Genomic DNA, 66,074 nt, shown 5'->3' on the forward strand with positions numbered 1-66,074 from the left:
CAGAAGTAAAATCACTGAAAGCTTAATGGTGTTTGAAAGAGCTTTGAAATATTCCTTGTTTCAAAAATGGCCACAGTAAAAAAGCACAGAATGGCTGCATCGAAGCATTGTGGACGCATTTCCCATACAAGTGAGAGCAGGGGTGGTTCTGACTTCCCGTTGTTGTGCTCCAACTTGCTCCTTTGCTCTTCTTCTTGCCCCGTGCATCTACTACCAGCTTTGTACGTGATATTTATCACTGCTGGTGAAATACACACTCAAAAGTGTCTCCAAAAACAAACAAACAAACAAAAACCAAAAGTGTCTCCAGAATGCTCACCGTAAATTTATTCAATAATCCCTATCCAGTAGAGGGAAACCTCTCTAAGGCAGTGAGTTAAGTGCATGTGAAAATTAAGTATACAGAGTTGAGACTCTTGGGAGAAGACACAGACGTTGGAGGGGCAGGGCAGGGGTCAAGAATAAAGCAAAACTAATGCATTTTGACCATGGAACTCTCAGAACACAAGCCTCAGAGGAAACGTGCCGAAGTGTGACCATGAGAATAAATATGCTCCTAGACGTAAATGCTCCTTGTTCACTCCGTAGAAATAAATTAAGTGTGCTGGAAAGATTCGATTGATAACTCCATATTGTATACTGTATTCTTACAATGAAGTAAGTGAAAGAAAACAGTATTAAGAAAACATAAGAGAAAGTGCATTTACATTTCTAAACTGTATTTATCCAAAAAAAGAAAAAAATCCACATATAAGTGACCCACACAGTTTAAACCTATGTTGTTCAAATTCTTGTGGTTTTCATATGAATTGGATACAAGAATGAATGTAAGATAACTGAAATTCTTTCTCTCTCTCTCTCTCTCTCTATATATATATATATATATGTATATGTGTATCTACTCACACACACAGATATATATGAGATGTTAACCTTCAATTAATTTAGTGATTGGCACCTGAAAAATTATGCTGCTAAATATTGTCAACAAACAGATATTGTACCTCAAAGAAAAGAAAAATTGTTACATTAAAAAACTAAATGTAGGGCAGCCCAGGTGGCTCAGCAGTTTAGCGCCTCTTACAGTCCAGGGCCTGATCCTGGGGACCCGGGATCGAGTCCCACGTCGGGCTCCCTGCATGGAGCCTGCTTCTCCCTCTGCCTGTGTCTCTGCCTCTCTCTCTCTCTCTTTCTCTATCTCTCATGAATAAATAAATAAAATCTTAAAAAAAACCTAAATGTACAGGTACATGAAAAGATGCTCAACATCACTCATCATCAGGGAAATGCAAATCAAAACCATGAGGAGATATCACGTCACATGTGTTATCAAAAAGACAAGAAATAACAAGTGTTGGTGAAGATGTAGAGAAAAAGGAACGCTTATACACTGTGAGAATGCAAACTGGTGCAACCACTATAGGAAACAGTATAGAAGTTCCTCAAAAAATTAAAAACATATGTTTTAGTAATTCCACTTCTGCATATTTATCTGAAGAAAATGAAAACACTAACTTGAAAAGATATCTGCACTGCTGTGTTCATTGCAGCATTATTTACAATAGCCAAGACATGGAAACAACCTAAGTGTCCATTGACAGAGGAATGGATAAATAAAATGCAGTAACTATATGCAGTGGAATACTACTCAGCCATGATAAAGAATGAAATTTTGCCATTTACGACAAGAAGGGTGGAACTTGAGGATATTGCTGAGTGAAACAAGTCAGACACAGAAAGGTAAATGCCATATGATCTCATTTACATGTGGAATTTAAAACAAACAAAACCAAGCTCACAGACGCAGAGAACTAATTAATGGTTGACAGAGGCAAGTGGTAGAGAGTGGACAAAATGGGTGAAGATGGTCAAAAGTACAAACTTCTAGTTTTAAAATAAACAGGTCATGGGGATGTTGTACAATCTGGTAACTATAGTTAATAATACTGTATCACATACTTGACAAAGTATGTGATAAGACAAACTTAGAAGTCCTCATCATAAGAAAAAATTGTTTATAACTACGTATGGTGACCAATGTTAAGTAGACTTAATTCCCAATACATACAAATACTGAATTATTCTTTGTATACCTGAAACTAATATAATGTTGTATGTCAATTATACCTGAATAAAGATTTTTATTTTAATTTTTAAGAGGGGGAAAAAACAAAATGGAACTATGGCAAGTGAGCTTGAGGCCCAAACAGAGCCAACTGAGATGCCTTGATGTTAAGTATGCAATGATATAGCAGAATATTTTCCTTTCTATATGAATCCATTGTAAAATCAATAATATTATGCTAAATGCAAGGATCATCTATGAAATCATGGAACTGGCTATTTGCCTCTTTACAGAGATGTAGGGTATGGCAAGCCCCGTGGTAACAACAGATGTTATTTGTTTGTAGAAAAATGCTCTTTATATGAAATGTACCTTCCAGCCATGCCTAATCTGTCACATACTGCATGCACACATGCCTTATTTGGCATCATTCTTTTCAGGGACTTTCTAACCAGATCCAGTTAGTAACCACATTCAATAACACTTACGGCTGAGCATTGGGCCACGATGCAACAGTGGTTTATTCTCATCAGTTGTGCTCATTTAATTATTAACAAAGTTTTCAACAACAACTATGGCTATGTGAGGTAGTAAGTCCCTTTACTGGAGATGTTCATCAAAGCTGGCTATGCAATAGCCTCTCAGGAAAACGCACCCTGTAAAGGAAAGAGTAGGAGGTTTGGAATAACGAAGTTTGACTCTGGCTTTGCCACCCAACAGCTGAACATCTCTGAGCCTCTGCGCTCTTGTCTGAAAATGGGGTAGTTTGGATTTATCTTGCAAAGAGTATTCTGAGAATTAGAGCTAATGTATGTAAACCGCCTATCCCAGTACCTGAACACAGTATATGTATTCAGACTATCATTAAGGGGAAGATGGTTGGACTGGGTGACTAACTCACAGGATTATGTGACGTCCCTATTCTAAGATTCTAGGATTCTAAGTTCTAGCCTTTTATAGGCTTACAGTACTGAAAAAAAATTCTCCAACCACAAATACACGGTGACTGCTTAGCACGTGCAAAGCACTGTGTTCCAAAGAATGAGGAGCAAGAACTCAATAATCTATCTTACATGCTTGTATAACTCTTTCTCAAGTTAATGAATGCTACCTAAAAGGCCCTCTCAAAAGCAAGCCAACGGCCTATGACAGTCTCTTCCCCAAAGGGTAACTCTGAATTGGGATGAATAGAACATGTAAATGTAATACCTTTATGGAAAGACAATATAGGCTCTAGCTAGGAAACAGGAAGGGCAGAGTTGGGAGAAATAACTCCAGAAAGGAGATGACCATCTTAGCTTAGGGAAGCTGCAGGAGGGACTGAAGGCGTGGGCAGGTATGGTCACCGCTTCCTTCGGGACTGCTGGGTGACAGATGGAGACCTCCAAACATGATTCCCAGTGACTCAGAAGCAGGAAAGGGGAGTCCATCCTAGACCTGGGAGAGGAATGGAAGCAAGCTGGACAAACAAGAGGCATGGACTATACAGGACAACTCAATAGCATAATGGCATATCCTTATCAGGAAAGGGTCTTGACCCTCCCTGTGCCCCAACATGTTATTTATAAATTACTTCTACGTAGTATATACTACATACGTATATCATAAGTATATCACACAGTAAGTATATCATAAAACCTTCACAGAGTATAGACATCAAATAGGATTTTGAAACAGAAGGTGTAATATTTTATTCTTCACCCTAATCAGTGTTCTTGTGCACCCCACGTTGGGGACCAGAAGTACAGAACAGGTGAACTTGTGGGAGACAGGGGAGTAAGGTGTTGTCACTCCCCACCCCGCATAGAACCTCAAAAGGGAAAAACACCCTCTGCCAGTCTCCCTCTGCTTTTCTTCAAAAGAGAACCCTGTCACCATGTCAGGGAATAGGCAGGAATAGTGCCAGATAAGAACTCAGTGTCCCCACCACTCTCTCTCTAGCTTCCAGCCTTCTGCCTGGCCTTCAGACTGTACTTTTCTTCCAAGGTTGCCATAGTTACACCTGATGCCACTGCCAGATGGTTTCTGCACCATTAGGAAGCTCAGACTCTACAATCTGGTAGTGACCATATCTGACCTGGAAGAGTTTGGGTAATAACATTAGGACTGTTTTCAATTTGGAGAAAAGCAAGTACTTTGTTTACTTTGTTATGAGGAGAGGGAATGATCTTTACAGAGTTCTCCTTTTTTTTTAAGATTTTATTTATTTATTCATGAGAGACACAGAGAGAGAGAGACAGAGACAGAGACAGAGACAGAGACACAGGCAGAGGGAGAAGCAGGCTCCATCCAGGGAGCCCGACGTGGGACTCGATCCCGGGTCTCCAGGATCACACTCTGGACTGAAGGCCGTGCTAAACCGCTGAGTTACCCGGGCTGCCCTTACAGAGTTCTCTTTATACGGAGTCCTGAGTACAATGAAGCACTGGGACCACTGTGGGGTTTGTGTGGTAGGTTGATTGGTTTGGGCTAAAAACTAGAGTAGGAAGAAAATCATTTCTTGCAAGAACAGGTATACTGTTAGCAAATATCACAGTATTTTTCCCCCTCGTGGGCTTTACAAACAGCTATCAGAGCACATCAAATTCGCTATGGAGTTTTTATATATGCTTCATCTTCTGACTGTAGAGAGAAACACAAATAAACCTATAAATCAGTCCGTAACAACATCACCAAAGCAAATCACATGGGGAAAAAACATTTTTCCAGTTTGCTACAGTTCCCTTATATGATTGCATTCTGCAGTCGAAAAATACAGAGCACCCAAAATACAGAGCCTCCACAGCACCCAAAAATACAGAACCTCCACAGAACTACAAAAACATTTGTGGTCTTGGTTTGACAAGCTTTCCATTGGGAGAACTAGCTGGTTTCTGCCTCTAAACACTGGTACCGGCATTCCAACGTAATATTTTTTTTATTCTTCTTGTCAAGAACTTGATAGTCCTGGTTACTTTCTTTAGAGATGCCTTATCTCCCAGTGAACCTTCAGGGAATGGTAGCCAGCCTGCCCCTCCTATCAGGTTAGCCAAGCCCATGGGGTGCAAGCGTGGTTCTCACTGACAAGAGGCAGTTAGCTCACCAGAGTTAAACTACAAAACCTAGCCTGGATAGGATTTGGGGAACACATTTTTACAACTCAAAACTTTAAAAATTAACTCTATAGATTGGTAGTAAATATGGAAAAGTCATAATGCTGGACTCGGTTTGTTGTTTTTTTTTCTAATAAGTTAGGTCAGCTTTGCTGTTTCCTTAGATCTTATTTACTTGGCTTTGTTAAGACAGCTGTTGGGTTAGCAGCAAAAGAGGTTTCACGACACCACTCCATGTAATTAGTTGTGCCTCATGTGGAATGGGAGATGGAAGAGAAAAGCAGAAATCACAAAGACTTTCTGCAGGTTAGATTTCAGATTTTTTTTGAAAAAAAATTTTGTAAAACACGGTTTGAAAGAACATTATATTTTATTATAGCCAATCTCACCACTCAGTTATAAACATTATTTTATCTAACTAGAATTTTTACAATTTACAGTCAATTCCATTATTTCAATGTGAGCTATTCTATTTTCTCCAGTTAAGTGAACTGATTATGCAACTAAAAGATTGGTAAATATGGAAGTTATTATTGGATCAACATTTTTTACAGGCTACAGCTTAGATTGTTTGTGGAGTCCAAAGAGAACATGAAAGTCTTTTTCCTACTCTGCCCTAGATTCAAGTTATTCATTCCCAGGATTGATTTATAAATGTCTAAATCTTAATCCCTTTAAATGAGTCTTTAACTCAGATGTTAAAGGAAGGTTGCTTTAACTTGTTTTAAAACATTAAGACTACAGACAGTGGAAAAACAGAAAATATTTAAAACAAAGCAGTAATTGGGTAACTACAGCAAAAATCTCATTCATTAATCAGGAATTGGTGATAATTAAGGAAGGCACAAGACTGAAGTGTACCTCTGGCCTAATTGTGTAAGAGTTTGCTAAGTCAGCTACTAGTGGAAACGTGTTTTTAGACAGAAGGCTGAAACCTCTATAGAGAATGTTTCTGATACCTTTAAGTAATTCTAGACATTTAAAACATTGAATTCTCAGTTATAAATAAGTCTTATCAATAATTTAAGTCCTTCTTAAGCCACTGCTAAGTAAATCTTCCTTGACCTACTTGTAGGATTTGCCCTGGTGAGGAAGGTAGCCTTTCATTTATAAATGAAAATGAAAGCCTTTACCTAAATCAGCCTGCCCTTCCCTACTGTTCCCTTTGTGCAAGGCAGGTCGGATGTTCTGGTTTAAGTACGTGAGATCCAGCAGCAGCTTGCCGGAGTTCAAATCTCCCTTCTACCAACTGGGCACCTTACTTACGGCCGTGACGCCTCCATTTCCCAGTCTGCAAAATGCACAAAATAATAATACTACCTAAAAGATTTTAAAACTGTGAAGCACTTGGAACAGTGCCTGGTCCCTTTAAAATGAGCTCAGGTCAGTGATGTAAGTTAGATTCGGTCTCACTCCCAGGGCATCACTAAGAGAAACTTCTGTGAATTGGTAAACGTTTTAGAGCAGACAGGTTTTTTTTTAAGTCCCTCCTTTGACAAAGCTCAAAGGGCAAGTTTTCTTTCACACCGCAGTGCATCACAACCGTGCCCATATTGAGCCTCCCTTTCTTCTGGCCTCCATCCACCCAACCTAGCCTGCCAGGTACTTCTGGTTAATTATGCATAAGCCCTTTCCAAGCCACCCCCCACCTCCTAGTCTCTACGAACTCGTCTTGGTTCTCTTTCCATTTCGTGCTAGAACGCACCTCCTCCCTGAAGCCCTCCCTCCTCGACGCCCCGCGCTGCCATCGGCCCTGGGCTCAGGCACAGCTCTGCTGGGCAACTCCTCCGCAATCAATTCTCCGGCTGGTTCGAGGCGTTCTTGAATCGCCCGGTCTTCGCCTGAAATTTTTCACTAAAACGTGGAGTTTGAACAGTCCGCCCTGAGTTGTTGGACTTTGGCTCCAAACCAGAGTCCGAGTTAAAGACACAAGAGCACGACGCTGGGTGAGCGCGCCCGGAGTCCCGCGTGGGAACGGTGCGTTGGGCCCGGACCCGCACGGAGCGGAGGAGGTTAGTGACGCACCTGAGGAACCGCTGGACGCAGGGACAACCTGGGGCTGTGATCGCGCGGGCGGAGAGCCCCGCGCACCGGGGCGCAGGCGCGCGCTCGCACCGCCGGCTCGGAGAGACGGGAGCCTCCTCGGGGGTCTGACCATGACACGACTCTGATCCGGACGCCGTGTCAAAGGCCCCCGGCTCCCGGCGCGCCCCGGCGCCCGCCACCTCCTTAGATGACTGTTGGCGCATCCGTCCGCCCGGCGCAGGCTCGCGCCCGCCAGGCGCGCTCCCCCCGGCCTCCCCGCCCCCCGCCCCCCGCGAACGCCGCAGCCCAGTGTCGCTCGGAACGCCCGCGGGGCTGTCGGGCTTCGAACCCGGGCGTCGACCCTGGCCCTCGGCGGGCGCAGCCCAGTCGCTGGCGCAGCCTTTGGCCCCCACATCAGTCACTTACGGGCCCGCTGGGGCCCCTGCGGCCCGAGGAGGGGGGATGGTACGGAACCCGAGCCCGGGGACAACCCTATCCCCCGAGGCGGCCGCGAAACCCTAGCCGGGGAGGCCCCCGCCCGCCCGCCCGCCCGCCCTCCAGCGCTAGGCTCCTCCATCCCCGCCTCCCGCTCCGGGGGCGGCGGCGGCGGCGGCGGCGGCTGCGCCCGCACCGGGCGATGCCCAGTCACCGCAGCAGCGCCGCCGCCGCAGTCCGCCGCTGTCGCTGCCGCAGCGCGAGCGGCCCGAGCCCGAAGCACGGAGCCTGGCGGAGGGGCCGCCGAGCCCGCGCGCCGCTGCCAGCCGCTGCGCCGCTCAGGACCTGATTATTATTATTTTTGTATTTATTATTCTTTTTCTTTTTTTTCCTCCCCAGGAACGGCTGCTCGGGCTCAGGTCTTCTCTGGAATCTGCAGCGACGCCCCCGGCGCGCGCACAAAGGCTCCGACGGCGGCCGGCGGGGGCTGCCGGGCGCGCGGGGGCGGGCGCCAGAGGTCGCCTGTGCGCGCCCTAGCCGGGCCCCGGGCACCATGGCGCGGCGCCTGCAGCCCCGGGGCGCCGGCACGAAGGGGCCGCCGGCCGCGACCGCCGCGGCCTCGGAGGCCGGCCCGCGTCCCCACCCCTCCGCCGCCGCGGAGCCCCTGGCCTCGGCCAAGCCGCTGCTGCGCTGGGACGAGGTGCCCGACGACTTCGTCGAGTGCTTCATCCTGTCGGGCTACCGGCGGCTGCCGTGCACGGCGCAGGAGTGCCTGGCCTCGGTGCTGAAGCCCACCAACGAGACGCTCAACTTCTGGACGCACTTCATCCCGCTGCTGCTGTTCCTGAGCAAGTTCTGCCGCCTGTTCTTCCTGAGCGGCCGGGACGTGCCCTTCCATCACCCGTGGCTGCTGCCGCTGTGGTGCTACGCGTCGGGCGTGCTGCTGACCTTCGCCATGAGCTGCACGGCGCACGTGTTCAGCTGCCTGTCGCTGCGCCTGCGCGCCGCCTTCTTCTACCTGGACTACGCGTCCATCAGCTACTACGGCTTCGGCAGCACCGTGGCCTACTACTACTACCTGCTGCCGGGCCTGAGCCTGCTGGACGCCCGGGTGATGACGCCGTATGTGCAGCAGCGCCTGGGCTGGCACGTGGACTGCACGCGCCTCATCGCCGCCTACCGCGCGCTCGTGCTGCCCGTGGCCTTCGTGCTGGCCGTGGCCTGCACCGTGGCCTGCTGCAAGAGCCGCACCGACTGGTGCTCCTACCCGTTCGCGCTGCGCACCTTCGTGTTCGTCATGCCGCTCAGCATGGCCTGCCCCATCATGCTCGAGAGCTGGCTCTTCGACCTGCGCGGCGAGAACCCCACGCTCTTCGTGCACTTCTACCGTCGCTACTTCTGGCTGGTGGTGGCCGCCTTCTTCAACGTGAGCAAGATCCCCGAGCGCATCCATCCAGGCCTCTTCGACATAATTGGCCACAGCCACCAGCTCTTCCACATATTCACGTTCCTCAGCATCTACGACCAGGTGTACTACGTGGAGGAGGGCCTGCGCCAGTTCCTCGAGGCGCCGCCGGCGGCCCCCACCTTCTCTGGCACGGTGGGCTACATGCTGCTCCTGGTGGTCTGCCTCGGGCTGGTCATCAAGAAGTTCCTAAACAGCGCCGAATCCTGCAGCAAAAAGTGAACCTCCGCCTTGGAGGAGGCTGCTGGTCCGCCCGCCTATTCCTTTGGAGTTTCTGTTGTTGCTGTTGTTGGTTTGTTTTCAAGTTTTGTTGTGTTTCCTTCTTTGCTCCAGGAAGGTGCTGCAAAACCACAGGGAATAAGCCGAATGTGACAAGGGGGAGTGGAAAGGGGGGGTGTCTCAGTGCACTTGGGGCTTTTGAAAAGAGGGATGTCTCAAGCAAGAGGGACAGAGCCACTGGTTCTCGCCCGTGGAAAAAATTCGGGTGTTGTCTCTGACATCCAGGGTTTTTGTTTTTGTTTTTGTTTTTTTGTGTTTTTTTTTTTCAAAAGGAGCGACTAAAATCCCAAATAAAACCCCATACAGTTTGGTTTTCCAGTCGTCTTCTGTGCCGGTGGTAATGACAAGTAGTCCTTGTGAGGTCAGGTATGCAGTAAAGAGGGTAAGTAGACAAAATCCTTGGGTACTTCCATTTCATTCTGAGGAATGCTTGGATTTGTAAAAAAAAAAAAAAAAGAATGGAGCTTTGTAGGAAATGGGCACAAAGACACAAACCCAGGGCTTAACCTGCTAGAAAATGCATGGTATGTGAACACTAATTAATTATTTCAAAATGTTTCTCCGATGTTATTTAAATAGTAATATATACAATGATTTTTCATAATTTATCGAAGCCTGTGATATGCACTGAATTGTCTTTGTTACATAGTTTTGAATCTTGCGGCCCTTCTGCATTGCATACACTTGAACTGGACATCAGGGCAAGCTGCTTGAGAATTCTCAACTACTTTTCTTAAACAGTATTTTCTGAAGGCTTATGTGTGTTATGATACAACTGTGAATTATTCTACCTTAGGGACTCTGGTTAAACTATTGTTGAGGAGCTCAGTGGTTTGTATACATCTCGGATTCCAATTTACTTTAATGTATTCCACAAAACCCATTTTTTTTTTGTTTTTAATTTTATTCTTTCGTTCTCTACTTATTTAAATTGCCACTGGAATAAATGTGCCTTTTGAAGCAATGCCCAAATGACTGGTCCTCAGACATAGTTTGTGCATGGAGAGAGCAGTAAGAATAAGCTTTTCTTATTTTACTGTAAATCAGGGTCTAACATTCCACCCAGGAGGGAAGGAAGATGGTGTTGGTTTTAAAATTTTGGACTGGAAGTAGCTTACCAGGACATGCAGAGCATTTGGCTTCTCTAAGAAAAGGAGCCAACCCACTAATGTGGCTGTGGTTCCTAATGCAGGCATCGGGGAAGGTGAGAGGACACTGTCCTAGACCAATGCCATTTATCCTTGCTTAAAAATACAATATTCAGGAATAACTGAGGCAGTTATATTATGAAAGTCAGGAGCATATTACTTGAATTATAACTGAAAATGTTGAGCTAAACAACATTACCTTAGCATAGTTAAAACATTGAAGTCTCATTTGGATCCACACTATGGAAATGAGTGGCAGTCACCCTAAATCATGGACAAGTTAGAAGATGTCTTCCTGAGATACTTTCTAATGACCACATTGGCCAATGTTATTTAAGACATTTCTCACAAGCGATAACCTGTATTTGAGATAACAACTCTAGATTAACACAAACCACTGAGGTGGCTTATATAATTTAACTTACCACACTTCCTGACAAGTCCTTTTGGTTAGGAGCCAAATAAGTCATTGAATGGGGAGTCTTGACTTCATAGTATAATTTAGATCAAGCACATAAGGTAGATGAACACTTACCTCAGCACTGGTAGGCTGGAACTCCTAAAAAGATTGCTGTTTTTGTGTATGCTTTTAATCTCTACTGTATTTTTAAACAGAGAGGCTTGGCACAATTCTCTGGAGGAACCAGTATCCTTGTGCGTTAATTTGCACACAGAAGTTCATATGTCTATATTTAATTTGGAACCTCGTAATGGGATCGTAAATACGCTTTGCACATTTGCTGATGGGTGTTAGTATCTAATCTTTTGCAAAGTGCAAGGAGATTCCCATTAGGTGATAGAGGCTGAGAATTTGTGCCTAGCACAGGTGTCATTCCTCAGCTGTAACTTAGCTCAGTGCGCGTATTCAAGGACAGCTGTGGAAATCAGGATATGCAAACTTATTTGCATGTCACTGTTGTCTCTTCTAGAGCCCCAAAGAAGGTTGGTTTGGAAGCTAGAGAAAACAGGTTGAGGAGTGTTTGCTAGCTTCCTTGTAAAATGGGACCTCCCCTTTCAGAAGCAAGTGTCCGAGGGACAGAATTCTGTAAAGGGTCCAGGAGTTTGAGAACGAAAAATAAACCCTGTATTTGTCATTTTAAATTTTTTGTTGGAAATCTTCTAGGTCTACAGAATTCCCTTCTTGCCCTGTGTCTTTGTCCTTAAGCAGAGGCCACTTAAGGATAAAATTATACCCATATCATTTTCAAGTGATTATGATGCATGAGCCCAGTGAAGTGACACACTTTTTCCCTCAAAGTTTTCAGACTCAGTATGCCCCAGGGAGAATGAGGACTCACTTCCCTTCCCTTTGCCTTTTCCTTCCTCCATTTTCCTTTCTCCCATTCCGTCTTAGTTCTTATATACCACAAATAACATTGACAAAAGGACCTTCCAGCTGAAAACAGTGGTTTGGCTTCACTTCCTATTTGCAGATAGATACCATATATGCTATAGAGGACCAGGGATGATTTATGAAACTATGTATGTTATTTGCTAAATTTTATGAGATTTCTGCCCAGATAAATGATGATATTTTGGAATCAGCAAATATTTACTCAGTCTCCATTTGCATGGAACTAGCCAGGTATATTATTACATATTTCAGGGGTAATACAGCAATGAGAATAAAATATCTTGAAAAATATTTTTTCACATTCTCCATTTTGCCACATCCGTTAGAATTCAGTTTTACTGTATTGTGTTCAGCTGCTTGAAATGTAGGACAAATGATAAATAAGAATGTACTCCATTATCTCTGTAAAACCTATTTTGGCAGTGGAATTTTGAAGCATATTATGTAATGCATTTTATTTTTACTTGTTAGTCATGATCTAGATGACATCTCAAGGAGCAGCGTCATGCACTCATGCCTGGGAAGCGAAGGTGTTTGACTTTGGAGCCTGTCATCCTGTGGGTTGGCCTCTGGGGTTGACTCAGCTGAGTTAGTTGGTTAAAAGGGGTTCCTTTCTCCCCTGTCCTTGCAGCTGCACCCTCAGGTGAAAGGAATGACCTTCCCAGATAGATGTGAGTTTCTTGGTCATGTCATGACTGGCTCGTAAAAATAAACTCGATCTTTTCCACTGGCCATACGCTTTCTATAAATAGCCCAGGAAGAAAGTATGGGGCTTCAGAGCTGGCCAGATTGGCCTTCACATGTTTCCATTCATAAATCCTGCCCGTAAGTGTTTGCAGTTAAAAACCATTTAGCCTAGTTTGTCATGCCCCTCCAGGGGAATCATATCTAAGAATGCAAAACTGGGGGGATGGAGGTGATTTTTTATAATTTTTTTCTAATTTGGTGCTGACTCTGAGGGCTCACAGCAATAATAAAGAGGGATTGCTACCTTCAGATTTCTTCACAACTCTATTTAGTGAATCTGCACAAAGCTAGAAGAGTAAGAGGCAGGTATAGGAACCCTCTTCATTTCTAGGTTATACCAAGGCGACAGAATCAAGTTGTCAAACTGGCATTAGGATACGGGGATGGTTGTGTGCTCAATTGTATTCGCCAGTTTGCATAGCTATGATGCCTGGTCAGGCACACAGACACTAACTGGAGATGTGTGTCTCCGTAGTTATATATCTATGATATAATATCTATTTTATCTATATAGATACATAATTTATCGTTGTAAAACAGAGCAAAGTGAGACAGACGTGGTTATCCTTGAACTTAGATTACAAATCTTATCCAAAATGTTACTAGGTACTAAATAGTTTTTATCATCTTGGATTGTTCTTCATCTGTTGAAGTCTGCCACTGCTGACTTCACGGTCAGTATCCTTTGAGTCAATTTCCACATTTGTCCATGTAACCCTTTTAGTGATCATTGAGCACCTATTGCATGTGAGACTTTGGGCGAGGATCCATATTATTCCAGCTGTTACCCATTTGTCTGCTGGTGAAACAGAGGAACACCAGAGAGCCCTCTGGCGGGGGACCATACTCTGACCTTGGCCACAGCAGAACGTCTCAAGCCACTGAGTTCGGTTCTTTTCTCCTTTCTGTTAGAATGGTAGCAACGCATAGAATCTTATTTCAATTAACATGCTAACTTACCCAGAATCAGTTCATTCGTTCATTCGTTCGTTCTTTCTTTTTTCTTTCTTTCTTTTGTTCTTTCTTTCTTTCCTTCTTTCTTTCTTTTTCTTTTTCCTGTCTGCTCCTAGGCCGACGTGAATTTGATGGCTAAAAATAACTAGAAAATTTAATGTACAATGCGAGGTGAAAGTAAGCAGGCATATTACATGGAGAGAGTTGAAAATTTTATCACTACTAATTAATAGAGATGCTAATAACCACCACTTTTTAGGAGGTTAATAGTATTCATGTCATCAATGAAACAAGGTTCATCCAAAGTGCCTAAACTGTGATGTCAGTAAGTGTCTGAATGTCATAGATAGCATACTTAAGTTTTAAAAATAGGAGCTTAAATCTCCAAAGATTAACTAATGTTCTTTAGCCTTTTTTCTCTCTTAAGGTCTTTATGTTGTAATCTATAAAACATGTTTTAGGAAAAATTACTTGGAGGAAATTACTTTTAAAAATTATCAGATGTGAAAAAGACAGGAAGAAGGCATAAGCAGGGGGAGAACAAAGAGGATTAGATTCAAACAGAATGGGACTCAAGTTCAACTGTGGACAGTCTCTCCTGAGTTTTAAATTTTGTCCCTAGAAAAGCATGTGAACTCCTATGGTGTTAGCACTCAAATGGACAGGCAAGGAATTCTATTTGGCAGCCTAACCACATCCTGTAGCTTTTGACCTGAGCACTAGTGCCAAGGTATATTTTGAGTAGTACTCTTACCTCTGGCTTAATGTCCTTAATTTGTTTCCATAAAATTAGGACATAAGGCACAAAGGCATTAGGGGATAACACCAGCCAATTGTAAATCACCTTTTGCATCATTTCTTTGAAGGATTGCCAATATCCTCTGAAATAAATCGCCTGACGAAAAGCGAACAAGCCTAGACAAACTGAAAAAAGAAAGCGTTCATTGGTTAAGCTGAGCACTATTGTATTTCAATGTGATAGGCCACGCACCTTCCCGCTGAAGGTTTTATTCCTTCTTCAATAGTATGAATAATTATTTTTTAATTGTGAAAATGAATATCAATTCTCCTTAGTTACTATTCCAAAAATCTAATACAAATTTTTGCCGTTGTTTCCAAAGGACAGATGTATTGCATTTCTGATTTGCAGATTTCTAACCAGTTTGTAGGCTTTTTTTTTTGTTTGTTTTAGAATAGCTTCTTAAGGATCTGTGAGCAAGTTGCAGAATTAGAGTGTTTATTTATAGGTCAGAGGCCGAGAATGCTGGTTTGGTTGTTAACTGTGGCAGGATGTGACTTTTGAAAGCTCTGAGCACATCCTTGTATGCAAAAATGATCACTTATTTACTATTTAGCTCAATGGAAAACAGCCTTTTGTTTGGGCTTTTGAAAATGTTCCCCAATGTATTGTGCTTCTGATTGTTATACATGATCCTTAATATTTTTGTTCTTGAACAATTTCTGAAAGCTATTCCAAACGTGGCATTCCTCAAGGAATATTTCTTGAATGTGCAGAATTATTCTCAAATGTGTAAATGTGGCAGGCCACCTTTCTCATGCCTTACAGCTCCACCTAAAATATGCAATAAGCACTCGAGTAGGAGTGGACGGGTCTTCAGATGGTTATTTAACCATGCTGTAGAAATTGCCCTGCTCCTCATAGCTCACCCACAACATTGAGAAAGGACACCATGTAAATAAACCTTTGTTTCTAGATGAGGGGAATATGGGGACACACATTAATTTCATTTCTTTTTTCAGTTCCATCTCTAGTTAGAAAGCATAATCTGTTTTTAATATGCTGGATGCAAAAAAAGAAAATTAATAGGAAAACATTTTAAAGAGGTATTCTAATTTTATATTTTAAAGTTTATAATAGCAATTTGTTTGTAAAAACAGGCCTTAGCACATAGATGAGAACCAGCGCTTTTTGGAAAGCCTCATCTTTGTCCTGGGAGTTTAATCACCTAGAGCTCTTACCCAAATGATAAAGGCCTTGTAGGTCTTTAAAAATGTAAATAATGTATAGTTTAAAGAGGGGTAAAAACCCATTTTTTTTTAAATGAAGAAAACAGGTCAGATATGTCCTAGGTGTGTAACAAGGCTAAATTAAAAGTCTTTTAAAAATTCTAGTTAGAAACTTCATTAAATTCACTCTCCCAGCAAGGCTTAGCACAGGTCTACTTTTCTACCGGGTTGGTTTTCTTTTATGGAGGCTATGAGCAAAATTATTCTAACTAAGCAACTAAGTACCAAGCAAAAAAGGGATGAGGCACAGTTCACTTTGATGAGGATATAACCACAGCGAGTGACATAGCCAGGAAAATGTACAGCCCCAGACATGCGCTCCTCGCTTCCGTGGAGTGGAAAGGAGCATAGAGTCCCACGCCATTGCTTACACAGACCAGGAAAAGGCTGTCTGTGTTGCAGGGCTGGGGACAACCCCACGGCTGTTCTTTTATCTGCATAAAGCATGTGGTAGCTCTGAACTCCTCATTTCAGCCTTCTCCCAGGCCATTCCCATCACCCTGGAAGCCTTCGGTTTCCACAACTCAGCCATGAAGACAAAAGGTTTCTAAAAGGATTCCATGTATATATTTAGGCCTTGTCAAACCATCTGCCTTACGAGGTTCATTCATTTCCAAACCAAGGATTTAAATATGATTACTATGCTCAGATTTACAAGAATGTACAACCAGCAGGTCCCCTTTTGCAGTAAAGGGCATTAATTGAAGGCCATACTCATTTTTTCCCTCAGGTCAGAGGCAGAGGGAGGATTTCACAGTGACCAAATAGAGACCTCCTTGTGTCAGTATTTTTTTTTTTTAAGTTCATTTAATGGTGATAATGGAGGGAGAAAAGAGTAAAGGATAATGCAGGCATGAAGAAAGAAACTGAAAGATCCCACTGCTTGCTAAATTAATTCTTCTTCTTAGGCTACCTGACTCCAGCCATCACCTACATCCTAAACAGCTGTATTTAGCTGGCTAGAGAGGCTTCTCAGGATGTCTGAACTTCCATTAGGGACTACGATGTGGTTTCAAATCAATAGTGTACTCTGCCAGAGAAGCATTATTTAATCATAATTCCACATTACCTGATAAACAAATCTATAGAAATAGATACTTTGATCTGTTCTGTGCATGTAGCTAACAAAATTGTGACTCATTCTCTTGTATAGTTTGCTATGATTTTGGTTTTCTGAGATATTTGTTCCTTATGGTCTTGAAAATGGAATTCTATATTAATAAAGTAATTATGTATTTTTTGCTGAAAAACAAATGTATGAAGTAAGAATAAATTATTTGTAAGCACATTGTTTAGGTCTGTATTCGTATGCTTTCAGCAAACAATTCCTAAGTCAATAGTAAGTATGTATAACACTAATACACATGACAAGAAAAAGCATCCTTTTTATAAAAATAAGCATGTAGAAGGAAAGAATGTAAGTGTCTAATGAGAGTCCTGAAGACACATCCTTAGTATATTTTTACAATTTTATTTAAATGAGAAAGAAAATTCAGGAGTTACTTTGAAACCGTATCTTCTAAGAAAATACTTAAGCCCAGATAATGAAAATTTTCCTTACTCTTCCCCATATTTCAAGGCACATGTGGTCCATGGACTTCTGTGCAGTGCAGCCTGTCCCAGAACCATGATGATGTATGTGATTTATGGTATCTCTGTTCCAAATAATCCCAGCAAAGGACATCCAGCTTCAGTTATTAAGGTCTGTGAGGTAAACTCAAGGAAAGCTAAGTGTAACCCAGAGGGAAGCTAGGATAAGAAGAAAGCCAACACATGGAATGGGGCTGACTAGAGTAAATCACATAGGGAGCCTTGATCAATCTGTGCCTGAAGGCTACACACTTTTGGTGAGAAATCCTTGGGTGGGCCAAGAAATTCCCTTCATTTTACAATCTAGTTTAAGTGTTCATTGCTTATAATCAGAAGTATCTTAACTGGTCCATAAGGTTTGGTAACCTCCCAGTCATATATAACAAGATTTGCACAGTCCCCATCCCACCTTCACTCAGCCAGTCCCACATTTTAGGATCTGCATATTAGATCTTTGAAATACTTCATTTTTAAAGCACCAATTTCTGTGGATTAGGACTCTGTGCTGCCCAGTGACCCTCCTGGGTTGCCTAAACTGCTTTCTCTCCTCTTCACTGTAGATATTTCATATCTCTGACCTTCCCATTCCCTCCCACTCCTCAAATCTCTCATCCTACCACTTTTCATCTCTTCAGCAACCACACTATTATTACGCATTGTTCTCCTGTATGTTCAACTACTTCTACTCAATAGGGTTCTTCCTACGAACATTTAAAAATGTACCACTAGTATCTCCCATCTTCTAAATAAAGAAAGTCACCCTCTCCCCACTATGTCACACTCTAACAACCACCACCCTCACAGCCAGGCTTTTTGCAAGAGTGGTGTACACTGTCTTTGTTTTCATACCTCCCACTCACTCCTTCACTCACTGCATTCTGGCTTCATTAATCTCACTAGAAGTGTTCTTACACGATTTCCGACAACCTCCTTCTTGACAGATGGACATTTTTTAGATCCTGTTTTCTATTTCCTTCTCCTGAAACTCTTCCCTTGGCCTCTGTGACCCATACTCTCTGGATTACTTCCTATCTCTCGGGCGACTGTTTCACAATTGCCTTTGCTGACTTCTCTTCCCCCCCGATCATGTCTGCAGTCAGTTTTCTCAAAGTGTGACCCAGACCAGGGGGCCTGGCTGGCTCTCTCTGGAGACCATGTGGCCTCAGGGTCATGAGCTCAAGCCCCACTTTGGGTGTAGAGATTACTTTAAAAAAAAAAAGTGTGAGCCAGACCATCTACATTAGTATACTTTAAGGACTTGGTCAGAGTCTTGATTGGGCCACTTTCTTTCAGCTCTGACTCACAGGAGAGGTATTCTAATTCTGGTTCTAGAAAGCTCAACCTTGACCCTATTCCAATGCTTCCAGTGAATTTATAAGCCAACCCATACCTGTTAATAAATCTCTTTCAGCCCCAACTAGGTTGAATGGATTCTGTTGTCTGCAACTGAAGCTTAGTTGATACAGCAGGCAAACAGAAAAAGATGGTGATCAGAAGTTCTGGCCATGGGAAGCCAAAGGTCTTTATTCCCCAAATGAATCATTGGCAGATAGTCTGCTGGACTTCTGATTTTTTTCTACCTTTAATTTTCCTTGGAAGACAAAGCAGGTTCTGGATTAGGCAGTTCTTCAGAGACTTTGGTTCTATTTCAAAGCAAAAAAGAAACATTAGGAAGAGAATTACCTAGAAATTTGTTTTCCCTTAATGTTGACTTAATATAGGTGAACAAATACAACATGAATAGTTAGGGTGTATGTCAAGTGAAAAAAGTCTAAATTAACAAGGCTCATCAACAATCAGTGGGATTCTCATATCAGTAAAGTTACATATAATTTTCATATAGAGATTAAGCCCCTACTAATTAAAAATTCACTAAAGACAGAATTATAACATTGGATAGGAATTCTAGGAGACTGAACCAGAACTTCAGCAACTACTTGGCTTCCTCATTCTCTGGACAAAGGTGCTTTTATGTACCCCCTGTTTCTTCTAATCATACCCTAAATTTCCTTTTAGGAAAAATTCCTCCCACTTAACCTTGGTAGGACTACTCTCCCTGGTGGTAGCGGGCATGGGAGCCAAGGTGGGCTTGCAAGCACAGAGCTTCCCTAGATTCTGAACTTTCCATAACTTGCTTGCATATGTCTTCTTGCAATTCTGAGAGCTATCCCATGGCTTTCAGTAATTTTTTCTTATTATTTTTTCCCCTGTAAGCTAACCAGTAGGTTTCCATTTTCTGCAGCTAAAAAGAATTAACAAAGGACTTCAAGTTTCTGGTCTGGCAAATAAGGAGCTTGGAAGTTATCACTGTATGCTAACAACAATTATAAAGCTGAATAAGCGAAAAAATCCACAACTCTTCTTAGATCTGTCAGAGAAATCAGGTGACAGAGCAGAATGCTGTCCTCCAAATTAGAGAGACACACAGGGGATACAGAGAATTACAGCTTATCACATTAGGAATCCATAAGCAGAAGCTTCTGCAGGAACCAGTACTGGGTTCCTTTTACCTGATACATCATGTCTGGCTTTCTTTCTTTTTTTTTTTAACACAACATTTTATTTATTTATTCATGAGAGACAGACAGACAGAGAGAGAGAGAGAGGGAGAGAGAGGCAGAGACACAGGCAGAGGGAGAAGCAGGCTCCATGCAGGGAGCCCGATGCGGGACTCAATCCCGGGACTCCAGGATCACGCCCTGGGCTGAAGGCAGGCACTAAACTGCTGAACCACCCGGGCTGCCCTCATGTCTGGCTTTCAATAAAAAAATTACAAAGCTACTAAAAGGCAAAAAGACATAGTTTAAAGAGACGTACCAAGTATCAAAACTAGACTCAGATAAAGCAAGATGTTGGAAATCAAACTGGAAATTTCAAACAATGATGCTAATGGAAAAGGTAGACAACATGCAAGAACAGATGGGTAATTATAGGCAAAGAGATGGAAATTCTAAAAAAGAATAAAAGATAAATGCCAGAAATCAAAACCATTGTGACAGAAATGAAGAATGCCTTTGAGGGACTCCTAAGTAGATCAGACACAGCCAAGGAAAAGAATCAATGAGCTTGAGGATACATCAATAGATACTTCAAAACTGAAAGACAAAGAGAAAAAAGACTAGAAAAAGAAGAGCAGAATATCCAAGAACTGTGGAACAACTACTAAAGATGTAAAACATACAGAATAGGAATAAAAAGAAAAGAGAGAGACAGGAACAGAGCAGATTGATGGACCCGATACCCACTTGAAATTTATAACTTGAAAGGGAAAATGACTTTTGAATCATTTTTTAAATAATTTCTTTCTTCCTCTGCCTTAGAAGACCCCTATCAGTTTCTGTCAATTTTTCCCCCTCAAGAACAGAAGGAATTACTTTAAAAAGGTGAAAAAAAATTAAAAAGATAAAAAATAAAAAGGTGAGAATTTGGGGCTCCTGGGTAGCTCAGCTGGTTAAGCATCTGACTCTTGATTTCAGCTTAGGTCATGATCTCAGGGTCTTGAGATCAAGCTATATTGGGCTCCATGCTCAGCAGAAAGATTCTTCCCTCTCCCTCTGCCCCTCCCTCTCACACACATACAGTCTCTCTCTCTCTCTCTCTCTCAAATAAATAAATAAATCTTAAAAAAATGGTGAGAATTTAAGAAATCTGATTACCTTTGCAATTTATAAGTACTTTCTAAAATCATAGGATTAACAAAAGAGATCCCATAACTGCCTGCTTGCATAATTTCCATCTTTCCCATTTTGCTTTAACCTATGTAACTGTAAAAACATACATGGAAATCTGAAAGCTAGGGAGAAGGCATGTGAACATTTATCAGTATGAAATGTAATTTTCTAAAAGCTATCTTATTAATTCAAGATGACTTGAGTGAGATTTCACTCCAGCTCTTAATTTAATGGTTCACTGTATTAGCTCATCCTTACCCACTATAAAACTGTTTTGATAGTAATATGTAAATAACAATTTAGATTTTTTTCATATTCTAAATTTAGTTGCATCAAAATGTCATAATGTACAAAAAGAAATAAATGTAAGAAAGATTTTTCCTTTTTTTTTAGAAAGATTTTTTTCTAAAGATATACACGCATATATACCAAATGGAAGTAGATGATGCTCATATCTTACATATGAGGCAAGAAAAGGATTCATTTCCTCATTTCCATTGTTTTGGTTTGATTTTTTGGTTTTGATCTTGGCATTTTCTTGTCATCACTTTTGGCTTCTAGAGAAGGGGTCAAATATAAAAGATGGCAGATGTGAAATCCTGCCAGAAGTCCCTAAGTCTGATCTCTGGTGCTATCTATTTCTTGCCAAATATAAAGTTTGTTAATTTATAGGTACAAATTTATCACAGAAACACATAAAAGGACCCACAGCAAGAGGTATAAATCATGGTTCCTCTCTTCAATTTTATTACACAGGTGGATCTGGCTAAAATGAAGTTAAAAATAAGAGAAGAAAAAGGAGATTTTCTTAGCAGTCGATGGCAATTCTACATTGTCTCCCCATCCTATTACTTCCCAAAATCATTGGAGTCCTGGGGCTATCATTTGCTTGGTTGTAGCAGAGGGAGCTGTCCCGGCAGGATGAGTCACAGCTATCCTGAAGTCAGATTCAAGTCTTCCTGAGCATAGCAAAGCAGGGCTTCTTATAGGAATACCAGGATACCTTAAAAAATAAGGCTTTAACTCCCTGTTCTTGCTGTCCAGTCCCATAAATATTTATAACAAGACATATATCAGACCACAGTGTCACTTAGCTCCCTCCACAAAGGCTGGTGACTATTCACAACCCCTCCTAAGAAATCCCAAAAAGGAAACAAGTGCCATCCTGAAAAGTAGGGGGTCACATCAGGAACAGTTTAGGTGTTTGGAACATCTGAGCATCCAGCCTGGTTCTGTGTCTGGCATTCTGTCCCCACTGACCACACTGTGGCCACGGAGCTGCACAACTGAAGTCAGGCAACCTTGTGTAGATGCAGCTAGAAGCTCCTTACAACTGGGAAGAAAATGGTGGACCCCCAAAATGTTGGGGGGTAGGGGCAGTGAGGATCCTGCTCCTCCAGAAAGCGATATCTAAAGAGCAATGGACACATAACACACATTCTTTCCTCTTCTCTCTCACACACACCCCCAAACTTAAACTCCCTGGTCACTGTGAGATGGCAAGGTGACCCTCCCCAAGTAGTAAAGGTCCCCAGAAAGGCCTCTTTCAGAACCATGGAAGACAGAGCAGAGGGGATTCCTGAAGGAGTCCTGGAAGCCAGGCATAGGCTCTGGAATACCCTGAGGAGCCAGAGGGAGGGCGTGTTTTCCTGCCACTGGGCATGGGCGAGCTTCCAAGGGAAGAGAGCTGGGAAGCGGGGGGTGACTCGATGGGCTACTCAGTCAAGGAAATAATGTGTTTGTGGTACCAGTGCTAATGGGCTCCTTCACTTTTATAAAATGGTTAGTGAAATAGTGGTTTCCAAACCTGGCTGCCTAGTAGAATTACCTAGAGAGCTTTACAAGACAGCTGATTCCTAGGCTCCTCAGAGATTCTAATCCAGACAATCTGTTGAGGCTTTGGAAACCGTAGTTAGAAAAGCTCTCTTGGTGCCTCCTGTAGTGAGCTGGGTCTGAGAAACTCAGCAGCAGAATTGTCCAGTTATCACTGGAGGCGGATTAACCAAAACACCAAAGAGGCCCAATTTTCAAGGACATATCATCTGCAAGAGTCACTCCCAAAGCCTTGTATCTAATTTTGCTTGTAATTTTGCATTTGCTCCTTAAAGAAGGCTCCTCAAATTATAAAGGGTTCACTCCCCCACAAAACCTGGATCTGCTCCTGACCATAAACTACACTGTAGTCAGAAAATTGCAGCCAAAAAAAAAAAAAAAAAAAAAAGAAGAAGAAGAAAAAGAAAATTGCAGCCACAGAGCAAATCCAGCCCTCTGCCTATTTTTGTGCAGCTCATAGCTAGGAATGATGGTTTCGCTTTTTAATGGTTGGGAAAAATGAAAAGAATAATACTTCATGACACGTGAAAGTTATATGAAATTCAAATTTTGATTTCTTTAGGTATTTACATTGGCTCACAGCCATGCGTGCTCATTCATTTACAAATTGTCTGTGACTGCTGGCACAGCAGAGTTGAGTAGTTGCCACAGAGATTGTATGGCCTGCAAAGCTTCCAGTATTTGTTATCTGGCCTTTTACAGAAAGTTTGCCACCCCTGACCTATACCATCAAATGCTAACAGCATAGATAAAAGAGAAAACTAATTTAAACGGATACTTTATTTAATGTGAAAAGCATGCATGATGGGGGACTTGTTTAACATAAAAGACTTATAAACACTCTCAATTATAGAGGTGAGAGGTTTGTTTTATGAAAATTACAGTCACTTATAAAGTGGCTAAATTCACATATGAATATTAAAGAACCACAACATTATTTAATATCACTTAGAGTAAGAGACCAAAGGATATGTGAGATGATTAAAGATAGAATGATTATGAGTAAAAACCTTCCCAGGTAGAAAATATAGGGAAAATATTGCAGGATAGTTGCAAAAGTTACATGCAATTAGACTAAGCATTAAGCATAAAATAAGCATGTGTTCTGAGTTGTGGAAAAGTATAGTAAAATGTTGCAAAAGTTATACTTGAAAGTTTAGCTCTGAGGTGGGTTCCTAAACCGGTAAACCCAATACTTGAAAGAAAGCTAAAAACATTTGAACAATAATGATTAGGTGAATTGGGCAAAAACTGTAACAGATCATCGAATTCTGGTGGCAAAGCAGATCAAAACTATGACTTTGCCTGTCTCTCTTCATAGAAATATGACAAGAAACTTATGCAGAGCTGTGAGGGTCACTCAGAAGATCTGAGATGGAAGAGGGAAAGGATGGCTGAGTCCATCTGAAGGATGAGTGATTTACCAGGCAGACATAGGGAACAAAGAAGTAAAGGAACATTTTGGAGCATCTGCTATGTACTAGCTGCTTTGCATATGTTACTTCGTGATCTCCACATCCCCTCAGCATAATCATCATCGATTCCACTTACCCTCTGAAGAAACGGAGATGGTAAGTTTTGTAACAGGGAAAAGCTTAGCATATCCGACTCCATATTGCTATTTCCATTGCTGCTGTGACCTACAGCTTAAATCTTCTGCTTACAGCTAAGATATGCATAAACTGCTTTTTTACCCCAAATCTACCTCACCGGAGGAGATAAGGAGGTATGTACAGAAATGACTATGTTCTGTTTAATATTTATAGGACTGACATGACCAGAGTCCTGTGGGCAAAGATCAACTGACCAAGGACAAAGAACTTACATGACTTTCCTGGGATGTCTACAGGTCTCAGCCACCTTTTGACTCCAACCCCATTCTGCTTCCCCCTTTTGCTAATGAAGCTTAAATTTCTTGCCAAGAGGAGATGGTTCTTTAGGACAATATCCATGTCTCTTTGGTTTGCTGGCTTCCCAAATTAAGTTACTTCCCTTACCCCATCATCTTGCCTCTTGGCTTACTGGCCTGTCGTGTGACAAACAGAATGAGCTTGGACTCAGTTACAGTTTCATGCTTACAGTCATCCAGCCAGTAATGGTAGAGTTGAAATACGAACTCAGGTCTGAGTGTCTGCCTGGCAGCAAGTCCCTATTCCTATCCACTCACCATCCTGCTCCAAGCAGGCTCTCCAAGCACAGAAAACACAGACATCTCTCTCTCTGTATCTCTCATGAATAAATAAATAAAATCTTTAAAAAAAAAAAACACAGAAAAGCACAGCATCATAAATATATTGTTCCTCTTTCAGTGACCACTAAGACATTTCTTCAAGTTTATCGGAGTTATAAAAATAAAACTAAACTAAAACTCTTAATTAATTAATAACACTGTCTCTAAGATGGAAGGTCACATTACCCACTGCAGTGTTTCTTAAGACAAATTGCCAAATTCTAAATCTAGGAAATGTCCTCTATGAGGTCCCTTTGAGACTTTACAGAATTTATACCTGCCGGATGGCTGTAAAAATTGCCTCATATGTTCATGCAAAGTTCTGCTGACTACAGATTGCCCCAGACAAGCAAGCAGCTCTTTTGGCTCCTTGCTCCATCTGTGACTAGTTTCTTTGTCACCATATTCCAATTAGAAATGAGGTTGTAATTCTAAGTCTTCCCTCCCCATGGAGTTTCTTTACAGCCATTACAGTAATGAGTTACATGGTCTTCCCTTAGGTGACGGTCAGTGGTAAAAACACATTCAGTCGATCATTAGAGCAATTATTACAAGCTTCTCTAAAAATTGGTTAAGGTGGGACACCTGGGTGGCTCAGTGGTTTCGCGCCTGCCTTCTATCCAGGGCGTGATCCTGGGGTCCTGGGATCCCGTCCCACATCAGGCTCCCTGCATGGAGCCTGCTTCTCCCTCTGCCTGTGTCTCTGCCTCTCTCTGTCCCTTTGTCTCTCATGAATAAATAAATAAAATCTTAAAAAAAAAATTGGTTAAGGAACATGTGCTGCCATTTAGAAGTCCGTTAGCAAGTCATGTGATCAATTTCTATTCCTTCCAAAACTGCATCTTCAAATTTGTCAGGGCTTAACATATTTACATCCCCCCCCCCCCCAGTTATAAACCACTCAAAAGAGACTATAGGAAGAAATGATCAAGTAATGCTGTTTTAAAGAATCCTGGTGACTCTGAATTTAGTAGATTTCTTTTGTAAACCTAGGTGTAATCTCAGATTAAACAGAACAAATGGTAGCTAAATAGATGGCCTTTTAAAATCTGTTTGCTTTACTACGTGACGAACAAGCCAAGACTTTCTTAATTTGTAGTTGAGGCCTCTCTTCTCAACTTAGAAGCAGAGGGAAAAGGAAGACAAACCACCAACCTAAAGAGAGATTCTGTAATTATAGGATTTTAGGTTTGGAGTCACTTTGCTTAATCTTTGTGTGACCCAGAATTCAACCCAGAAGATTAAAAGAACAGCATTTTCAATTCTATTCATGAAAATGAAGGACTTGGCTAGAGTTAATAAGGCTGAGAAAAAAAAATGTAAGTTGTTAGTCAAAGCAACATAATCCTCACTCCAATGCAAAGTGAAAAAAAAATTAGTTGTACATGATTTCCATTGAAAGAAGTCATATGTTTGCATATAGGCTTGTGAAAGAGCACAGAATATCCTGAAAGTGAATTGCACTATGTGGGAGAACCATATTAAGATTCCACTGTTGGAGCAACCCCCAAAGCTTATCAGATCTAAATAAAAGATTGATGGTGATTCTGAGTTTAAAATTTAATGCCCAGGCTAGCTACTAAATTTTACATTACAAGAATGTGGCGGTACTGTAAATCAATGAAATCAATTATGCCCTCTTAGGGGATGGATTTTGTAACATAAAAAATATTTACATATTGTGCTTTTCCAGAGGGCATTCTTCACTTATTTTCATTCACTGACACTTGTCAAAATTTTCACTTTGATGGATTTAATGGGTAATATTTCATACATGTTTCATTAGAAACCCCTTACTTCTAATTTCTTTCCCCTAGAAATTAATGATAGACATGACCATTTATACCTATAAATATGGTATATACTGCATTTGCAGATACAACCTAGTAATGTGATAGACCCATATTCAAGAAAGCAATTCCCAACTTGTAATTATATTTAAACTGATCCTCTTCCTGGAAAAAGGAACTTCAAGACAGCTATGTTGTACTATGAAAAAAGAATTAATATGATAATCATAGCTATAAGGCAGCTCTGTAAATAAATGGTAAGTGTCTGTTTATCCAACAGCTCAGTTACTATGTAAGTCTTTTCCCAAACCCAGGTTACCAATTCACAGGAGCTTTATCTTTGGCTAAGCCCATCTCTCAAGTGAGTTAAAGGCTTGTGAGAGAAGGTAAATGACCTTTCATGGGTTTAAAATGGGCTGTGAGATTAGGACCTGTGAAATGCCACTCAAAGGCAAGAGTTGCAATGTTTTCTTCTGCACGATGTCATTAATGTTCCCACGGATCTACTCTCCCCAACCTCCAGGAGGGAAAAAGTCATCTTACTAAATAATGCAAATATAAGTACTATACAACATATGCCTCCAAATTGTGTTTTCATAAAATTATAACATCAAGATCTTGATCATTTGGGCTGATCAGATACTTGGTAACGTTTGTAATCAAGAAATGAAAGATGACAGTGTGGAAAAAAGTCACAAACACTATCCTAAGTGATCATTTAAAACATATTTCAAAATTATAAGAACTTCCAGTATATTAACTCAGAATAAGAATTTGAGAAAGACAAATTTCCAGGTCAATAGTGAAATAATTTATTATTTTGTTTTCTTAACATGGGGGAGGATGTATTTTAATTATTAGGGAGAAATCCTGTTTCCTCTTCCTAAATATATTGGATTCATCTCATATGTGCATCAGGTTAGCCAAGAAGAAGGCCATTTTAAAGCATGTTAATCATTTTAGTTTAAGGTAAGGATATAAAGAGCACTAATCAATTATATTTAAGTTCTGAAATCAAGAATTTAATCAGAAAAACTTTTCTAGGTTTTCATCAGCTAATATGATTATTCTAGAGGGGGGCCTGGGTAGCTCAGTGGTTGAGCCTCTGCCTTCAGCTCAAGGCATGGTTCCAAGGTCCTGGGATTGAGTCTCATGTTGAGCTCCCGCAAGGGGCCTGTTTCTCCCTCTGCCTGTGTCTCTGCCCCTCTCTCTGTGTCTTTCATAAATAAATAAATAATAAAATCTATTTTTTTTAAATAAAGGTCTCTAGTATCAAAGTTAAGCTCTTTTTCTTTTCCCAGGTACCTGGCGCCATTATGCTCTCTATAAAATCCCATATTTGGAAAAACACAAATTATATGAAATTCACTTTTTTTATTTATAAGGTTTTTAAAAATTACAAAAGATACAAACACTTGTATTCAAGTCAAACATTACAGAGGTGTATAACCCCCCTTCACCTCCTGCAGCCCCACCCCCTTGAGAAGCCCAGTGTTCACATTATGTGCATCTATCCAAACACAAATGCATAATTATAAAAGGTCTGCTTTATAAAGTCAGAATCAAATCATCCACATGATTCTCTATATTAAGCAGGGCTCTTTTGATTATAAGTAACAGAAACAGAGTAGTTTAAGTAAAAGAGAGTATTTATTGATTCACAAAACTAGTAGCCTTCAAGTATAACTGGATCTAGGAACTTAAATCAGCACCTGGCCTAGCTTTGTGTTGACTCTGTTTTTCTCTATATAGGGACATTCTTGGGAGTCTCCTTCTGTGGTGACAAGAGAGGTACCACAGCTCTGAGTGAACATCTTTATAGTTTCAAACCCAGAAAAAAGAGAGTGTGTTTCTCATTCAACAGAATCAATGAAAGTTATGAGATTTTGCACTTACTGTCTCTGATTGGATTACAGGTTCATCCCTGTCTCTAGAGGAATGTTCTGATTATCCAGGCATGTGTCATGAGCACACATGGACTGAGAACGGGTCCTCGTCTTAGTGTGGGCTGCCATAATAAAGATAGCTTAAAGGACAAGCAGTTATTTCTCACAGTTCTAGAGGCTGAGAAGTCCAAGATCAAAGTACTGGAAAATCTGGCACCTGGTTAAGGACACTCTTCCTGGTTTACAGATGGCTGTCTTGGAGAGAGACAGAGACAGAGGAAGAGATGGAGGAAAAGTTGTGAAGGGCCAGGGAAGGTGGAGGGAGAAGGACAAAGACTAAGAAAAAGTGTTCATGCTCTTCTTTTAAGGGCACTAATCCAATTCATGAAGGATCCACCCTCATGAACTATTACCTTCCAACAGCCTCACTTCCTAATACCATCACACTGGGAGTTGTGATTTCAACATTTGAATTTGGTAAGAGGTGTGTGTGTGACACAAACACTCCCAAAAGAAAAACCCAGGTCCTATTTTACAAAAAAGGTTAATGAATCCTGGATCAGCAAAATCAGCACATTATCTATTACATCCCATATTTCCTTTCTTCACTTAGTAGTATATTATGAATATCCCTCCATAGAAAGTAATCAGTGTATCATGTCAATAATTGGGGGTGGGGATCTCATTTTGCAAACACCCATAGAACTTAAAATTCTATTCCTGATGGATGTTCAGCTGTCCCTGCCTCCTCCACTTCCCCCACTTCCCACAGAGTTTTATGTTATAAGTAATATTGCAAGAGACATTCTTGTATTGTCTGATTCATTTATTTTCTGCAATATAGATTCCTCAAAGTGGGATTACAAGTTCAAAAGATTAACATGTTTAATATTTGCTGCTATGTTTCAAAATCTGTTGTTTGCAGTCCCATCAACAACATGGGATGAGAATGTCGGTTCCTCCCATCCTTTATGATATTAATTTATATGTTAATGTCATTATGTAGGATATTATATAACCCATAGGATATTTATAATCTCTTCAGTTTTTTCAAATCTCAAGGAAATAAAACAAAATCACACTCATAAAAAGAATGACAAATTAGCATATGTGAGAAACATTTAAAATCTATATGCTAATAAATAGATAACTTCTATAATCTTGAAAGCCAGACTCAGTTCAGAAGAGAATATTTGCTGCAGATATGACTAAATGAAGGCTTCAGGTTCCTCATTTGTATCTCCTTAACCATTTAATGACAATTTGATTTTTTCATGTTTTGATTGGCCACTTGCTTTTCCTCCACCGCAATTACCCTGTTCAGGTTCTTTGCTTAGTTTTTAATTGATTGCTGATTTTTTTCACTAACTTTAAAATATATTATATATTAAGAATGGTTTCTGAATTTTATCAATTCCTCTTTTAGGAGCATATATTTGTTTTGGTATAAAACTATCTATTTTGTATACTTTAATTTCAGAACAAAATAAACAAAACCCCCCACAATACACAGCCAAACCCCTTAACAAATATGGGGAGGGCTAGGGCTTGAGCCCCTTGTATCCTGCCTCAAAGAGAGGAGAAAAATAAAAAACCACTAGACATCAGCAGAAGGAACTGGGGGCCACTCTGGGCTGCCGGAGAACCATGAGGACACTATACACAGGGTACAAACTCAGTTGGTGGAAACTCTTAATCTACCTCTCCCACGAGAGAGACAGCCTCATCAACCTGGGGTTGTGGGGAGGGGAGTCTCATCAGGAACAGTAGCACTGGGTTCCTCTGCTGTCACTTCATCTTCAATGCCCAGGCCTAGCCTGATCATGTGGTAGATGCAGTTGAATGATCTGGGGATCCTCCAGGGAGAAGCCAGAAGAGAACAGAGCCCTTCCAAACAGCAGCACCGCCAGGTCCTTGACAGCCGTGTCATTGTCTGCCTCTGCCTTCTGCTGCAGCATCTCCACAATGGGGTGGTCAGGGTTGATTTCCAGGTGCTTTTTGGCCCTCATAGAGCCCACTACAGGGTTGTCCCCAGGTGTCTAGGTTTCATGATCCTCTCCATGTTGGCTGTCCAGCCATAGGTGCTGGTCACAATGCAGCAGGGTGAAGATACCAGTCTGTTGGAGATTGTCACCTTCTCAACCTTCTTATCCAAGATTTCTTTCACGAGTTTGCAGAGGTCAAATTTGGCTTTGCTCTCCTTCATTTTCTTCTTCTCTTCTTCATCCTTAGGCAGTTCCATGCCCTCCTTGGTAACTGACACCAGATTCTTCTCATCAAACTCTTTGAGCTGCAGCTCATGGTACTCATCGACGGGCTCCATCATACACACTACCTCAAAGCCCGGCTTCTGTACTCACTCTGCAAAAGCAGACTTGGCAACCTGCTCTTTGCTCTCACTAGTGACATAATGGATGGACTTCTGGGTCTCCTTCATGTTGGAGACATACTCTGAAAGAGAAGTCATCTCGTCTCCAGCCAGAGAAGTGTGTAGCTCAGCACCTCGGAAAAGGCCTCCCTGAGGAGTCGAGTTCTCATAGATTCCAAGCTCTAGGTTTTTAAATGCCTTGTAGAATTTCTGATAGTTCTTGTCTGCTGCCAGCTCAGAGGAGAGCTCAGTGCACACATTTACAGTGTTTTTGCATATGACCTCCAAGATTTTGCTCTGGTGGAGCATTTCTAGGGAGATGCTCAGAGGCAGGTCCTCCAAGTCAACCACACCAGTGGATGAAGTTGAGGTACTCTGGTATCAAGTCATCACAGCTGTCCATGATGAACACATGGTGGGCATAGGGTTTAATGTTGTTCATTTTCTTCTTGTTCTCAAAGAGGTTAAAAGGAGCCCTGAGGGTTGGGGGGTGGGGTGGGCAATGAACAGCAATGCCCTGAATTCCAACTGACCTTCTACAGAGAAGTGCTTGGCTGCCAAGTGGTCTTTCCAGTCACTGGTAATAGGAACACATATTTATTTTAATATAAGATTATTGGCTTTTAATTAGTTAACATAGTAGATTGAATTATGTTGATGTACTTCCTAAGGTTAAGTCACCTTTGCATGTGGTCACAGGGCATTATTCTCTGAATCCACCCTTAAATTCAGTTTCTAATTGTTTTATCTTGGATCTTTCTCTATAGAGAGAGATATATTGTTTTCCTTTGTTTACACATTTTATTTTTAAGCTTTTTTTCTACATATATACATTTATTAAAATTCCTAAATGTGGAGTGCCTGGGTGGATCAGTCAGTTAAGCGTCTGCCTTAGGCTCAGGTCATGATCTCAGGGTCCTGGGATGGATACCCCTGCTTCCTGCTCAGTGCGGAATCTGCTTCTCTCTCTCTCTCCCTCTGCCTCTACCCCTGGCTTGTGCTCTCTTGCTCATTCTCTCTCTCAAATAAATAAAATCTTTTTAAAAACTAAAATTCCTAAATGTAATCATAAATGTTTGCATCTTCTGTTCCCCTTTTTGCTTTATTTCCCATCTTCTTCATCCTTATCACCCACATCATTCTTTCCTCACCCTCTTCTTTCCTTCCATGCTCACATGATCTAGTTAAAAATATATTGTGTATCTTTTCATGTTTTTTCTTCAAGCTGATATAATCTTATAAATATAGATGTGTGTACATGTTTTTAGTTTGTCCTCCTAAGAACTTTACTTTTGGGGGTGGGAGTGGGAGTAGGAGTGGGATTCTTTTTAAATCTATGGGTTTTTTTCTTTTCATCAGTTCTGGAAATTCACACACACACATGTTTGAAGGAACAAACAGTCCTCTGGCAAAAACTATAAGCATACTAGAACATAAGGCACCATCAACAAGATCCAGCAGAACAGGTAGATATGAGTAAAGGACTTCAAAGACCTCAGATGTTGAACATATCAGACACCAAACATGAAATAACTATATCTAACAATTTTTAAAGAAATACAAGACAATCTTGAAATATGGACAGGCAATAAGAAATCATTTCAAACTATCAGAGACTTAAGGGCCATTTAAAACTTATCAGAATGAAAACTATAATGATGAAAGTAAACACTCAATGGAAGATTTCTATTTCTGACAATAGTGGTTACCAAGATGTTTTGGACCACACTCCCACTGAAAATAACTAAAGATGCTGGCTAGATTAGAAAAAAATATCTTAGAGGCATCAAAGAGCTAATAAAATAGAAATAACCAAGTCAAAATCTAAATGCAAGTGGAAACACAGAAAAATAAGCATGATTTTAAAAAGCATAATTATGAAGCCAGTATTTATTTATTCAGGATAATTTCTAAACATACTTTAACTTTGTAAGGGGACATGCCTTGTAACCTCATATCTTGATGACCCTATGAACAAGACCCCAACACTGCATGGCTGTCACCTATGCTGTGGGGATACTCAGCAAGTGGGTTTGTCTGGACAGGGGCCAACTGGGAGGCACTTTCCTGCACATCTCAGAATGAGATCGGTCCCTTGAAAGTCTAGACCACAGACAACCAACTCTGCAGGACCAGCACAATGATGGGTTAGTGAACCCTTACCTAATAATATCAAAGTAGAATTAGGCTGGGATGAGAATGGAAAGGATGAGCTAGCATGTCATTCTTCTCATCTGCTTTACCCACAACAAAGGGGTGGAGGAGAGGTCATGATGCTCACCCTCAGTTCCAGGGGAAACCAGGCTGCTGAACTGAGTTCAGACCTGCTGTCTTCCCAGTACTGCAGTCACCATGTGATTATTGCCTGCTGCAACCTCCTTGCCTGAAGTGGGTCAATGCATTAAGCCAAGTTCAATTATATACATGGGCCTATTCTAGCAATCTGTTACTGCGCAGGGCTCTGATAACTCTTACTGCCTGTACTCCAGCATCAGTTAGGATGCTTCTAGCTTCAAGTAATACAGAGTCCAGCTCAGAAGGACTTAGACAATAAAAGGGGATGTTTGGCTAAAAGTTCTAGAGATAGGATTTTCATTTGAAGCACTAAATGTTGATTCTGACCCACCTAGAAAATAACAAATTTATTGAAAGGATATTGGGTAATTCAAAGGGTACGTAGAACCCCAGGGAAAATTAGGCCACAGAACCAGTTTGGTAAAGACAGTGCACTACATTCTGACCCTGGATTCAGAATACTAAGTGCTATTTCTGAAACTGTTGCCATAGGACTTTGGATGTTACTACTATCATCACAACTGCTGCAGAATGAGTTCTCCAACTTCTTCATGTCCCTAGCTCTCTAGCTCCAGATTCACAGCACCACGCAGGTCGTTCTGATGGCCAAGCAGAGAAGAGAAGCCTGTGCCTCAGCTAGGAAGCTGCCTGGGACTATGAATATCTAGCCCTGAGTGTGTCTACACTGGGAGTCATCTCTGTCCCCCACTGATATGCAGAGGGTGGGAATATCCCCAAACATGGCAAAGTGTTGAGAAGCAGGTCCAGGCAACATACCACATTCCCTCACTCAGGAGGAGGGAGAACATCTGAACCTCAGAAATTCCAGAAAAATTGTGAGCTTTCAGCTGCCTGAGTTCCCATTGTCCAGTCCCTAAGGCCATAGGAACTCCATGAATTACCAGAATCCATCACTTGGCTCCAGAGGCTGGGATTACTTTGATTGATGTAGGCCAGTTAGGGATCATCCTTGGAGCTAAGGGTGAGGATAATCCCACATAAATAACATGATTTTTTTTTTTTTTTCCAAAATGAGTTGAGGCTTAATGGATGTTAGGGAGGAAACACTGTCCCCTCTCCAACTAGTCTCCCTGGTCTTTTAGAACTTATATTTTATACCTTCTGTAATTAATTTTTTAAAAAAGGCACTGATCACCTCCCCAAATAGACAATAGAATCATGTGAACAGAACAAATTTTATTTTTTTTAATTTTTAAAAAAATTTTATGTATTTTATGAATTGTGAGAGACACACAGAGAGAGACATAGACATAGGCAGAGGGAGAGGCAGGCTCCCTGCACGGAGCCCAATGCGGAACTTGATTCCAGGACCCCAGGATCACACCCGGAGCTGAAGACAGACGCTCAACCACTAAGCCACCCAAGTGTCCCAAGGACAAGTTTTATAATGTTAGGATTCCCTCAGTGCCGAACACATGATGGGCACTAAGAAAATAATAATAAATTAAAGATTGGCTGTTGCTCCATTGTTGATCAATTAATCAAGACCATGAAAGTAAAGTTGAAGTCAAATAATTAAATAACTAGACTTTTCACCAGTTGTTTTAGTTTTGCACACCCACTAAATTTTTACACAAAATGAGAATAAAATATTTATCTTTCACATAACAGGAGCTATAGGGATTACTTTTAAAGAGTTTTGAATTTAGGACACCTGGGTGGCTCAGTGGTTTAGAGACCAATCTTTTCTAACTCCCTCATCATCTGCAGATGAGCACTATAAAGAAATTGTTTTTGGTCATCCAATGGGAGTTGAATAAGTAACTGATTTACATAATTAACTTAGAAACTTGGCCAAAGCCAAGTTTTGTGGATTGAGTGTCTATTTACATAAGGAGTTTATGATGAATTTAAAACAACAGCAAAATAAGTATTTCAGAGACTTCGAAGTTTCCAAGGATCCAAGTAAGGAAAGCATGTTAAACAACAGTAACTAGAAAGTTGGATTTCCATCTTAATTTTACACAGTTTGTGTAGTGGAGCACTTTAATGCCTCCACATCTTTCACTATTCCTTGTACCCATCTCTTTGCAATGTGACTTTGCATAAACTCCCCTTAGACTGAGTCCTTCAACTCTGGGTTTGGCCAACGGAATAAGAGAGTGCGGGTGTTCCAGTTCCAAGCCTGGGCCTCAGAAACCTTAATGCTGGGGCACCTGGGTGGCTCAGTGGTTGAACATCTGCCTTTGGCTTAGATCATGATCCCGGGGTCCTGGGATCAAGTCCTGCATCAGGTTCCCTGCAGGGAGCCTGCTTTTCCCTCTGCCTCTGTCTCTCTCTCTCTTTCTGTCTCAAATAAGTAAATAAATAAATAAATAAATAAATAAATAAACAAATAAATAAATAAATAAATATCTTTAAAAAGAAGAAGAAGAAGAAGAAGCAGCCTTGATGCTCTCAACCCCTCAATCTTTTTTTTTTTTTTTTTAAGGTTTTATTTATTTATTCATGAGAGACGGAGACAGAGGCAGAGGGAGAAGTAGGCTCCGTGCAGGGAGCCTGACGTGGGACTCGATCCCAGATCTCCAGGATCACACCCTGGGCTGAAGGCGGGCACTAAACCGCTGAGCCACCGGGGCTGCCCTCAACCCCTCAATCTTTGAGCTATGAAAATATTTTATTTTCATATGCTTCTGAGATTTTATGGATGTTTGTTTCATATTACTATCTAGTTGATAGAATTAGCTTATTTTCAAATTATTTGTATCAGTTTTTTCTGGGAATGAATTGGACTTAAGACATAAACATTGCCCCTAAAAATCAAGACTCCAGGTTCTGAAAACCAAGACTCTACAGGTAGTTCGTAGACTTGTGGTTCATCTCCCTGCAATAAGATAAAGTACAAGTTCTTAAAACTTTTTGCCCCCTTATGCTCTTAAAAATTATTGGGGACCCAAAAAGCTATTTCTGGTGGTTATATTTATTTATTTATTTATTTATTTATTTATTTATTTATTTTTATTTATTTATGATAGTCACACACAGAGAGAGAGGCAGAGACATAGGCAGAGGGAGAAGCAGGCTCCATGCACCGGGAGCCCGACGTGGGATTCAATCCCAGGTCTCCAGGATCGCGCCCTGGGCCAAAGGCAGGCGCTAAACCACTGCACCACCCAGGGATCCCTCTGGTGGTTATATTTATTGATATTTATAATTTGGAAATTAAAACTGAGGGATTTTTAAATATTAATTAATTAACTATAGAGAGTGTGTATAATAAACCCATTGTATAATAACATAAATGACATCCTCTTATGAAAAATAACTACATTTTCCAGAACTAAAAAAGATATAGTGAGAAGGTAGCACTGTTTTACCTTTATAAATCTCTTTAATGCCTGGCTCAATAGAAGACAACTAGAGTCACATAGTTGCTTTAATTTTACTTACATTTATTGCAATACATTATTTCTATCAAAGTATATGAAGAGGGGATCCCTGGGTGGCTCAGTGGTTTCGCGCCTGCCTTTGGCCCAGGGCACGATCCTGGAGTCCCAGGATCGAGTCCCACATCAGGCTCCCTGCATGGAGCCTGCTTCTCCCTCTCCCTCTGCCTGTGTCTCTGCCTCTCTCTATGTCTATCATAAATAAATAAATAAAAATAAATCTTAAAAAAAAAGATGAGATTGATGTGGTTGTTTCTTAGAGGACCAGCCACTGCCAAAGATAAAAAAAAAAAAAAAAAAGTATATGAAGAAAATTTGACCTCATACAGATATGATATTGGAAAATGAAAGTGCATTATTGGGGGGGGGGTGGCTTGAATAGTATTTTAATAGGCTTTTCAGATCATTGAAGATATTCTTCTGTGCTACTATACCAAAACTTAAAAAGCAGTGGTTTCTTAAAACTTAGTTGTTGTGTGGAAACTGAAACCATATTGATGAATATTTTGCACTCTTTTTATCTTAAAATACATTGGTCTATCCTGAATTTTGAACAGATCTTTTGTGCATACATGATTTTGACACCATGAATCCCCTGAAAGGATCTTGGGATCTCCAAGGAGTCTTCACACCACACTTTGTGAACCACTGATATAAAATATCAAATAAGTTTAGTCTATATTCTACTTCATAGAGCAGCCATCTCTTTGCAAACATGCCTCCTCCCCATGAGGCACAAATAAAGGACATTATCCACAGTCTCATCTATTACGTTAACAAAAGCTGTACTTATGTCTTTCTGATCCCTGAATCTTAAATAAAGGGAACCAAGAAGCACAATGAATTGTGTGGAAAACAAGGCTATTTCTTACATCGTCCTTAATCTATATTTGCTGGGAACTGAACTGACACTGGAGATACAGAGATAAGACAAAGTCCTTGCTCACAATGCATTTACAGTCTTACAGTGAGGGTAACAGATAATAAAGAGGTAAATGAACAAAGATGACAATTAAGGTCTTGGGTTAGGGTTCTAAAGAATGTAAGGCAACATCAAACCTGATGTTGTCTCAGAAGCAAGAGGGAAGTATATGAATCTTCGAATCTGTATAAATCTAGGCAAGAAGCACTAGGAACCCTGGGTTGAGAGAAGGGGTGGCTGTGACTATTATGGGCAAACACAGATGAAGCAGAGAAGGTCACCATTGGGGGGTGTGGTGGGGAGAGAGTTGAGGGCTGTTATCTCTCCCCTACCAAAATTCTTGAAAAGCATCGCCTTGAGGCAAAGTAGCAGCTAAACAGGGATGGCCGGATAACATCAGAACAGTGCCAGAGGCTGGCCAGGGTGAGGAAGATAACAATGGAGCCATCCATCCCTTCCACAGCCTGAGAGCTATGGGATTACCAATGGAGGGGTGGGGGATAATCTCAGTAAAGGGCAGGACAGTGGTGGTTCTCTGAGGGGCATTTGTGTAAAGCATATGGGAATGGGGTGAGAGGTAGGATAGCCCAACTGTGGCACCGGGGGCTCCTGGAGGGAGTCATCTACAAGTTTAAAGCCTAGCTCTGTCATTAGTGACCTTATAACAGGTTTAACCACTCAGTTTTTTTTACTGGTAAAATGATACTAATAATACCTACATCATAGGGTTATTGTGAGGATTGAGTGATTTTAATATTAATGTAAAGCATTTATATAAGTATGTACATACATATGGCCCAGCAATCCCTCCCCAGATATATGTCCAGATCAATTTTCACCCGAGTCTATAAAGGGGCAAAGATGAGGATAGTCATTGTAAAGCTCTTTAGAGGAGCTCATCCTGAAGTGGGAGGTGATAAATGGACACTACAGAATGCTAGGGATTCACTTGGAAGCAGTGAACCAGAGAGACATATAGCAAATACATATGGATCTTTAAAACCCATTATTAATTGTAAAACATAAATAGAATAAGGTCTATGGCACAACACTATTAATAAAAATTTAAAACACATACCAAACAACACGAGACATTTTACGTTATTGCATATATATCAAAGGGTATATGTATCTATATCTTATGGTGGATACCTATGTGGAAGAGGAGGGAATGAAAATGGAAACCAGGGCTGAATGAGAGAAATATCCATGAAAGAACAGGAATAATAGTGCACCATGAACTGAGGCATATGATTGACTCACTGTTTTTTACCTGAAGCATAAAAAAGAAAAAGAAGAAGAAGAAGAAGAAGAAGGAGGAGGAGGAGGAGGAGGAGGAGGAGAAAGAACATGAGGGAGGGAGGAAGAGAGGAGGAGAGAAAGAATAAGATAATTAGGGCAGCCCCAATGGCTCAACGGTTTAGCGCCACCTTCGACTGGAGGTGGGATCCTGGAGACCCGGGATCAAGTCCTGCGTCAGGCTCCCTGCATGGAGCCTGCTTCTCCCTCTGCCTGTGTCTCTGCCTCTCTCTCTCTCTGTGTGTGTGTCTCTCATGAATAAATAAGATAAAATCTTAAAAAAAAATAAGATAATTAGTGTCTGGGTGGCAAGTGGGGTGATTGACACTAAATAGGGTAGTCAGGGAAAGCCTCTCTGAAGAGGTGACATTTAGACCAAGCCTAAACAGTGTGAAGCCTGTCATATGATGATCTGGGAATGCAAATTCCAGGGAGAGAGAACAGCATATGCTAAGACCCTGAAACAGAAATATGACATATTTGCAGAATAGAGAAAAAGGGGGGGGAGGGGCAAGTGTTTTTAGAGCCCAGTGAGCAAATAAAGGTGAGTTTTAATTTTAAAAGATAGTCTGATAAAGGCCTTTCCTCATACACTGGTCTATAGAAATAGATGGTTTAGGACAATTAGTTTCACAGAATTGGTAATTCCCAAGGAGAAGGGAAGTTCTCTGTGGGCTTATGGTGACCTGGCTTGTGACAGGGAGGCAAGAGGTGAGCATCAGGCAGTGGGGGAGGAGGAGAAGAATCAAACTTTGCTCCCTTGGCTGTAAAGAAGATAAATCCTACCCCTGGGAAGACAGAAATTTTAGTGGGGCCTATGACCTAAGTTCTCCCCATTGAATGCCGGAGAGCAACGTAAGTACCCGGTTGGACAGGACTTCTGACAAAGCACCATCCCTGATGTGATCCTGTTTTTGTCCACGCCCTCAACACTTCTGGCAACAACACCTTCCTGGGACCACTGCCAGCATCTGTCTCCTCTGGGATTTGAACAGTGGTCTCCTTTTGCCCCCCCTTCCACACCTTCCCTGAGAACACACATTTCTTGGTTTCCTTCAAAATAGCATCTGGCATATCAAAACTACGAACCTCAGGTTTTCTCATCTGTCCTGGGGTGTTGATCTCTCATTACCCTACCAAATGCTGAACATCTCCTGAAATAGCAAACAATTAAGCAAAAGAACAGTAATGAGATGTTTTTTATGAATTAGAAACCCTTGAAAACAGAAACCTAATCTATTGTGATTTCCATCCATCCTTATGCCAAGAAAAATGCCAGGCTTACAGTAGATGCTCAGTAAAACGGGTTAAATGAGTTCATACACACATACACACTTAAAATGATAAAAAAAATCATATACTGTTCCCATGGCAAAAGCTCCAACTGGAATTCATCTTTCTCAAGATAACAAGCATAAATGTAGCTTCGTTCAGTACCAATTTCTGCTCACAAAGAATTGATTTTCCTCATTGGGGCTATAACGGGTAATGATAATGTTTATGTAGTACTGTATGCCAGACACTGAATCTCGTTTATAACCCAAGACAACCCTAGGAATTAAGGACTATCTTATCTTTACCTAAATGAAGAGAAAGTTGAGGCTTAAAAAGATATAGTGACTTTTATAAGATGGTTAGATCTGAGTTTTTTGGTTTTTGTTTTTGTTTTTGTTTGTTTGTTTGTTTTTTGATCTGAGTTTTTATTTATTTATTTTTTTTTAAATAATTACTTTTTTTTTTTTTTTTTTTTTTTTTATGATAGTCACAGAGAGAGAGAGAGAGAGGCAGAGACACAGGCAGAGGGAGAAGCAGGCTCCATGCACCGGGAGCCCGACGTGGGACTCGGTCCCGGGTCTCCAGGATCGCGCCCTGGATCCCTGATCTGAGTTTTTAATCCCAGGTCACCTGACCCCAGAATTCTTGGACAAACTTCTGAAATTCTGGTCAATTTTACAAAATAAAATGTATTAAAGTTAAAGTTGTACCTGGAGTAGCAACTACTCTTCTGAATATTGTTTTTCTTTTCTAGACTAATCAGTGGCATCCATACACTTAAGCATGTTTTAAGGAATTGACAGCTTTTCACAATATTGCAATGATTTAAAATATAAGCTTACAGGACAGCTTGTGAGTGAGCAGCAGAGAAAGAACAGAAGTGAAGTCTTTCTAAGTCATGGGCTGTCCCTTGCACTGTAAGTCCATGTTTGCTTTCATTTTAGTTTTCAGGGACGCCTGGGTGGCTCAGCGGTTGAGCGTGGTCCTGGGGTCCTGGAATCGAGTCCTGCATCGGGCTACCTGTAGGGAGCCTGCTTCTCCCTCTGCCTGTGTCTCTGCCTCTCTCTCTGTGTCTCTCATGAATAAATGGGTAAAATCTTTAAAAAATAATAATAATTTTAGTTTTCAGCTTGAAATTCCTTTTTCCTCTATTTTTCCTTCTTTTTCTTTGTTCCAATGGTTTCATTAATTTTTGTGATCCTAGAACAATGTCTAAGCATTGTGACAATTTTGCTTCAGTAAACACTGTCTGAATTCCCCGGAAATTATAGCCTGAGGCAAAATTTACATTCTAAAGCTTTATTGGAAGAATATAAACCCAAGAAACAAGAATGGAGACAGGGCATTGAGGCAAGAAGGAGGGGAAGCAAAGTCCTGGAACTGGCCCTCTACTTCACTAAAAAGCACAACTGGTTGCTCAGTGATGTAGGAAGTTTCCAGGGAAGCCTAGTGGAAACATTTCTCAGATGAGTCCTTAAAGGGAGAGGAAGGAGAAGAATTTGTCTATGGCTCTCTCCCATCCTTTACTTCTCAGTGGTTAAAATCCGCTTCATTGGGTATGAATCCCTAGCACTTCTGCCATTGTGTCCTGGCTCCCTTTGCAGCCACAAAGAAGTGGTGGCAGCAACCTCCAACCTCTGAGCAGACACAAACCAGCCTCCTGGGCCCTATCAAGCCAGTGTGCCCCAGCAGTCCTCTTGTATCCTGTACCTTGGTGGTGATATGGAGGCCCAGGGTGGGAACGGAGAGGTCTGCAGTGTGAGGCACAAGGATGGGTGATGACTGGGCTGTGCCCTGGGTGACTTTGGAGAGCTGGAGCCCAGCTGTCTGAGCAGGAGGCCCATTCCACCAGCATGGCTTCCACAGCCATGGCCCAGAAGGTGGTCCTCCTGGAGAGTCATCAGTAGTCTTGAGTAGACCAATACATTCGTCAGAATGTTCTAATACGTGTCTACTTGTACACATATAGATGTCCCCTGGGTGTACTCTACAAGTGGACTGGGGGGGGGGGTCACAGGGAAGCTTCGACTGTACCAGATATTGTCATACCATACTCCTAAACAACAGCTTTAAATAATCACTTGTTATTGATTTGGTCTGATTTTTTTCCCTTTCCTGTGCATACATCTAAAGTTCATTCATCTCTTGTTTCATAAATTCACCCTGGGAGGGGGGAATAACTGAATATCTCTATCACAATTTCCTCTTTTTTTTTTTTTTAAAGATTTTATTTATTTATTCATGAGAGACACAGAGAAAGAGGCAGAGACACAGGCAGATGGAGAAGCAGGCTCCCCGCAGGGAGGGAGCCAATGCGGGACTCGATCCTGGGACCCCGGGATCAGGCCCTGGGCCAAAGGCAGGTGCTCAACCACTGAGCCACCCAGGCGTTCCTATTTCCTCTTTATTAAACTGCAATAGGTATCTCTTGCCAAACTCACAGGGAAAACCGAAAATATGAATTAAATAGTATCTGCAAAGTATTTTGAACCTCTTGAAGAGAAGAGGCTACTTAAATCCACATTTTAAAACCAAAATTTCCCATCGTTTCCAGGAGAGGGCACAAATTCACCTTATGTGTAATCCTACTGCTCTTCACCAGCCTCCCTAACCTCAAGCCTCATGCACACACATATGCACGTACACACGAATACACACCCTAACTCCTATTTTGCACTCACCCAATAGATAAACCACTTATAGTACCATTTCAAAACCTATGAAAGGCAACCCAGAGCAGTCTCCTTAACCTGCTTCAAGATCCAGAATGCCCACTGGGGCTTCATGAGGTCCCTCTGTAGGGCTGTCTCCACTGGGCCTGGATCGGGAAAGGAATAAATTAAACACAGCTGGCTCTAAGTTATAGTTCCTATATTATCTTTCCTCATTTCCTATGGCATGGATGTCCCAAGAGTAGTGATAGGAGTGGTCTTAAACAATAAGGGCATGTATTGTCTGTAGAGAATTATAAAATAATAAAACAGACTAAAAGTTGGTCTGCTTTAAAAAATTATAGTCACGCACCAGCAATTCTACACAATGTCAGACACAATGTAAAATACTCTTCCTCTCCCAAAACCTTTTGTTGGTCTAAGTTCTAAACAATTTCGGCAGTTAGTATTCAATTTTTTGACAAATAAAATTAGCACTTTTTATCTTTCCATAAGCATTGTATGGCACATAAAAGTTAACTCAGAGAAGCCCCGGCATAAACCGACCCATCTACATGTGTTTGTTTGAGAGTTACATTGCTTATGGTTTCAGAATCATTCATGCTTCCTTTGGGTGCATTGTATGTCTCCAACTTGGGTGGAACTATCTGCTTCTGCATTTAAACACTTGATTTGAAAGAAGTAATGACATTAGCAATAATAACAGAACTTGCGCTACTTCAATTCTTTCTCCATTTAATTCTCTCATTCTATGTGACCGGTTGGAGCTTTTATTTATGATTCAAATTTGAAACAGTGCAAACTGCAAGCTATAATATTTTTGTTTGGTAAGTGCAAGTTCTCAACTATGAAATATATTACTATATTTGAATAGTATCTTTAAAATTCGAAACTGATCCCTCTTTGTCATGTTTCTCGTTTAATCATTATTGTTAGCCTGTAATGCTATTACTCGTTTCTGTGGCAGACAAATATGTGGGCATATGCTTTTTCCCTTTCGTTTGGAAAAAAACTAATGCAATTTAAAAATATTAATCCATTACCTTTCCCTCTTCTTTGATCCTGTACTAATTTATTACTTCATTATTTCCTTTTACTGACATGATTACATATACAAAGATCAAGAAAAGAAAAATCTCACTGTTTCTTTTCTGTCCGTTATTATGATTATTCATTTCATTATTATTGAAAATAATATTGTACAGAGAAGGGTCTGTTAAACAATGACCAGCCCCGTTAGATACACAAGATGCACTGCTGCCTCCCAGAGTGGTTAAGACTATGTTGTAGCACCACAGAGCTGCCCAGCCTGAGGAGACTGCCCTGTGCTGCTCCGGTTTGAATCTGCCCACTAAGCTAATGGAGATTAACCCTCACTTTGGGTTCACTTTTTTCTTTTTTCTTTTCTTTCTTTCTTTCTTTCTTTCTTTCTTTCTTTCTTTCTTTCTTTCTCTCTTTCTTTTTTTGGCAAAATAATAAACTTATTACATATGATTGGCAGATAGTTGTTGCTGATATATCATCCTCTCAATGTTTGCGGAAAATTTCAAAATAAAAACTAATGTTGTTGGGATGCCTGGGTGGCTCAGTGGTTGAGCCTCTGCCTTTGGCTCAGGGTGTGATCCCGGAATCTCAGGATCAAGTCCCCGAGCCCGCTCCCTGAACAGAGCCTGCTTCTCCCTTGGCCTCTGCCTCTGCCTCTCTCTCTCTCTCTCTCTATCATTATAAATGAATGAAATCTTAAATAATAATAATAATGATAATAATAATGTTTTTGTGTATTTTTAAAAAGATTTTATGTATTCATGAGACACACAGAGAGAGACAGAGACACAGGCAGAGGGAGAAGCAGGCTTCTTGCAGGGAGCCCGATGTGGGTGGGACTGGATTCCAGGACCCTGGGATCATGATCTGAGCCAAAGGCAGCCCCTCAACCACTGAGCCACCCAGTGCCCCTAAAAGATAATGTTATATACATCGTACAATCACAGGGGTCCTTGAGGATCTCCACACATTTTTTTGAGCTGCTTGACTTTCAGCTGCGAGACCCGGTTTCGGTCCCGAAGCTGCAGGAGGTTAAGTTTGCCACCCAAGGGGGCTGGGATTTTCCCAGCCATCAGGACGAGATTCTACTCCAGAGATGAGAGGCCCTCTCTAAAGGGACCCATAAAGCCCCAGGAAGCAGAAAGGAGGGGAGACAGGGCAAAGGGGACTGCGGCCAAATCAGAGGGTCTGGGGGGGGGATGGGAGGAGGATGAAGAGCATTCCTCATTCCTCGGTGCTCACCAACAGGGGAAGGACTGCCCTATGACAGCAGTAGGAAGGTCTGAAGGAAGAACTTTCTTCTGGTAGTTTCCAGAACCTGAAAGAGGAGGCCCAGCGGGACCCTCCAAGGGATCCTGGAGCAGAACCCCAGAGGCCAGGGAGGCATGTGCCCTTGGCTGATGAGATGTCCTGGCCAGTGGTCCCAGGTGTTCTGGAAGGCACCGGTCAGGTTGTTTTGCAAGGTCAGCCTCGGCTAAGACAGCCGGCCCGCACGAGCGCGCCGGAGCTGGTCACACGGGCTCAGAGGGACCGGCCCAGAACCGCCGTCCTGGCCCCGCAGGGTCGAGGGCACCGCACCAACGGCTCCTGCCGTCGCAGAGCACGAGGGGGCCCTGGAAGCAGACACTTGTTCGGCTGCTGGAAGGGCACGGGCAGCGCAGGGAGTCGACCCAGGGCGGCCCGGCCGGCATCGCTCGGAGAGCCAGCCCGCCATCCCGCCACTCTCCCGCGGCGCGGCCACCGCGCTCCTCCGCGGGGCCCACCCCTGCTTCTTGCGACCGCACCTGCCGGGCCCCGGGGGAGCGCAGGAGGCCGGGAGGCGGGCCCGGCGGGGGCGGGGCCAGCGGGGCGGAGCCTGCGGGGGCGGGGCCAGTGGGGGCGGGGCTAGCGCAGGAGGCGGGGCCGCTGTCTGCGGGGGCGGAGCCTGCGGGGGCGGGGCCAGCGGGGGCGGGGCCTGCGGGGCGGAGCCTGCGGGGGCGGGGCTCGCGCAGGAGGCGGGCGCTGTCGGCGGGGGCGGGGCCTGAGGGGCGGGGCCTGCGGGGGCGGGGCCTGGGCCCGCGCAGGAGGCGGGGCCGCTGTCGGCGGGGGCGGGGCCTGCGGGGGCGGGGCCAGCGGCCGCAGGGCGTCCAGGGTACCAAGGTCCAGGGCTAGGCCAAGCACCCCAGCGCCCCGGGCGCCCCCGCCGGGCGCACCAGCCCCGGCACACCCCGCGGCAGCACCCCAGCAGCGCGCCCGGGGCTCAGCACCCCCAGGAGCAGCTCCGGTGGCGGTTGGCTCGGGTCCGGGGCCTCCTCGGCCTGGGGCTCAGGCCCGGGGACCCAGCTGGCCGGGCCCCGGGAGGCCGAGGCGCCCATGGTCCCCCTCCCTCCGGTGGCATTCCTGGTGGGCGACTACCTTTTTTTTTTTCTTTTCTTCAATAATTGTGTATTTAACTAAAATTCCAACTCCAGGAGGACTAGGACTTTGTCCGGTTCAGCTCTGGTCCCCAGGAACAGAGCGAGCAATGAATACCTTTTAGTTGAAGGCAAGCAGTGTGGTGTTACTTTGCACGCATCAGAATGTGCACATCTTTGTACTTCTGAGTATTTAGTGGGAGTGTTTCCAGGACAACATAGGAGCACGAGACCGGACATCATGTATTTCACTTCTTTGGTACCCCCCACCCCCCATCCCTGCCTCCCGGCAGTGCCAGACACTCTCTTACAACTGCAGACTGGCTATCAATGGACTGTAGGGCCAGGACTCAAAAGACTACTCTGGAGAAATTAAGAATGACCAAGGAGTTAAAATGAAGTAAAATAAAGTAGCATTTTATGTTATTTTCTTATCCAGTAAGGCTTCTTTTGGGGGTAGGGTTACATTAGAAATAAAATGCTCAACTTATCAAAAGACACTATAATTGCTATTGATCTCTCCCAAAGTTTAATAATTTATTTCTCATTCATCCAACAGACACTCAGAAATACATCTAACTATGTGTCAGAATTACTAAAGGTTATACTCAAAGTAGGAAATGAGGGACAATGTAGTTTTGAAGGGATCTGAACAGATCATATAAGATCTTCTTTCAAAGATAAGTAATATAGAATGTTGGGATTAGAGACCCTAAGGCTTATATAGTTCAACCTCAGTCTGTAAAAGAAGCCAACAAGAATGCGAGACTTTTGTCCAGGCTCACAGTGCAGAGCCAGCAACACTAACTTTTACCCCAGGCTCTCTCCTTCTAAATGACAGAGCTTCTGAGGTCCAAGAAAATGTCTCTACACTTGTTTATTGTATCAACTTGAGAGTTTATTGGTCCAGAGTTATAGCTGTTTATAGCAGCCATTGATTAAACAAGGAAAAAGAGCATTATAAAGAGACATCACGTTGACAGAACAATATACCAAATAATGATTTGAAATTACCTTATGAACCTCTTATTATAGCACATACATTTACAGAGTAGAATTAATAAATAATTCTTGATCTTGGAGTGGTGAGTTCAAGCCTGCCACTGGTCATAGAGATTACTTTTTAAAAACTGGTAATAAACATTTATTAAGCATCTACATATATGTAGATAACTATGACACATAGTTATTTTCTAATGAGACTTCAGAATGAATAAGTAATTGCACACATGTACATAAAACTCACCATATGCCAGTCTCTGTTCTAAAAGCTTTACACTCATTAACATATCGAATCTTCACAACAACCTGTTCACATCATTTGCATTTCACAAATGAGGAAATTGAGGTGTAGAGAACTTCACCAATTATCAAAGAACTAACAAGAAGAGCTCTCCTAATCCGATCATCTGGCTCCATAGACTGTACAAACTATGATCTACTTCTCATTTTAAGGAAAATAAACATAAGAAAAGGTTAATAGCAGTGCAGGTTAAAAAAAACAGTTAAGGAAAACTATAATGTCTACAAGGTGGTACATAAGAGCTGAATGAATGGTAAATCAGAGTTCTTTGGGTACAAGTGGCAGAAACTAAATTAGAAACAGCTTAAGTTAAAAAAAAAGCTTATTATTTGCTGTCCATATTAATTTTAACAGGCTAAATTCTACCCCCTCCTCAAAATTCATACACTGAAGTTCTAACACCAAGTACTTCAGAATGTAACTCTAGGGGCACCAGGTTGGCTCAGTCTGCTAGGCGTCTGACTTCGGCTCAGGTTATGATGTCAGGGTCCTGGGATTGAGCCCCGTGTGGAGGCCCATGTTGCCAGGCCCTACGCTCAGTGGGGAGTCTACTTCTCTCTCTCCCTTGGCCCCCTCCCCCTGCTCCTGTGTTCTCTCTCTCCCAAATAAATAAATAAAATGTAAAAAAAAAAAAAATGTGACTCTATCTGGAGATAGGGTCTTTAAAGAGATAAAAACAAAATGAAGTCATATGGGTAGGCTCAACCAACCCAATTGGTGTCCTTTTTTTTTTTTAAAGATTTTATTTAATAAATATTCATGAGAGAGAGAGAGAGAGAGGCAGAAACATAGGCAGAGGGAGAAGCAGGCTCCATGCAGTGAACTTGACGTGGGATTTGATCCTGGGTCTCCAGGATCACGCCCTGGGCTGAAGGCAGGCATTTAACCACTGAGCCACCCAGGAATCCCCTGATTGGTATCCTAAGGAGAGGAGAGTAGGATGCAGATAGAACAAAGTGAAAACTCTATGAAGATGGCCATCTACAAGCCAAGCAGAGACGCCTCAGAAGATGCTAACTCTGCCAACACTTTCATTTTGGGGATCTAGCCTCCAGAACCATGAGAAAATAAATTTCTGTTGTTTAAGCCACCTAATCTGTGGTGTTTTGTGATGGCAGCCCTAGCAAACCGATATATAAGGGTACCGGGTAGTTTACAGGATTGAAGGGAGAGTTACAAAAGCCAGTCAAGCACAGCCAATAACCTCAAAGATTAGAACAGGGCCTCAACACAATGAGGACACTCACATGGATGGACACACACACACACACACACACGCAATCTCTGTCCCTCCCTCCCTCTGTCTCTCTCTCTGTCTCTCCCTCTCTCTCTGTCTCGCTCTCTCATCTGTATTTTACTTCATTCTTTTCTATTTCAATAGGCTTTCTCTATGTGGAGGGGAGACATGGCTTCCAACTCTGTTTTTCTCTCCCACCGTCAGGATATAAAAATGCCAGTGATGGACTCAGTTGGCCCAGTGTGGGTCACAGGTCTAATCCTAAACCAATCAGTTGGTTTTCTTTCAGTATGGCATCGCCACCACCCTGGCCTGGCCTCCATTCCTGAGTCTGGAGCCATTTCTGGTTCAGTGTCCAGACATAAACCTGGCTTCTGCTGGGGTGGGAGGGAGATAGTCATTTGGTTGCTGAGAGAAGGGGAAAGGAATCTGGGATCTGACTGCTCCTTCAGAAGACTTTCCACAAACCTCCTGTTTGCAGCCCTGCCTCTTACCCTCTGTTTCAGAGGATCTGTACCTCCAATTCCAGGGCCTTTCCAGGGTACTGTGCTATGCACTGGCTGCCTTCTTCACAGTGACCCATCTGCAGTTTTCTCAGCTCTGCTGGCTTAGTCTCCACTCCATCTAGCCCTTGTCCATGTTCCTAAAAGTGTTGACACCAACTCTTCACCCATTCCCTCTGTCCTTAATAGACTTGGGCTTGTCTGGCTTCTTTGCTGTCAATTTAGGGGCATTTTGGAAGGGATCAAAATAAAATGCCTGTTTTTATTATTGGTTTCTTGTATTTATTTGCTAGAGAAAGCACAAGCAGGGGGAGCTGCAGGCAGAGAGAGAGAGAGAGAGAGAGAGAGAGAGAGAGAAGCAGACTCCCCATGGAGCAGGGAGACCGATGCAGGGCTCAAACTCAGGGCCCCAGCATCATGACCGACTGAGCCACCCAGGTGCCCCAAAGTACACGTTTTTAAACTGCAGTGTTTAACCAGAAGTCTATTCTGGGGTTTTTCAAATAATCCTCCTCTCTGAACACGCTACGACAGCAGCCTTCATGTCTGAGAGTAGAGGTGGTGGCCCAGGGGGCGAGAGGAGAGAAGAGCAAGAGAAGTGTGGGCAGGCTCTGGCTCTCATGCTTCTGTCAAGCACCCCTACAAACCTCTGTTTTTTTTATATATATATTTTGAGCTTCTAAGATTTTATTTGAACAAAAAGCTTTTAGCTAAAAATAAAAAACCTCAGAAACCACTGCACAACACCAGGCTGCTGCCTACATATTTTATAGAGTCATAATCACCATGTTCACATGGTTCTGCTTTTGTTTGTTTATTTATTTTCTATTAGATTGCATTATAAGCCTATTTCTATATTTCTGTAGCTTTTTCATAACTGGGTTTCTTAACCCAGTGGCTGGTACATAATACATCCTTAGTAAATAGTGATTGAATGAGTAGATGAATTGTAATACTTAATAGCTGCTGTTTCCAAGTATTTTTGTTATTATAGTAATAACTTCTGTTGCATTCATGCATTCATTCACCCAACACGTATTTTTTGAATATCTACTATGTGCCACACACTAGGGGATGGTGCTGGGAATACAGCAATGAATAGATCAACATAGTCCTTTCCACGCAGTCGAAAAGGGGAATCTGACAAGTGAGGTGACAATCACAATGCAGAAACATAAAACCTATGAGAGGGCAGCCCAGGTGGTTCAGTGGTTTAGCGTCGCCTTCAGCCCTGGGTGTGATCCTGGAGACCCAGGATCGAGTCCCATATCCCTGCATGAAACCTGCTTCTCCCTCTGCTTGTGTCTCTGCCTGTGTCTCTGCCTCTGTGTGTGTGTGTGTGTCTCATGAATAAATAAATAAAATCCTAAAAACAAAACAAAATAAAACTCTATGAGAAACAAAAAGGACTATTAGAGGGCATAGGAGGGGCTCTAACTTAGACTTGAAAGTCTGGGAGCTCTCCCTGGAGGAAGAGACCAAGGAAAATCATAAAAAAATAAATAAATAAATGGGACATGCCAGTGCAGAAGGGAAGATAAATGCTCCATGCAGAGGAAGCAGCAGGTGGGAGGACTCTTGCATTTTCATTAAATAGTAACTCACTGGGCACATAGTATGTGCCAGGCGTATAATGTATTTAAGGTATCTGTGGGACGTCTCAGCAAAGCTCCATAAAATAAGTGGAAATATAGTTCTGAAGCACAGGAGAGAAGGCTGGTTGCAGGTGGGTGTGTGGAATCCACAGCACCAAAGTGATAAGTGATCTGAAGTGATAAGTGATCTGAAGCAGTAAGATCCCCCTGGGAAAGATGTGGAGGAGAGAGAGGAGTCTATGATCATCACCCTCTCTTATAAATGAGGAAATGCAGGCTCAGAGAGGTTAAGTAACCTGCCCAAGGTCACCCAGCCAATGAATGACTGAATCCAAGTCTCCAAATTAAGATCTCTTGGCCCATGGAGCTTGTGATCCTGTCCAGGACACCACCCTGGCATTGCTGACTTCTCTCTGCTTTTGTTGCTCACTTGAAGAATGGAGAAAAATAATTTTAGGGAATGTTCTAACAGTGTTCTCAGTAACTGTCATACAGAAGACTGCAAACTATGCTACTTTAGGAAGCCCTTTCAGACCAGTAGGAAGGTCGGTAGATTCTATAATTTTTCCTTGAAAATTCAGTAACAAGTAAACAGCATAAACAATAGCAACCTCCAAGAAATAGCCAAGGAGAATACAGTCAGTGAAAAATTAAGATATTAGAATACTAGAAAGGAGACAAGCAGATAGGTAGGAGAAATAGTCAGTTTTCTTGACTTTTATTATTTGGCAACATCTAATATTTAATAAATTCTGAGTGTTCAACTCCCTGGAATGATTCTAAGAGTCAATTTCTTACAAAAATTACATGTGTCAGTGAGTTTCCTAGGAACATTCTTTCATGGTGACACAAAATTAGGTGGCCTTAGTTCTTCAAACTTGTAAAAATGACTCTTTGCTTACATGATTTTGTTTTTCTGGTGCAGGAACATCAACCATAACAACTTATCACTGCCTAGAATGAGAACCCTGCCCTCATTCCTAGGTAATGATCCAGGAGTTGGATTGTATTTTCTTGTTTTCACAAACCCATTGCATTATGGCTTTTTCCATTCATCTAATAACATTACTCATTATTTCTTGACAATGATAATTTAACAACTCATTTGTTTTTCTTTGGGATTCCATTTCTAATTAGATATCATTATAATAAAATTAAAATATAGCTCAATTTCTGCTAATGGACTGTGGCATTCATGTCAGAAAAATATTCTATCTCTATGGCATTATAAAGACATTGAGTTCCAGGAATATTCTGAACAAAGTCAGAAACATCCAGTAATAGTCTTTACTTTGGCCAGATTCCCAGTAATGTCATTGTGCCTTTTCCCCAAATAGTCTATTAGAATGCTGGTTTCTTCTAAAGATGAGCAGTCCATCCTTGTTTGATGTGAAAGATGTCTCTTTTGGCCCAACTCCCTTTCTTCTCTCGGACCGCCTGTCTTCCATCAAAAAGTGCTCTACGAAACACCTTTTAAAATAAAAGCAAGAGGTGCCTGGCTGGCCCAGTTGGTAGAGCATGTGACTCTTGATCTCGGGCTCATGAGTTTGAGCCCCACATTGGGGATAGAGATTCTCTAAAAAAAATAAAAGTGAAATTAAAATAACTGTGTTTTCACATTTATTTTCCCCCACAGAATTCTGGATCAAGCCTAGAGAATCGGCTTCCATCAAGACAATTTTATAACCCTTAGCAAATCTTTTTAGATTGACTAGCATTTAAAAGTTTTATAATGGATTTACTTAATGAAAGTTGTAGAATTTGGTTAAAATAATTTCCTTAAATAGAGGATTTCAGAGAGGAACCTAGCTTTTGGAGACACTCAATGTCACATGTTCAGCCATGAAACAGCTGTGCTTTAACCTTAGTTTCAGTCCCTAGGGTAGTAGGTGGAGTACATCCCAGCAGGGAAATGGATGAGGCCAAGGCTGGAATGAAAACAGAGTGACCTGGGTGGAAGCAACATGGTTTATCTCAGTTGTGCTACATAGTATGTAGGCTGCCTGTAGAGTTCTGGCGTTGGATAGACCTGGATTCAAATCCCAAGGAACCACACCGTGGCCTTGGGAAATTCCTTTGAAAAAAAAAAACATTTTATTTATTTATTCATGAGAGAGAGAATGAGAAAGAGAGAGAGGCAGAGACACAGGCAGAGGGAGAAGCAGGCTCCACGCAGGGAGGCCGATGCAGGACTCGATCCCAGGACTCCAGGATCATGCCCTGGGCTGAAGGCAGGTGCTAAATGGCTGAACCACCCAGGCGTGGAAATTCCTTAACCAACATGATTCCCTGTTTTCTTGTTCACAAAATGGAAAACCTTTTGTATTCATGATTGTCTAGTCAGCAGAGAGAAACCATACCAGTTACTGAGCAGTGAGAATTTAATATAGAAAACTGTTTAACTAGGTATAGAGCTGTTAACTAGGTGACTGAAAGGTAAAATGAAAGCACTATGAAATCATAGCAGTTGCAGCTTCAGGAAGCATCTACCTCGTCTAGAGGTGTGGGAAAGAGGAAGAGGTTATAGAGGCAGGACCAAGACTCCTGAGGATGGGGTGCCAGGGGGCTGGGGCCAGTGTCTCTGAGAAGATGCAATGAGGCTGCTCCTGCAAGTGACCTGGGTTCAGACCCCTCCAGGAAAGAACCACCTCTGCCGAGATAAACGGGCATTGCTGATGTGCTGCTCACGGAACAGGAAGTAGATATAAGCCCCCAGGAAGGAGCAAGTGCCTTCTCCCCCTGCAGCCTTCTAGTGTCTCTCTGGTTTCCCTGTTGGCAGAGCCCAACAAGGAGTAGCTGGCAAAGCAGAAACACAGTCTGTAGAATCCCAGATAGACCCAGTGCCACAAAGCAGAGAATAGAACAGCAGATTTGGGACTGAGAGACCAAAACCTGTAGCTGACACAAATACCAGGTATTGAGCACTCACTCCATGCCAGGTCAAGGGCTTTATATGCATTATCTTATTTGTCTTAAAAACTTCATGAAGTGTCCTCATTTGACAGATGAAGAAGGAAGGAAGCCAGATTTATCTGACTTCTCGACTCCCTTGCTGTGTGTAACAAGGAGTTGTCTGCATCCTGTCTCCGTAAACAGATGTTGTCCTTTCCACCTTCACCCTCCTTCTCTGTTCTAACATATTCGACATTCTCAGAGCTTGGTGGTTCCCAGAGAGGGGTGAGGGCAATGGAGAGTCAGGCAAATTTATAGCAGAGCTGAAGGAAGGCAGTAGACCCATTTTGTGATTCAGAATGTGGCCCATAATAGCCCATCATGTGGCCCTGACAACAGCCAGATGGGAAAAAAGAGCACAAGAGTTTCAACGGAATTCACCTTACAGGGCAGGGAAGAAGACTGAACTGTGCGAACAGCTGAGGTACCATCAGTTCACTGGGGAGCATCGGTGCTAGTCACGGACGCCTTGGCAACTGGCATGACCCAAGAGAGCTGCCAGGGTGGAGGGTACGTACGAAGGGCTGAAAAGCCGGGGTGGAGCTTCTGAGAGAATCTTGAAAGGAAGAAGCATCCTTCTTTGTGTCTTGAGCTGTTACTAGAGCCTGACAGGGCAGAGGGGTGAGAGCCATCTCTGGCCCCAGGACTGAGCAAAAATTCCAGGGTTAACGAGTTTAAAGGATCTTTGAACACCTTCCTGATCTTTCAAGGTTTCGGTGAGGAGAGCAAAGACTTTCACAACAGCAAGAGCATGTCATGAAGCAACCAGCTGCCACGTCACCTCAGACAGCACCAGTAAAAGAATAAATCTATAGAGAGGACTGTTGAGGTCAGAGCCACACGGCTGAGTGAATAACATATGCCATGTGCCTTGGGCCAAGTTCCCTGGAAACAGATTCACATGAGACTTGCTTGGAGGTGGTTCACTGAGGGCTGTAGTCAGAGACAGCCCTATAAAGAAGTAAGGAAAGCAAGACTGGGCAGAGGGGGAGATTGAAGTGCCAGGCAGGTGTGACAGAGGCCTAGCTGATTTCACCTTCAGTGGGAACTGGGATAGACCTTCAGGGTGGTCCCCCCCAAGTGGAGACTGATCTTTTGACTCCCTCACGGACCAGCCACTCGGCACAGTGCTTGGAGAGGGGGTATAAATCTTGTCCTGTGGGAAGTCCTTAGATGGATGCCAACTGTGACCACCCAACCCTTATTTGTTAAGTAAGAGGGACTGGATGGCAGAAATGGCAGTGAAAGGTACTGCCCTCATGCAGAGTCCCTGCTGGAGACATGGGAATAGACACCATTCTTTAAAAGGTTAGGTTTTTTTTCAGCAGCATGGGCAGCGGCCGCTATCTCTGGAAGGCACTGCAGCAACAGCATTGTTGTGCCTTGAGCACCTTGGCCTTGGCAGCCACAGAAATATCCCAGGAGGCCGCAGCAAAGGAGGAAGAGGCTAAAGGTCCTGAGAGCTACCCAAAAGAAATGTTTCATAAGTACACATGAGACTCCTCACTAAAGTCTCCAGGGACTCCCAAAATAATTGGGAGGAAGCTAATGTTTCCTCTCATAATTTGGGAGGGGCTGGTATTCTCACATAGCAGGTGAAGGTAAAACCAGACAAGTTCTAGTTTATATGCTCCTGTGACTCTGTCCTTCCTGTCTGTCTACCAGCACTATCACCATCCTATGTGGCCTAAGGCATTATGGGTTATTTACAGGTAACTGATACTGTTTTGTCACTCACTCTTCATTCCCTCTACTAGAAACTATAGCATAATTCCTTCCAGGGGGATTACCAACTCTTCTTTCAGTTCATAAAATGATGGTGGGGTTGATTGTACCATTGGTTGAGGCGCAGCATGTGATTCATCCTAGCCAGTCAGAAAGACTATGACTTTGGTTTGATTTATTTATTTGAGAGAGGGCACGCATGGCAGGGAGGGATAAAGGGGAGGGAGAAGCAGACTCCGTGCTGAGCAGGGTACTGAAAGTGGGACTCAACCCCAGGACCCTGAGATCCTACCCTGAGCTGAAGGCAGATGCTTAACCAACCGTACCACCCAGGTGTCCCATTCAAGCATACTTTCAGATAATTATTTGATCCTGCAAACATTTTCTGTTTCCATCTATCGATGTCATTTTATTCTACTATTGATCAGATTTTCAATTCCATATAGCTCTTCATTTTCATGAAGAGAAAAAAAGTGACTGTAAGAAACAAATTCAGTTGGTCGATAAGAATTTACTAAATACATAGACAGTCTTCTATCACCCCCCACCTGACTTCATTTCCTTAGCTTCTGTGTCCCTGGCTCTCCAGAGCTGCCCACTGAGCTCCCCACCTGAGAGCAGAGTTATGTCACAAAAGCAGTAGTCACGAAAATCAGAGCTGGGTACAAATAGTATTTAAACAGCCTTGCATTGCCCATTCCCAAGCTTGAGTCACTCTCCTAGCCTAGGAGGCCCAGTTCTGAGTGATGCCCAGAGATGTTCAGATAGACGGACAAGACTGACTGGCAAACAGATGTGTTGGTCCTTTCCATTGTCCATCCCAAATTCCCCAAAGCCTCACCCTGTCTACCAACTGAGATGCCAGTGTCTCTTATTGGAAGACCTGGGGACAGACTCTTGCTCCCTTCATTCATTCATTTGTGCAGCCAACACTTGTGATGCACCTACTATATGCCAGGGGCTAGACTAGACTCTGAAGATACCAAGCCCACAAATAGACAGCTCCTATGCTCAACGGCTTTATGGTCTGTGGAAAGAGAGACATACCCATAAGAACAAGGTTTCTAAAGATTTTAGGTGCTGTGATAGTGCGTGCAGAGTACAGTGGAGGAAAATCATTGAGGAGCCAGTTCCACTTGGGGCAGGGGATCCGGAAAAACTCATACCTTATTGGTACTTAAAGTGAGTCTTGAATGAGAAGAAGGTGTTTGTCAGTAGAGGGGATGGGACAAGCTTGCCACTTGAGCTGTATATATCTCAGAAAAATTGACTCCAACTGGTTTAAGCAAGAAGGGAACTTATTGGGGAATTGAATAAGAAAACAAAAAGCCCAAGGATAGACTTGTCAGGCATGGCTGGATTCAGAGCCCAAAAGCTGTCTTCAGGACTTGATTTCTCTCCGTCTCTCGTCTGATTTCCTCTGAGATGGCTCCAACAGTATCAAGATGGTGACAGCAGATCCAACCCTACATTCTCTCAGATTTTAGCTTCAGAGCAAAAAGTACAACTGGCATGCCACTCTTAGAAATGTCTCATTCTCTGGAAATGTTTCACGGCGTCCCATTGGCTCTGCAGAGGAAGCAGTCATATGCCCACGCCTGAAGAAATCACTGTGGCCAAGGGAGTGTGACGCTCTGGTTAACTGGCCTGAGTCACTGCTCTCTCTAGAGAGCCAGGGTGGATCTGTCTTCATCAGGACAACTTGGACTGAGAGTGGAGAAGGACAATCCAAGCACTATTAACAAAGAAAGGGGAGTTGGGGCGCTTGGGTGGCTCAGTGGTTGAGCGTCTGCCTTTGGCTCAGGTCACGATCCCAGGGTCCTGGAATCCAGTCCCACATCAGGCTCCATACAGGGAGCCTGCTTCTCCCTCTATGTCTCTGCCTTTCTCTCTGTGTCTCTCATGAATAAATAAATAAAATCTTAAAAAAAATAAATAAATAAAGGGGAGTTAACAACAAACATCCATTTCAGTGCAAGTCCTATTGACCTCTGTCATGATGTCACTGTGACCAGGAATCTAGACCTGAGAAGTTCAACATCACAGAGCCCCTGGCAACCAGGACTAAGATTGTCCACAAGGACCAATTTCTGTTCCTTTCAGATGGAGCAGTCACCTTCTTTTTTTTTTTTTTTGAGATTTTGATTTTATTTATTTATTCATGAGAGACACAGAGAGAAAGGCAGAGACATAGGCAGAGGGAGAAGCAGGCTTCCTGTAGGGACCCCAATGTGGGACTCAATCCCAGGACCCCAGGATCATGCCCTGAGCTGAAGGCAGATGCTCAATCACTGAGCCACCCAGGCATCCCAAGCAGTCATCTTAATGGAGTCCACACTTCAGGGAAATGTTTTCTCTTCATTCCCACTGGAGAGCCCTGGCCTCTGAGGGGAGCCAGTGAGTAGCTGCAGTCTGGAGAGGCTTCTGGAGTCTCAGGAGAGGCCTGGCTGAGCCACTAGACAGGACATCATCTTTTCCTTCTCTCTTCTGCTCCACTACCAACTCCTCCTATTTCTGTCCCTGTGTCTACCAAGGCCAGGGCACAGGTAGTGAACCTCAGTTTTCCATTTTTTATTATATGTTATTGGAATATCGTAGCAGGAGTAGCTAGAGGCTTCATTTCCCAGGAGTTGGATTTCAAGTTTGTGCAGTGATCTCACTCCCTTATTTTGGAATCTATTGCTACTTGCTTGTTGCATGTTCTCCTCAGAGCTAGAGATATTCTTATTCTTGATACTGTTTCTTCCTTTTCTGGAACTTTCTGACTTATGTAGTTTCCTATATCCCCATAGCCCTTCTTGTACAGATAAGGAGGAAATCATATATATTTTATATATATGTATAGTTTACATAACTATATATATGTAAATATATACATATATAAAGTATATAATTTTTAGGCAGATTTGTATTTTAAATTTTTTCTTTGTTAAGATATAAATTACATGCAATAAAATGTACCCATTTTAGGTGTACAGTTCAGTGGGTTTTGACTAAAGCATACATCCATGTAATTACCACCACTATTAAGGTATAGAACATTTCCGTCACCCCTCAAAATTCCCTGCTCTTTTCCAATCTATACTCACCCACTACCCACCCCCATTTCTGGCCCCAGACAACCATAATATGCTTTCTGCCACTCTAGATTAGCTTTGCCTACTGTAAAATTCCAAATAAATGGAATAAATAAATGTGTACTCTTTTAGGTCTGGACTTTTTTTTTATGGTTTGTTTGTTTGTTTGTTTTGCTCAGCCTAATGTTTTTCAGATTTATTCATGTTCTGGCATATATCAGAAGTTTGTCCCTTTCTGTGGCTGAGTCATTTTCCATTGTATACATATACCATAGTTTGTTTATCTGCTCTCCTATTGCTGAACACCTGGCCTATTTTAGCTTTGAGTTATTATGAATAAAGCTACAATAAGCATTCATGTATAAGTCTTTTTGTGGACATATATCTTTATTTCTCTTGGGCGAATACCTGGGAGTGGGATTGCTGGGTCAAAAGTGTATGTTTAATTTTATGGAAACCAGGCAGATTGATATTTAACAGAATAGAATACTCACATATTAATACTGCAGGCCTTGGTTTCCTCATTAGCAAAACGGGAATATCTACCCTGTCTAATTCTTAACACTATTGCAATATTCAGAATGGGTAACACAAGTATGCATCATGAAGTGCTAAACTGTGCAGTGTGGAGAAAGGGCTATAGGGATCCTGAGGGAAAGGAGACAACCCTTACTTGTCTCCCTCACTGTTTTTCCTCCAGAGAGGACTGAATGGAGAAGGAACTCGTCCTTGGATGCTCAATTAAATCTGCTTAACAGATGGATGGATGGATGGATGGATGGATGGATGGATGGATACATGGATGGATAGGTGATAGAGCCTCAAGGAATAAATAATGACTTAAAGAAAATAGGGCAAGGGACACTTGGGTGGCTCAGCGGTTGAGCATCTGCCTTCGGCTCAGGACATGACCCCAGAGTTCCGGGATGGGTTCCCGCATCGGGCTCCTGCATGGAGCCTGCTTCTCCCTCTACCTGTGTCTCTGCCTCTCTCTCTGTGTCTCTCATGAATAAATAAATAAAATCTTAAAAAAAAAAGATCCCTAACAATTTTATGATATGTACTGTCTTGTTTAGGTGCTCAACTGAGGAAAGAGTGGTAAGTGGCCAGCATGGTCCTCCAAGAAAGATGACACTTCTATCAAAGAAAAAGAGTCATCTTGGCTCTTGTTTCAAATTATGCTATACCCAGCTCTAGTCTTTCCTAGTAATATCTCTACTTTCTACTAAAAGGAAAATATAAGCAATGTAAGTACTATAAAAGAAAGAAATGCACACATTTATGAATGTTTACTCTTGTGTGATAGAAGTCTCAGATGGTATTAAAGTTTTTCTTCCCTAAAATTCTCTGGCTGCCCGAGCTCCTCCTTTCTGAGGCAACTTCATGCCTTGCTCTGGGTCAGGGAGGAGATAAGAATGCCCTTTGCTGATGCTGGAGACTGCGGAGGCCTTTGCAAACTAGAAGTCAAGCTTTCTCACCTTAGAGTCTTTGTGCTTCTGTTCCTTCATTTGAAGTGCCCTTTTGCCTTTCTCAAGGCTTGTTCTTTCTTATTATTCAGTTCTCAGATTAGCTACTACCACACTGAACATTGTCTGCTCACCCAGGCCCCTATCATAGCACACTGTTTTAATTCTCTCTCTCTCTTTTTTTTTTTTTTTTAAAGATTCTATTTCTTTATTCATGAGAGACACAGAGAGAGAGGCAGAGACACAGGCCGAGGGAGAAGCAGGCTCCCTATGGGGAGCCTGATGTGGGACTCGATCCCAGGACCCCAGGATCATACCCTGGCCTGAAGGCAGGTGCCAAACCACTGAGCCACCCAGGGATCCCCCCACTGCTTTAATTCTTAATAGAGATTTTATCACTCCTGGTATTTTTCATGTGTTTGTTTGCTTGCTTACTGTTCATCTTCCTCACTGAAATAGATGCTCTACAAAAACAAGGATTTTTTGTTGTGTTTACCATATGCTCAATTCCTAGTTACTGGTACATAGTAGGAGCTCAACAAGTATTTGATGAATGAATGAATGAGATCACGCCTTGGAGAAGGGAAGTGATGATTTGCGAATTGCTAGAGTATTTACCCAAAATAAACTGAGAAGAATCTGGAAGTGATTGAGTTTAGAGTCAAGAGGCAAGATGAGGCTTTCTGCCATATAAAGCTTGAGAGATGGCTTAATTTCAGTGATAGACTAATAAAGGAAGTTCCATTTTTGTGACACCTAGATCTATCTCTGTCGGATTAATATGTGCTGCACAACTGATAAAATGAATGAATGTTCTTATTCATATAAAGACTACTCAGGGGGCAGCCCTGGTGGCTCAATGGTTTAGCGCCTGCCTTCAGCCCAGGGTGTGATCCTGGAGACCCCGGATCGAGTCCCATGTTGGGCTCCCTGCATGGAGCCTGCTTCTCCCTCTGCCTGTGTCTCTGCCTCTCTCTCTCTGTCTCTCATGAATGAATAAATAAAATTTTAAAAAATTTTTTTTAATTTTAAAAAAAAGACTACTCAGGGACGCCTGGGTGGCTCAGGGGTTAAGCATCTGCCTTCGACCCAGGGTGTGATCCTGGAGTCCCAGGATCGAGTCCCACATCAGTCTCCCTGCATGGAGCCTGCTTCTCCCTCTGCCTGTGTCTCTGCCTCTTTCTCTTTGTCTCTCCTGAATAAATAAATAAAACCTTAAGAAAAAAAAAAAAAGGGAACTTCACAGAGTGAAAATATGTTAATGAATCTCCAGCACTGACTGTGGAAGACGTGTGCATACACAGATCCAGGGGCACATTCACACATGCATCTGCATCTACATACACGTAAGTGAGAATGCGCAGGAAATCATATGTATATTACACGTTTATCATGTTTATATACCTATTACCTTCCTCAGAATTCTCAATATAGACAAATAATACCTAAGCATACCACAAAGGTAAAAGGAAGATGAAACAAGCAAAAAAATCTCTAGATGCTGCCAATGGAAACATTACCAATTGAGAAAACAGAGACAACTGCCAACTCCAGGCTATGCTTCTCTTGCCACAACTTCCCATTTGTGTAATCAGCCCTGCCCAGTCGGCCGGAATACTCCTGTCATTATTGCCTGGCAAATATCCCTCCCTTAAGAAGCAGCAATTTCAATGTTCCTCAGAACAGACTCTGGACTCCATCAAGAGATGTAATCCTATTAAATTCCATCAATGAGTTTCATGTTAATTTTTAAAATTAATAACCTTTTAATACCGACAATAAACATATGTTGATGTTCGAGTATTTTGGCTTCATTGAGAATTTACTGAAAGTGATGTTTCTCCACATATGCTTTCTTTTGCAATCATCTTAATAGAAAAATGTGTATTTGGAGTTCTGTTTGTTTCTTAGGAAAGTATGTTTTTGTTGGGGTTATTTCAAATGCACTTAGAGGACTGTGAAATGTTTTTAAAATTCTAAGGGCAAAGGGCTCAGAGTTTATACTTGAAACTAGTTTTATTAATACCAGGGATATGACTCTGTTCATAGCCATCATTTTATATACATATATTTTTTTGTTCATTTATTTGTATAGATTTTATTTGATATTTTATTCATTATATAAATGTATATTTATGTATAAATTACACACATAATTTATAATGTAAATAGGTTATTTGTGAATTATAATGTAAGTGATTTATTTGCATTGTAAATTATATCTATAAACAACGTATAGAGGTGCCTGGGTGGCTCAGCAGTTGAGTGTCTGCCTTTCGCTCAGGGTGTGATCCTGGGTCTGGGGATTGAGTCCCACATCGGGCTCCCAGCATGGAGCCTGCTTCTCCCTCTGCCTATGTCTCTGCCTCTCTCTCTCTGTGTCTCTCATGAATAAATAAGTGAAAACTTTTTTTAAAAATGTATAAATTACATACATAAATGCTCTCTATATTAGTGTTTATATAAAATTTTATCTATATATTTACAAAATTATACAAATAAATCTTTTACAGAAGATCTTAAATTTAATTTAATTTTAGTTCTTCAATCCTTCGATTCTTAAATTCTTTAGAGAATTCTTAGAACTGCAAAAGTATTCCTTTGTGAATTTTGCAGTCAGTTTTCTTTTAAGCTCAGAACTTACTGGCTCTTACTGGCTCAGTCTCATAGTTCTAGTGCCTTTGCATATAATATTTATCTGAGCAATGCCTTTTAGGTAGCTATCTTATTTTTCAAAAACAATAACCCTTAAGCAATCTTGCAACTCGTGATAAACCAGGCTCAAACTGGAAATACAAACTCTTTTATTCCAGATGTTTAATGAACAACAAATGTGAATCTATTCCTTGAGGAAGAAACAAGGGATACTTGAATTGAGGTAGACTTATCAGCTCTATCTGCAATTTGAATTGGTTTCTCCAAACAGCACTTTAGAAGACCAATGACTAAACAGGAATTTACTTCTGAATGAACTTTAAAAGGGAAAAAGATTTGCTTCTCACTCCTCTCAAGAAGTCATTCTTAAGTCGGTTGTGATTTCAGTAATGTTGACATTATAAAATCATTATCATTGACCTTCTTTATTGATGACTTTCCCCAAAGCAAAGAAGGACATGGAATTAAAGTACACTCTTCAAATCCCTAGATATAATGTTATCGTAGAAGAGACACATTGGAAAGCAAGGGGAACTAAAGTGGCACTAGGGTTGTCTTTGGGTGGCAAAGTCAATGGTATTTTTTTCTTGTTCCTTTCTTACATTTTTCTAGATTTTATATAATGAACATATATTTCCTTTATATTAAGGGAAATCTTTACTTAAAAAGAAAAAAAGATTGTGATAAAAAATGGAAACACAGCTTGAGCGAGAGAGCTTCAGTTTTCACTCCTTGGGGTAGTTAGGGTTAAGAGTGCTGATGCCAAACTCTTGCTTCAAGCTCTGAGAATCTGTGAGGAGGGCACAGGGACCTTAGAGTCACCCTGGGGAAAAAAAGATCTGAGCTAATACCCTCTGGCACTTGGGCATTTTTTGTTTCAGACTTCTGGCTCTTTGTTAGCAGGCAGTCGTAGTAATATTCCTTTTATATTTGGGGTTCCAGCACTTCCCTGGGTCGCCATATTGCATTGATTGCTTGCAGACAACTAATAATTGGACAAATAATTGTAGTAATATTCAGTCCGGGTGAGGTAGCCAGATGAGTTAGCTACAAAAGAACCCAAATGGCTATCTGGATCAATATATTGGATAAGGTTATTTAAATAAGGGAAGTGTACCTAACAAAAAGATATTTCTTACTGACAGTTAACACTAATCATTCCTACAGGCAAAGGTTCTTCCTCAAATGTCAACATAATAAAGTGATTCCAAGGTGTTTTGGTTTGGTTTGGTGTTGTCGATTATATTCCTTACTTCATGATCTCCATTACCATCAATGGCCCACACACTGAAGATTTTTTAGGACCAAGTTAGTTTTGTGTTTTGTTTTGTTTGTTTTTAATTAAAACTTGTCTTTATATCTTCTCTCATGCCCAAGTCTCTGTATTACATAGTAGAATCCTGGGTTCTCAAAAGAGTCTTTTTCAAATTCTTAAAGATCAATCCCATGTGGAAGGTGTGTGGCCTATTGCTCTGAAGCATCCACCTCAGGCTTGCTCCTCTTTCCCTAGGAAATTATTAGCTTACACACTGCTTTCAGAGCAAAAACAAAAAGGGGAGCAGAGCCTTTTCTCCAATGCATTCAATAGGGAAGTCCTGGGAGAGCCCTCTTATTGAACAGTCTTTGGTTATATGTTCCATCCAGGGTCTAGAGGAGCAATGAATGAAATTAGTGATCCTGGGGGAATAAACAGCATAACTCTATCTGCCACACCCAATGTCTCCACGTGCATGAAGTGTTGTTCATGGATCTCAAGAGAGGCTCTGATGGATTGGCATGCAGTATTATCAAAAGCGTGAGCTTTCTAGGCAGACTAGGTTCAAATCTCAGTATTTCATTCACACACTGAAGGTTTTAGGTTAGCTGTTACCTCTATCAATCTCAGAATCTTCACCTGTAACATGGTGATAATCACTCTTACCTCATAGGGTTATTGAGAGAGTTAAATGAAACCTTATTAGAAAGCACTTATCACTGTTCCTGGTGTATAGTAAGTACTCAGTAAAAGTTAGAGGTGATGATGATGATTCATTATGAAATGGCTCCATCGGATAAAGTTTCATTCCAAATCAACACAGAGCAGCTGATTCCTTTGTCCAGCATCGACAGATGAATGGAGCTGGTTCCATTCAACATACATTACATTACCATAGCACACTTCTAGATAAAGACCCCTTTGAGGGCAGTTCTCCTCAGCAAGGGCATGCGAGGAGATAGGCTAATTGAACTTTGTGGATCTCTGTCATGGGCATTAATCATATTTGTGCCAGCCCATTATTTTCTGAGTAGTCTTCTAATATTTGGGGAAATTTCTACAGTAGATGGCCCTTTCTCCCACAATCAGTTGAACTTCTAACCTCTCTTGCAGCTGAAACACACTCGTGTGACAAAGACATTACCAATCATACACACTTGCGTGAGACTTTGGATTTAAGAGATTAACATGAGGAAAGAGGGTCAGTGATGAGCTTTTCTTCTGTAGCTGAACTATCTAGCCTTTGGGGGTAGAGGTGTGCAAGTTTTAGTTTCTCAGGGCAGAAATGGATCTGATGTGCTCCTAGTCATCACAATTGCAGTAAGTTGGAGTATGTCCATTATTGCTTAGTCTTGTTAACAGCAATGACAGCTAATTTCTCACTGGGCCATTTCAGAAGCCAGGCTTTGGCCATTAGCCTTGACATAGTTTCTTCAGTTCTCTTAATGATTATGTGAACTACCTTCTATTTTAAAAATGGATCCCTTCTTTTATGGCCTGTATTAACCAGAATGGACTTAGTTGTTCATAGCTAAAAAGCCTAACCAACACAATTCCCCTACGATGATTTATTCTTAGGAGGAAGTAGGAGAAGTATACTTCCCAACGTATGCTTACAAACATTAAAAAAAAAAAAAAAGTAATTGAACTCACATTTAATTCTAAAAATGCTTGTTGGGGCACCTGGGTGGCTCAGTCAGTTGAGTGTGACTTCAGCCTTTAGCTCAGGTCATGATCTCAGGGTCCTGGGATCAAGCCCCACATCAGGGGCTTGCTTCTCCCTCTCCCTCTGCCTCTCCTTCCCACATGTGCACGCTTTCTCTCTCTCAAATAAATAAATAAAATCTTAAAAAAAAAAAAGACTTGTTCATGAGAATATTTACTAATGAGTATGCACAAGAATTCAAAGATAATGGGAAGTTCCTAAATGTTGACAGTATCGAAAAGGCTGAATTCAGAAGAGGCACTTCTATTACTAAAGTATTAATATCATAACTCTACACTACTATATTTTCCCAGTTAAGGAAAGTGGGGGAAAT

At 41.9% G+C, this 66,074-nt stretch overlaps 1 protein-coding gene, 1 long non-coding RNA gene and 1 pseudogene across 3 annotated transcripts; 1 reads left to right on the forward strand and 2 right to left on the reverse strand.

Annotated features, from left to right (window-relative positions):
- Positions 1–2,556: 2,556 nt before the first annotated feature.
- Positions 2,557–45,496, reverse strand: LOC140613905 (uncharacterized). The gene is made up of 5 exons (XR_012014825.1): positions 45,117–45,496; positions 18,763–18,825; positions 13,571–14,488; positions 3,275–3,502; positions 2,557–2,721 (listed from the first exon to the last, which is right to left on the reverse strand). It is a non-coding gene; the product is annotated as an uncharacterized lncRNA (long non-coding RNA).
- On the forward strand, positions 4,982–16,880 carry PAQR9 (progestin and adipoQ receptor family member 9). 2 transcript variants are annotated; one of them, XM_072792399.1, is made up of 2 exons: positions 4,982–7,169; positions 8,017–16,880. In XM_072792399.1, the coding sequence occupies exon 2, from the start codon at positions 8,171–8,173 to the stop codon at positions 9,302–9,304; it is 1,134 nt and encodes a 377-aa protein (XP_072648500.1). In that variant the 5' UTR covers positions 4,982–7,169; positions 8,017–8,170; the 3' UTR covers positions 9,305–16,880. The 2 variants fall into 2 exon arrangements, with proteins under 2 accessions (XP_072648500.1, XP_072648499.1); XM_072792398.1 differs by lacking the exon at positions 4,982–7,169 and adding an exon at positions 7,495–7,647.
- LOC140613723 (heat shock protein HSP 90-beta pseudogene) lies at positions 28,309–31,554 on the reverse strand (annotated as a pseudogene).
- Positions 45,497–66,074: the final 20,578 nt, after the last annotated feature.

Source organism: Canis lupus, chromosome 22 (assembly GCF_048164855.1).
Source record: "Canis lupus baileyi chromosome 22, mCanLup2.hap1, whole genome shotgun sequence".
NCBI classification, from domain to species: Eukaryota; Metazoa; Chordata; class Mammalia; order Carnivora; family Canidae; genus Canis; species Canis lupus.

Bases quoted from the DNA above. Each gene is read 5' to 3' on its own strand.
- PAQR9 (XM_072792399.1), top strand. From the start codon at position 8,171: ATGGCGCGGCGCCTGCAGCCCCGGGGCGCCGGCACGAAGGGGCCGCCG.